General features: G+C 33.2%; 3 protein-coding genes across 3 annotated transcripts; 1 reads left to right on the forward strand and 2 right to left on the reverse strand.

Moving 5' to 3' along the window:
• Positions 1 to 594: 594 nt before the first annotated feature.
• On the reverse strand, positions 595 to 2,148 carry LOC124535337. The gene is made up of 2 exons (XM_047111527.1): positions 2,121 to 2,148; positions 595 to 2,044 (listed from the first exon to the last, which is right to left on the reverse strand). The coding sequence occupies exons 1-2, from the start codon at positions 2,134 to 2,136 to the stop codon at positions 1,131 to 1,133; spliced, it is 930 nt and encodes a 309-aa protein (XP_046967483.1). The 5' UTR covers positions 2,137 to 2,148; the 3' UTR covers positions 595 to 1,130.
• Positions 2,149 to 15,037: 12,889 nt separating this feature from the next.
• LOC124535464 (IQ and ubiquitin-like domain-containing protein) lies at positions 15,038 to 18,846 on the forward strand. The gene is made up of 5 exons (XM_047111692.1): positions 15,038 to 16,046; positions 16,148 to 16,260; positions 16,522 to 16,730; positions 16,816 to 16,945; positions 17,185 to 18,846. Exons 1-5 carry the CDS (start codon positions 15,122 to 15,124, stop codon positions 18,313 to 18,315), a joined length of 2,508 nt encoding a protein of 835 aa, XP_046967648.1. The 5' UTR covers positions 15,038 to 15,121; the 3' UTR covers positions 18,316 to 18,846.
• Positions 18,847 to 20,292: 1,446 nt separating this feature from the next.
• LOC124535463 (protein wings apart-like) lies at positions 20,293 to 31,452 on the reverse strand. The gene is made up of 14 exons (XM_047111691.1): positions 30,709 to 31,452; positions 28,655 to 30,498; positions 28,053 to 28,241; positions 27,099 to 27,203; positions 26,766 to 26,909; positions 26,323 to 26,444; positions 26,031 to 26,157; positions 25,398 to 25,613; positions 24,703 to 24,898; positions 23,924 to 24,045; positions 23,674 to 23,837; positions 22,295 to 22,404; positions 21,677 to 21,861; positions 20,293 to 21,583 (listed from the first exon to the last, which is right to left on the reverse strand). The coding sequence occupies exons 1-14, from the start codon at positions 30,866 to 30,868 to the stop codon at positions 21,296 to 21,298; spliced, it is 3,972 nt and encodes a 1,323-aa protein (XP_046967647.1). The 5' UTR covers positions 30,869 to 31,452; the 3' UTR covers positions 20,293 to 21,295.
• Between the last annotated feature and the right edge of the window lie 40,637 nt (positions 31,453 to 72,089).

Below are 72,089 nucleotides of genomic sequence, written 5' to 3' on the forward strand. Positions count from 1 at the left end.
ATTATGAGAAAAGAGTGGTAGGCAATGCCTATCCATAACTCAACACCAACTGGAAAATTATATATCACAACGGATTAAAACAGATTGTCTGAACGCCAAGTCATTTCACGTTATAAGTATATTTCTATCAGACTTAATTTTCAGGTTTGTTAAAAATGTACAATAAGATTTTATGAGAGACGCAATAATATTTTCAACGTTGACTCGGTACGGTTACATACATCGATTTGGATATTTAAATTGCATTCATAATTACATTGTTAAGATATATGACGATGTGCCTCCTACGTTTATAATGAATAAAGTAAAATGTTACGAAATTATTAAGCCGACACATATAGTACAAAATGCATGGGATTTAAGTATAACTTCAGTGTGTTTCTTTATTTTAAAGTCTAGATATCTGAAACTATATTACTAGAAACAACAACATAAACTATTTTTAGCACTATATACTCGTGCGTGTACTGTTTTTTATTTTTAAGTTATTTTAATGATGTTCCAGTAAGTTTATGGATATATGTTAGCCCATTATAATTGACTCAAAACTAGAAATGATTAATTCATTTTCAATTTATTAATTTCAACTTCATGTAGCGATTAAAAAATATATGTTACGTAAATACTAATTATCAATATTATATATAATGTATTAATATGTTGTTAATAGAAAAAAAATAATGCATTAAGAGATTGTTAATATTATGAACACAGCCTATGTTTATACATAAACTCACATTCCATACAAACACTACGCAGAATGCCTCAAGCGATTGATTGACAAGCTGTTTTAACCAACCATAGGGAAATCGCAAACATGTGAATGAAGAGTTGAGTCATCCCAACAGCTAACTAGATCTTTGAGCACAGTTTGGACTTCGGTTTGATCATGTTTGTCAGGTGTTCACTAGTTAGAGTCTGAATTGTGGGTAGCTTCTTTGTGTTTCGGATTCACAACTTGCTAACTAGCTGCCGGTAACTACCACTTAAAAACGTAGCACTAAGGTTCAACTTAATTAATATTAATTTAAAATTATAACCAATAAAATATTAGTTTTTAAATAACAACTAAAACTCTAAATTACACTTCGTGTAAAAACTTCTAGACTATTTTTTTTGTTTCTTCCTTCTTAAGGATATCCGATAACGTGATGAATATGCGATCTCGATCCTTTCTGATAATTTGCTAAAAAGCTTTTCTTTACCAACGCTGGTACATAATTTGCAAACCGTTGTCTATAAATTGGCATTTGAAGTAAAAATTTTTTACTTGACGAAGAACCAACATTTGGTAAAATAGGGTAATTTGTTAATAATGGTTTAGGATAAGCGTAACGTATTGCTGTACCATGTGTCATTAAGGGATAAGATGTACCTATTTTATCTATTAAATTTCCCTTTTGATGTAATATTTTGATTTCTTGTATTTCTTTTAATAAATCTTCATAATTTTTATTAAGATTTATGATGTTTAAAGTATCCATACTATTTTTACTTGAAATAAGTTTGGTTAAGTTGTTGAGAATATTTTCAGAATCTTTAATGTTATTTTGATCTAAAGGTATTTCATCAAAGATCTTTGGATATTTATAGCTTCCGATTTCTTTTTCCGTTGTAACTTCTACATTTGCAGGTGATGAATCTTTAAGCGTTGTATGTTCAGGCATATGTTCTAACATGTATTCAAAAGATGGTATCCTTTTTTTGTCACTGTCTTTAGAATTCATAAAATTACCATAGGCATCATGTTTTATTTTTTTACGTGGAATATTATCTTGAAACTTATGTGTTTTTTTCAATTCATCTTCATTGCGTTTGTCCGTAATATCTTCATATTTAACTTGCCATACGACTTTTGGGTTTGATTTTTCTTTGACATAAATAATTTTCGAAGTATTACCCGGCTCTATTAATTCAAAAGAAGTTTTGTTCTCACTTTTATTTTCAGTCTCTTTTATTAATTTATTTATCAACTGACTTAGATGATTTGGTAGATTTACATCATTTGATGCTATTCTTTGTGTTAAATAAAGAAATATAATACCTGTAATACAATATTAAAGTTAAGTAATAGTAATGCAGTCGAGATAATGTATATATTAGTACGGTAATATTCTTACAAACAACTAAATCCATAATACGGAGTGTTAGCGCCCACTAATAAAATTATACTGAATTTACTTTATTCTTTTTGCCGCTATTACGTTTTATCGATTTTTTTAATTAAGTAATCTTGCATGGCTTCAATAATGCTGTCATCGTAAAGGTGTTATCGTATAGATCGAATCGCATTAATTTTCAATGGGCCATTAAAATAAACCCAGTGAAATCAACAAAATTGAAAAGGTTGTTAATTAGAAACTGACTTATTGTGCCTATAGGAGCACGTTGCCAATGTTAAATAATGATTTTTTTACATATATATGTATATAGGTAACTAATTGCGGACATCCAGTAAGCAATAAAAACTTTTAATTTTCGCATCAACATTTTACAAGTGATTGGAAACTGAAAAAAGCAATCTTGGTTATCGGTGCCTTGGTCGACGATGGCATCGGAGCGGCATCAAGTAAACACCCGCGTTCGTCCTGCATTTCAATCGACGCTATTTGTATTTTATTGGAGACGAGTCGACTCGAGGCCAAGCGCCACGGACCAAAGCTTTATGTTTTATTGAGTTCTTTTTATGAGGCTTACTCAATAATAGCTTGATATTAACTGAAACGGAACTGTTTAATTAGCTCTTTCATCAACTTATGTAGGTCAGTTTTTCTTCCAGGGTATGATATTTTTGTGTGATGCTTATGGACATACGAATAAATAACGGGGTATTGTAAATCATGTAAGGTACACCGCCAAATTGGAGTGCAAAACGTGGTTTGTAAGTAAAATAAACATAAAATCAATAAATTCGCATCCCAAATTTGGTGTGTTAACGCCTCTAACCTGCTCGTTTCTCTGTAATTAAGTAATGCCCTTCCGTGGACAAACATTCAACATAATGCTGATCTACATTACAGTCATCATCATTATCTTGAACAACTTTATATACTTGTGATTGGGGCAGTGTGTTTTATAACATTTCAAGAAAACATATATGATACTATAATGACGTCATCTATCCTTGGGATTTCTATAGCAGTGAGATTGTTTCTTGTTAGCACAGAGATTGTTGATACACTCACTGCACATATTATAGATGTTTACTGATTAGCCAATACAAAAAAAAAATAACAAACAAAAAGCTGACGAAACTCACCGCTCAAAACATATTTGTGGAAAACAAACCATAAATCTACTTTTAAGATGAATAAGATTTTGGTGGCGCTATCAAAAAAAAAAAATTGTAATTAATTATTTGTATTTGCGTAAAGCAAAAAACACGATATAAATAATGATTCGTTTAAGGTTAATAGTTTATCAGTCATTCCGGAGCGCATTAGGACCGGTCTTGTTGACACATGGCCATTTGTCCTCACGCAACTGCTGGAATAATTGAGGTGTACATTTTCACTTTGTTCCGTTTCCATTCGATTAAAATCGTTGTACCTCACCTGTATACAACCTATTCGGCGTTTACTAAACGATTTGAACAGTTCGACGGTTTGCGCATCCGAGCGCGCTTTTTTGCGTTGGCCATTGTGAAATAAATTTCTTCTTCTGAAAAAATATTTTTAAACACGCACCCAATATATAGATGTGATATAAGTACGCTTTTGCATCCGATGCAAAGGTATGCCATTTTATATTTATAATGTATCGTATTATTCATGTATGTTGTAATTGTAGATAGTTTAGTTGGCACTCAAATAGAGTGAATTAGAGAAATAAATTCAAGAGATAACGAGTACAAGTATACTATATCTATATCGACCAACATTATTTCCTACATACTTACAGTAAGTTGAAAAAGAAAGATGTCTTAAAAGTATCGAACAGTACATGAGATAATATATGGCTTATAATAACGTAAACCATTGTTATAGTTGAAATTATTTCAGAAAATAAGTTTATAACGTTTAGTTACAGGCCAGTTTGAATTATATTGGCTACTGGGTCTCGCAAGTCATCGGCGTACACTTTATGGGTATCTAATAAAAATTTTATCGTGTAACAGTAAAGAAGCAATCAGTCTGCTGGATATTGGCCTGCAGGGTCCGTAAACACGTGCATTTTTATGTACATTTGTATTAACCGCTTTTCACATTTGTGAACGGAACTACTTCCCTTGATTACTGATACGCTTGAATAAATTGAAAAATATTTTAAAAAATTAAAAAGAAACTAACAGAATATCAGAATCAATATTACACAGAACATATAAAGAATCGGCGGAGCATTTTTATACATGTACACTTGTATACATTATATTGAAACTTTTAAATTAATTAGTAGATATATAAAAATAATAAGGCAAGTAAACTTCCGAGTTCGAAACGTATATTAGATAATTAAATAAATACATATTTAAATGGCCGTCTATTTCATTCCGAAACAGCTTTGGCAATGTGAGTCCTTGAGAGCTATGAAAACCATGAACGGTTATGCAAGCTGCGTAGATACGAGATCCCGGCAACGGCGAGGCTGTCACGCACGGAGCTCGCTTCGTTTGACAAGGATTTACCAACCTATACTAATATGTTTGTGCGTCTCGTTCACAAATATCAACATTCAATATCAGCCGTCTCGTTGCACTGATACGCATTAAGCATAATAACAAATAAATTTAAATGAATTGCAAAATATATGTATTATTTATTAATCTATAGATATATAACTATAACTTAGTTTTTATGAAAAAATAAATTAAGGTTAAAAAATTAAATGTTACCTTTAAAAAACTAGGCATTTGATGCGATACTGAATTCATAACAGAGCTAATCCAACTTTATACGAGTTCTAAAAACAGTAGGTAAAACAATGTCCCAACTTATAATAGTGTTCGATGCAATTGGCAGCTAATTTGCAGCACAACCAACGTTGCATTGTGACGATTTTTAAGATTTTTTTTGTTAGGAAATTACTTTCATGCGCTGTACGTATGCTTTAATTTAAACAAAGCTGAGAACCTGAATTCAAATTGTATTAGCGGTAGGTAGCGCTTTTATGCATTATAATATTGTTTCTTCAATACCTGTATAAAGAATTGAAAATAAGTTTTATTTCGTTTGAACATAAAACGCATTAATAGCGTAAATTTGAAGAGGCAATAAAGAAAGTATATTAAGAGAACTCGTCGTCGGCAGGGAAGGTGTACGGTTATTATATTATTCTCGTGAATTTTGCCAGCTCCCAATCCTTGGCCACGTCTGTCCGCAACGCAATAAAACCGTCTACTTATGTCATAATATTCATATATGATGAACTCAGGATATGACTACTCTAACTTAGTGAATCACTTCGTCGCTTTAATAAAACTTTATTAAGATCCAAATGAAATGAGTGAATGAAATCTATTTTTTTTAAATACGCTTTTAAGCGTTTTGATTACTGTATGCTCTTGGCGAAATGTCAGACTACCTACTAAAAACCAGTGGTACCATATCCGTCATTATGGAACTTCACTGGCTTTTCAGGGTACTGAAAACGCTGACAGGACTGGCTGGGCGTCTTGTGCGGGGGATTTATTCCAGCACTCGTCTTTGGCTAATCTGGTATATCACCCACAGTACCACATGTCCTTCAACAGTGCAATAACTACCAAACAAGAAATTTACCATAATGGGCAACGAGATGTCTTTCCTTATTGCCTCTAGCAGGGCACGGGGCGGAGTAGACGTACTTTAACTAGTAAGTAGGCAACTCTTCTCACCGAGGTACATTCTTGCAACATAACATAAACATGTTCTAATGCTTATTTTTAATATTAACTTATTTCATATGATGTGGTACCGGTTATGTGATGAAAATAATTAATATTAAATTAATCTACCTGATGATGTGTGGTATGATGATCATTATCACCCATCAACATCGACACAGTAAGAAATTAATATTTCTTGATTCCTTACACCGTTACTGAACCAGCAATGTTGAGAATTTAAGAACTTATGCCCTTTGTGGATGTAGTAACACTAGCTGATTCATCCTTAACCTGGAACAGAATAATACTAACTTGGCGGTAGTATATGCGATATGTGGGTAGTGCCCACCATGGCCGTAGGCAGACGGGGGTTTTGGGGGTTCAAACCCCCGAAATTTTTTCGCTAACCGGTATCGTATTATCAAAAAAATATTTTACGATTAATTAAACATACAAAACGTAAGTATTTATTGATTTCTTCAGAAAATTAAGCCGTTTTGTCTAGATACGACAATAAATCTAAACAAAATGAAACTAGCTTTCCAAACATTCATAAAAAGAAGGAAATTATTTTAAATCAATCGAAATAAAATGATCAGCAATGACGCTGGTGGAAACTCGTAGTCGAACATAAACGAATTCGTACTTTCCTCAAAATTAACTAAAAATAACAACCAATGAAAAAAAATCTTACTTACTTAATACAAATTTAAAATAAAATTTAGGAACAGAAACAGTTCAATAGCTAACTTATAAATAAGACATTTTGTAATATAGCTTAAATAAAGTATTAATAATCGAATCCGAGAAACTCTCTATAAAAGAGCACAGCACACACAGCATGTTCTACAGTGTATAATGCAGAATTCTATCCTTAATATTCTCACGAAGAAGTCCCTGAAAGGAAATTATTTTTTTATAAATTTGAGCTTAACGCGTATTCAGGAGTCGCGTCTTATTTGGAAAATAACTCTGAACCATTAGAAGCTACACTTGATCAAGATGTGATAAAGATTACTAACTATCATAATGACATGTTCACTGGAGTGAAAAAGTGGCAAATATATCCTCATGTGAAATCCTCCTCCACTATCACCACCACATCACACCTATCACCTTCTAACGGATATAGGTACGTCAAATTACCAAAAACCATATATATTTTATTGAGAATATTCATACTATATTATTAAAAAACAGATAGTCGGCGCTCTTTACCGAATAGTCGCCGACTACGAAAGCAGCCGAACTCCTGGAAGACTACTTTGGTGATACCTATCCCTAAAAAGAGCAACCGCCCAGACCCGTCCAATTATAGGCCAATAGCCTATCACCTCCTTGTTTCGTTTCCGTCAGGGTCGTTCAGCCAGTGATCTTCTAGATTACCTTAGTCATAGATGGGCGGAAGCAGTTGAGAGCAAGTGGGAGGCATTGGCGGCCAGTCTGGACATAGCGAAGGCCTTCGATAGCGTATGGCACAAAGCGCTTCTTTCGAAACTCCCTTCCTTACTGGGGAATTATGCAATTGGATGACCAGCTTTTTGGCAGATCGGATCATTAAAGTCTTTATATGGTGCATTCTCTGATTTAAAAATCGTCAATGCTGGTGTTCCACAAGGCTGCGTTCTATCACCCATTTTGTTCCTTCTGCATATCAGTGACTTGTTGCAAATCTGTAATATTCACTGCTATGCAGATGACGGTACTGTAGACACCTCATACACCAGCCGGGCTAATATTTCTCGGGAAAACGTCTGAAATGTCTGCCGAGTCTTCATTAAACAAAGTCTCTAACTGGGGCCGGCTAAACTTAGGCCATATATGATTGCTATTTTGCTATTAAAATATCTGATGACGGGGAAGTACTTTCCCTTAGTAGTACCTTAGGCTCACTTAGTAGTTTTGGACCCCCTGGATAAAATTAGTCCACTTCAACCCCAAAAAGAAGCAAGTTTGCGCGTTAGCTGCTAAAAAATTACCATTTCTCGTATCTCTACGATTTCAGAACATTTCAGTAGCCGCCACAGCTAGTATTGGAATACTTGACGTGGATATTTTGAGCCTCGTTCAGTACCGCGGTCAATTGGAACGCAAAGACAAATTGGCAGCAAAAAAGCTCGGTGTGCTCAGCAAGCCATGACAGTATTTTAACGCCAGCCCATCACCTAAAACTATACAAGGCTCAAATTGAACCCCACATGGAATATTGCTCACAACTCTGGGCGGTGCTCCCCAATACCAGCTTCTTCCATTTGTCCGTAACGCAGAGCGGCTCGAATTATCAACGATCAAGCCCTTTTCGCAGTGGACGTCTCACAGCTGAAATGATGATGATGAAGCCCTTTTCGACCTGCTTGATCCTTTAGCTTTGTATAGAGATGTTAGATCACTCTGCATCTTCTACTTTTGAATATTTCACGGAAAATATTCGGACGCATTGTTTGGATTAATCCCGGCTGCGGAATTTTACCTTCGGACAACTCGTCAAAATTCTAAGTTTCACCCGCACCACCTTAATGTTCAAAAAACCACAACATCACAATTTTTAAGACATTTTCTACGTTGCACAACCACTCTGTTGCACCAGCATTCGCCGACGTTTTTTCCGAACCGATACGACTTCGGAACCATAAAAAAAAGAGTGTATTCCTCCCTTAAAGGCCGGTAACGCACCTGCAAGCCCCACAGATGTCCATGGGCGGTGGTAATCACTTTCCATCAGATGAGCCTCATGCTCGTTTGTCCCCTATAACATAAAATACAACCGATGGCTTATCGGTTGTCTTTTAAATAAATATGTATAAATTATGTCTAATTTTAATATACCTACTTAAGCTTATTTAAAAAAAAAAAAACCCTTTTGCTTTTTTTCCTGGAACACGAACCCCCCCCGAAATGAAATCCTGGCTACGGCCCTGGTGCCCACTACTACACCAAGTAAAATCTATATTTCTATCTTTTATTACCTAGATAAATAAATAAAATGCTGAGTCCGTACTGGTTTATTGTATCTAAATGAAGAGAGAGACTCTATTGCACCACTGTTCTGTCAGACAAAATGGTTATTTAAAAAGTATAAATTTTCGTTTTTTAAATTATCCATAAAAATATAATATATACTGTAAATATAAATTTTTACTCTATATACTCGTGTACAAAGAAATCTACATTTGTCTTATAAGACTACGTCCTACCTTTTCCTTTTTATCTGGCTACATTGCTCTTTTCCTAGTGTACTAATTTAGAGTATTATACCTATGAGTTAATACTGTTTTAAAAAAAATATTTTTATAATAGTATTTAATATGTAGGTATTAAATTATGATTTTTAATTTTACTGCTTCACTTAATAAGTATTTCTTTAATATTTCCCTAATTAAGTATTAAGTAATAAAATAAAATTTGAACGACTAAATATCTAGAACTATAATTAATGTTATAAGAGCGTGTTTCGGAGTTCCAACAGAAGGAACGATTTAAATTGTTGCGCCTTCACTACTATTCTGACTTAACTACTTTCCTGAAACAGAATATGAAAAAAATACTCATGGATACAAAAAAAAACGGCAACAGGCGTTCATAAGTGGACATTTAAAGGAGATAAAATATTCACGTAAAAACCAGATTGTTAAAACTAACAAATTCAAAAGGGTACGGGGCGGCCGTTTTTGATGTTGAAATAGAATAAATTATAGACTATCTGATCCGCTAATTCAATAAAGATCGCGAGTACACACTACTCCGATACATCGGTCGTGTTGTTTTTGCGATTGGAATTAATTTCATAAATAATTAATAAAGCACATTTGGATCGGTTGAGTGCTGGGCGCAGATGGAAATGCACTCGGCAAATTGACTGAAAACCGCAATCGGAAAAAGGCTAAATACCTGCTAATGATGGTTCGATTGAAGCTTTTAACTTTATTGAAATTAATAGAAAGAGCGCGACAACAGCGAAATAAATTGGCCCTATTATATTATAATATAAGTACCGATAAGTAAAAAAAGTGTAAGTAATTTTACTTTTCTATCTGGCAACATTGCTCTTTTCCTAGTGTACTAATAAGTCTTGTTACATAGTACTTAACACATAGGTATAATAAATGTTTTTATAATGTAAATATTTATTTCGTGACTTATAGTTATTAAAAAAAAACGTAATTAATAGCTGTAAAACAACATTAATTATCAACTCATCAAACAACTAATAGGTTTCGTTCGTTGACCAACTAATTTGAACTGTGACGAGACTAATCAACCTTCATTACGGCGATTGACGCTTCAGTTTCGCATTACGATTATACATATTTATCTAACTATATGAGAAAGTGAACACACCTTATGCTGAAAATGCTTCTACTGAATTATAATAAAGTTAATAATTTTCAGTATTTCTTCATATTTTTTATGGCAATCAGATACAGCTTTAAAATACTCTTTTTATCTTTTTAAGTCCCTTACTAACTAGATTTTCTATTCCTGACCAATATTTTATAGCAAAAAAATAATAATAGAAAAACAATCATTACTACTTATTTACACAGAGCGACTATTATCTAATACTTATCACGTATACACGAACGCAGATCATATTCGTATACATCTCTACATAATCATAATAACCACTTGTCAACGAAATGACAAATGAAATAGCAAAATATTTAATTGAATAGTTAGTGGCGACCGTAAAATTTGTACAAATATACTAATTTAATAATAGCGAGAAGTACAATGGGAAAATCTGTACAGATATTGAAACAAACTGTGCCAATTTGATTGTCAAAAATTGCTGATATTATTCTGTGAAATATTCTTTGGTCGTTCAAATACTGTTAATTACAGCATAAATTATTATACGTATGATTAATTACGATTCTAATTACGAAGGAAGTTTGTAAGTGAAATTTATGATATTATAAATGATAGATCGTCAATCTTTCCCGGTGAATAGAAATAGATTTGAACTACTATTAGCGATTCCAAATGAAAACAGATATTCGTTTTGTTTGCTGTAAAATGAAATAAGACTTATCTTCGCGTCTTATTGCTTTACACTATATACGTTTAGATTTTTTTTATTTATTTCACATATTTAATTAACATTATCATTTAAAGTTTCTTGACTCATAGCATTATTTTTCCTTTTACAGAAATAATATTTATAACACGTATTTGTTATCTTTTTTAAAAATACAACATTAAGTTTCTCAAAGCAGCAAAAAAAATAGTTAAATACTTCTAAACACACAATTTCAGATAGTTCCTGAAGTAGATGCTTCAAAACTACCGTGTGATGAAAATGCTTTATTCGCTTATACAAAGAAAAACTCCGAACGAAAGTTCGGTTCATCTTTCTATGACGAAACAAGCGAGTTGGGAAACAAAAACTATTAATGTAGAGCCTCTCACGGTCGGCTGAACTGCCGGTGTGTTTCGTTTGATAATTTCCGTATACAGGGGTTTTAATCGAATAAATCCGCGCCCCTCACACGCTTTCCCGCCCCAGGCATTGTCTGTCACGCGTAAAAATGTATACTACTCACTCACCTACAATTAAAAGAATACCGCCATAAAGCAATATGGCAAGATATTCTACAAGGCGAACGCCAAATCAAATAATATATCTAAGTTTTTTTAACAGTGGCCAACAGGAGACAAAACAATCAGAACGAGCTATGTCGGCTTCAAAATTAAGCCTTGCGGCAAATCCGTATCCGTCGTAATAAAACACATGCAAAGTTTTTCTTTGCTAAGCGAGCAGTGGCCGCAGCAAACGGAAGTGAAGCAACAGGCTTGATTAAAACACGTGTTTACAGAACGCACGTCCTCTACGTTTAAATGCAATAATATGAACGGCTCGGCTTGAACATCGCTATCATTACCCCACTTGGGGGCTATTTTAGATATAAAATTAAAATTCTCATACAAAGTGAATCCCATAACTAGCGGACTCTTTCTTTTTAATAAGCTTTACTTTCTTTTTGTCATGACATGTGTTATTATTTTAATTTTACTCATATACTATTTCATATTTTTTAAGATCTAGGAAAAATTTAGATTTTATTGTAATTCGTAATAAATTTCATTATTATAAATTACCTGTTAACATTAAGTACTGAGTTGGTAAACATAAGTAGACTGAGCTACCTACCTACCGCTCGAGGCAGGTAAATCAATTAGTAAGGTGTAGATCTCGCTGTTCTCATGTACTAGCTCTTGTGATAGTGTGAGTATGCTACATTGAACTATTTCCACCGATTAACTGTCTACATTCGCAATCAAGCAAATTTTAGTAGACTTTACCATAAGGAAATCCTACGTAGAAATTGATTAGCAGTTTCTCACTGCGCGTAAAATATATGTCAGCACATTTTACGTCTGTAAATTATAGTTTTACGGTCGAAAATCATTTTTATGTTTTCGGAGGAATTTAATATGACGCCAGCTATGCTCCGCACATTCGCTCTTTTATTGCGCTGTAATTTTATTGTTTTCTCAATTTTTATTAACTATCAACTACTACCTACTTAGATTCCTACTTTATGAATCAATAAGATCGTTCGAAACGACGATATAAGGCTAAAACTTTTTAAAGGTTACTTATTACCTTTAAAAACATATTATATGTCAGACTCATAAGTAAAACTAATTACTAAGCCAGTCTTACAATGCAAATATGGCGTATAAAATTAAATGAAATTAGAATAAAGTATCTACAGATTGCTTTAAGAGTTTATTCTTAGAATTACTAGATCCTTTTTAAAATATTCAAAGGAGTTTACAGTTTTTTTAAAGCTAAGCGGTTAATTCTTTCTTTATAGTGTATTCTGCTTCTTCACTGTCTATTATAATTTTATAGTGAGCCCCGAAGCGTTCCGTGTGCTTTTCCTTTATGATCAAGAACCAGATAATTACGTACGAGTAGCAATCCTTAAAGTAATTTGTGGCAAATCGGCGTATAATTTCGTTAATATCTCTTATATTTCTTTGAATCTTTTGTAACGTTTTCTTTGTAACTGGTTTTTTAAAGATGGCTTTTATTTTTGCTACAAAGAAAATTAAGTTTTATATACATATTCTTGATTTTTGCAAATTATACTCTAGAGATACTTTGTTCTTCTGGATTATATTAAGGTATATTTAATACGATTTCAATAAATAAATTATATTTTTAGTTCGTTTTAAGTATTTAACATATTATTGAAAATGAAAAATTTTATCTACTTAAACTTAAATATGATACAGAATAAATAACAATAACTCTTTTTTTACATAAAGAAAATAACCTTATGTCTGACCTAATATGTTGTTACAAATACATTTGTTAGTGAATTTGTCAATGTCTTCATTCCCTTAATCTTAACTGTGCAATGGGACGACGTATTGATATGACTGTAAAAGATATTAGGCACACAGGACCAATGGCTCCTGTACTTTCCAAGGCACGGAAGGCACGCTGCCAACTTATTAACACTAGGTCGCTAGCGCTACAGAGAATTTATTGAAATATCCGCCCCTGTATTGGGCCGACCGAAATAGGAATCCTGCGTTCCTTAACCGAACAGATTAAGAACACAATTCGTAAACGTTGCAGCTATTAACTACATACGTGGTACCTGTAAGTAATAAACATTCCAAACCAATCAAAAATTAGCCCATTTTAATAGTCGTATTTTTTAATACCAATCTTTATGCTATATTGTCATAAAATTACTTTTCCATTATTTACTGGAGGCGTTACAAGGGGCATTATGGGGCTTATGAATGAAAATATTTAATTCTAAATTGCTCATTTTATTAACCATGTACCCATATAGAATTTACACCTTTTGAAATAGTCGCAATATTTTTAGACATAACACTTTGATTAATATCTAAAAATTTGCAACAACGTATTGTGATTAAAATCATTTCCAAGCATTCTTATTCGGATTTATAAAATATTGGCTTAGTTTTTATTTTTGTTGATAATTCCTACCAGAATGTAATGTGAATGTTCCATTCTAAATCAATTTAGCTGTTTTAAGATTTCAAAACAAATTTACAAATAAAGTAAAGTAAAGTAACAGCCTGTACATTTACCACTGCTGAGATAAGGCCTCCTCTTCCATTAAGGAGAGGGTTTGGAACATATTCCACCACGCTGTTCAATGCGGGTTGGTTGAATGCACATGTGGCAGAATTTCGATGAAATTAGACACATGCAGGTTTCCTCACGATGTTTTCCTTCCTTGAATTATAAACATAAATTAAGCACATATATATAGCGGTGCTTGCCTGGATTTGAACCCGCAATCATCGTTTAAGATGCACGCGTTCTAACCACTGGCCTATCTCAGCTCGGTCATCTCAATTTACAAATAAATACAAGTAATTACAAATTTACAATAAAATTTCCAATTTTAATTTTTTTAATAAGACCATTTATGTAGTCCTATCAGCTTTATTTAAGAATACTCGTTTAAAAAACTATTTATCACCAAGCATTTGCTGTACCTACTGTACCTGTACATGTGTACATGGTGTACACTTGTACAGCCATGTATATATATGATGGACGTATATATATAAGGTGGAGACTGCTGGAATGGAGGTGGCTTTTATGGAAGAATTATATATTGGTGTTAATGCGTTCGGTGTTTACCTATTTTATAGTTGAATAAGTGTATATTTAGAAAAAAATTTAACCTATGTAAGTTCATGGAAGGTAACTTTCAATGATGGTTCGTCAAATAAAATATTTTTAGGAAAGTAAATAACTTGTTTTTTTTTTGTTATTGTTATAATATTATTAGAGACCACAAATCGACAAACACATTACCTTCAGGTGGACTGATGAGCTGCAGGAGGTGACGGGACTCGACAGGATTTTGAGGGTAGTCTGGGGCTTTCGCGCACTTAAGGAAAAGCATATGTCCTATAGTGAATTGCGACTAGCTGGTACTGCTGACGATTATGATAATAAATATGTTGCATAAAATTTATAATTATTGCAAATTATGCATGCCAATTTCTTTAATCTGAACTTTATAAAATCCGGAATTATAAAATGCGATATATTTAAAGATTATGTATTCAATATCCAATTAATTTCTTGACTATATATTTTGAAATGCTCATTTCTTTATGGTAATTGTATTACTTATATAAATGCTTATATTGTCACTGCCATAATGTCTTATCTCCTAGCAACAGTATCGTAGCAAAAATAATATTATAATAGTTGTGATTTTCTTGAAGTTTTTAGAGTTTTCATAAACCATTGTTTATTTTCTTTTTCATAATACTGTGTTTATTTATTTACAATATTAGATCATAATGGATCCTCAAAGGACAATAGGTATCGCTCCAAATCCAGAATGTGTGACTGGCGCTGTTGCTTGCCAATGTGAACTCGGTCGAGAAAAATTACTTACAGCTCCACCCTATAAATCTACCTCTCGTCCCGTAGAAGATGAGGCGCAATCTCGTTTACAAACAGCGCCCTGTGCTCGGGAACTCGAACAATATAAATGCCCAGTTAGTCATATTCTTATTAATTTCAAATCGCCTCTTCATCCCAACGAAGTGTTCAACAAAGTCTTCCCATCGAATACCCCAATCAAATTAGTTAAAAGAAAATTAGCAAAATTACTATCTGTATCGAATAGCAATCTTCTATTGACGAAAAATCGGAACGTACTAAAAGAAACGTGTCTTATTTCTGAACTGAAGACCAATGCTCTAGGAAATCTTATGATAGACGTGTTTACGAAGGATTCTGAAGAGTTTTCGCTATCATCGATTCCGAAAGAATCGTATGTTCATGAACTGATACAAACAATGATGCCAAAAAAGAAGACTATGCCATTTATTGCTATTAAATTCAAAATAAGAAATCAAAATGGTATATTCACTCGTTCCTACCATTCAATTATGAAAGTACACGAGGTGAAGAAGAATTTAGCAGGTGTCTTTCAAGTCGATCCAGACAACTTAGTATTACTGCGGGAAGAACGCCCATTGAAGGATCGAATGGCGCTACTAGACCTAGACTACGATAAATATGGAATAGTAGAAGTGGAACTTCTAGCTAAAGATAATGAGAAACTAGATATAGAGAAGTTGTATAAGGAAATGCCCATAAATGACGTATTAACAGTTATGGTGCCATTCGGTAGTACACTAAAACATATCAACGTTGAAATATTTTCGGAGTTAATTAGGAAGCCTTTCCTTGGTGGCTACAGAAACGTTCATACAGGTTAATTTAATTTATCTCTATACATAACTTACTATTAATAAAATTGCATTCAAAATGTTTGAATATGTTATAAAATATCTTTATTCAATGTATAATTTTAGGTGCGGTTTTTCATCACGCATATACACAAACGCCACAGAAGCCTGAAAAGTTACCTCCAGAAAATAAAAATTGTAGAGATACTCAAACAGCGGAAATGCGAGAAAAAATATACGTAAGCATTTGATTAAGCTTAATAACTTATATAATGTACTAATCAATTCCAAATCAAGTAAGAGAACATACTCTTAATTATCATAATATGAAATAATAGTGCGTTAATGTAGGAAATAGGGTTTAAATCATTAGTTAAAACTTTCATCTTAATATTTTTGTAATATAAATAACTAATTTGGGGGAATTAAGTTGTTTTCTAGGTACTTTAATTGTTTATTAGTATTGATAAATGATAACCTTAATTTGTATAATTTTTCAGGACACAAATTACAGTCGTGCGACGCAAATGAACAGCGTACATGCTTACATACCAAGTGTTGCTGACCGAATTATTGTGCCGAAACCTTATGAGACTTACGATGCTATGATTGCTAGATTGAACCATAATCACTATGCTTCTATAATACAAAGAGCTTTTCGGCACCACCAGTTCAGACAAAAAGTGAAAAATTGGCTGATGATATGCATGTAAGCTTTTTTTATCTTTATAAAGATGAAATAACTCTAAATAAAAACAGAATTGTTAACAGAAACTTAATATGACTGTCTACAGGGAGAGAATTGCGAGAATGGAAGAAGAGAAGAGATTAGAACGTGAAGCCATGGAAAGAAGATTGAAAAAAGATCTGGTTACTAAAACATTTCCACGGACACGTGAAGATTTTGATCAACTTTACGCTATGGTAAATCAAGTTATAATTAAAAATAAAATACAAATAATTATATTACTATAGATAATGGTCACCACTGTTGGTAAGTAATCAAAATATAGAAAACGACTAATATCTAGTCGTTTTCTATATTTTCTATTAGCTTATTCAAGCTTCGTGATACTACCATTCTACTATCTTCTCTTCAATACTACCATTTATAAAAATATGTATTTTTTATCACTTAACATTGATTTTATTTTTATTATAAGGTCGATCGCTGGAAACATGCTGAAATAGCAAGAATATCTCGACTTCACTCTAAAGGGCCTAAAATAGCTGAATTTACGCTTTTATTAGATAAAGAAGTTGAACTTTTGCGATGCATTGAAGGTTACCGGGTTAAAGTAAAGGAGGATAGCAAAAAAATTAAGGAGAAACAGTTTTTGGAAGAAATCTCTAAACCCGTCGCTTGGTATGGACGAGACGGAAAATTAATTACAATGGAAACTATTGAAATTCAAAAAGCGAGGAAACTCAAAGAGCTTTACAACTCTTTTGTAAAACAAGATTTGGAAGGCAAAGAACGTATCGAATTACTCGTCGATATGAAATTTGCTCTACAAGATTTCCGTCATCCGCTAGCTGAAGAAATTATAACACTTTTGGACAGGGAGTGCGATCTACTCGTCCGAAGATGTAATGATCATCAACTTGAATTTTTAAGACGACGAGTAGCCGCTTGCGTATTTCAGTTGATTAAAACCTCTGAACTTAATTCGGAAGTAACAAAATGTAAAGATATAAGAGACTACAAGAAAATGGAGAATGAGAGATTACACTTTTGTGAGATGTGTCACCAAGTTAAATTGAATACGGCTTTTCCCTTAAATGCAAAAATGAGCGGCTTTTTGGTCTGCACGTCTTGTTCGTGGAAAGATGTTTCGGAACGTTATTGGATAGATATGACTCCGTATAAATTTATCTTGCGAACTGTGCAACGTGACGAAAGACGAAGAAAATGTTGGGGATCTTTGGCATTTGTTCTACAAGAGAAAGATATATTTTTCATTGTTGAGAAATTATGGCATTCTCATTCCGCAATCAGCGAGTGTAGGGACATGCCGGAGCTCAGACTGTGTCGATGGCATGTCAACGAGGATTGGTCACCGTGGAACTGTTTCCTAATCACAGTCCAAGAAATGAAAGCACATTTGAAACTAGAGCACCCCGAAATGGTTTACGATGATGAGCTCGTCCAAAAAGTGAAGAACAAACACAAGCTGGCCAAAGCGAACTTTGAACAACTGGTGACGGTAAACAAACGACTCACGGAGAGTGGCGACTGGGCGGATGTCCGAGCTCCTGCCGTTGCTCGAATAGACGCCGTCGAAAAAATTTAGCAATATCTATTTTGTATTGAAATCATGACAACTGTATTTACTCTTTTAGCTTTTTTACATCATTTTGTTTACTTTTAGGCGCTTGACTTAAAGCATTTGATGTAGAATGTGGCAATGTTCAATGTATTTCTAGATCTAGCTTGTATATCAACTGTACTAGTCATGAAAAAAGCATCTAATAATATAATTAATTCACAAAATGAACTGTAGTGAAAAAAACAATAGTTAAGCTTACGCCTTTGAAATATTTATTGAATTGATTGTCTAGAGCGTGGTGTGAAAGATACATAGTTATTGCCACAGTAATATAGTATGTAATATTTTCACAAAATATAAATATTATTATAGATAAAATATTTTTATTATTAATCAGTCACGGGGTAAAGGACAGTTAAGAGATACAATATTTAAATTGTCCTTCTTTTAATATAATTACATGTAATATTTAATAACATAATTATTACATTACATTTACAATAATAATTTCTCAAGATATCAAACTCTCCCGATTATCTAAAATAACATATAATAAAAGTATTAAAACACAAGTGTGATAAAAGTGAAAATTGATAACGAAATGCATGGAGCTAAGCTTAGTTCGTACACCTACAAGTCAATAAATTACGTAAATATAATTTAGGCAATAAGAATCATTATAACTGTACAACAAACACAAAAACGCAGTCTCTAAAATCCTAAGTGTTAAACTAAAATAATCCAAAATAAGTTGGTTTTAGATTCCCTCTATGATAAAACTACAAGATACCGCTAAATAAATTCTTAAAAATTAAGTAAAGCTGTCACAAAAATGTCGTTTGATTTGCTGAAGTGAAATATTTATGCTAAAACCGATTGTTGCGATTTCATAATACCTGTATAATATTTAATCGAATCTTACCACTGTGACTCAAATCAAATTTAAAGTTACCGTGCAATAAAGTGTATATTTCAAAATTAAATTGTTTAAATTTAAATTATTAAAATATAAGATATATAAGTGAGGCACTGTTCATTCTTCTATATTCGACTGAAATAGTTGTCAATTTCTGTGTTTGCAGTTCTTCAGAAACCAACCAATAATATAATTGATTTTGTTGCCAAATTGCATTAAACAACATTTGCAAATTTTATGAAAATTTTATGTTGAATTTGAATGCTACAAAGCGTCGAATACACGTTATAAAACTAAGTGCCTCATTTAATATACTTGACTTTTGACAATAGCAAATTAAAGTTTATTGTATCATGTATCATAACTTGTATCATGTATTTAATTAAAAATAAGCTAGTATCTTTGTCATCGCGTAAAAGTGGTATAATCTGCTATTAAATAGTCCCCTTTTATTATTTATGTTCTTTAAGATTCTCAGTATTCACTAATAAGTCAACAGATTTAATCATTTTTTTTCTTAACGTCATTTAAAAGATAGATAACACCATTCGTGCATAGATAAAACGTTTTAGAAAACCAACACATTAAGTAGAATGCCTTAATACATATTTCTGTACTTTATAGCTAAAAAGCTGTCATTAACAATTAATAAACATACATTAATTTAATAACTATTTCTGAAAATAACTGTCGACCAATTTAAAAAGGGCTATTTTCTATCGTTTCACTTTTGAAAGTATATTTATTATTTAAATAGCTACTAATCAATTCTAGCGTCATATAAAATACTAATAAATTCCCTAGTACAGACGTAGTTACACCTCGATTTGATGTTATGCAAGGGTCACTACGCACAAACACATAGAGGATACCATACGGCCGACACTAGTTAAATAGAAATTGGTCGTTATCGTCATTGTGCGTGATGACCGAAATTATTCCGAACATTAACTCAGGCCATCTGTCCGTATTCGAATGCATCGAAAGAAGTATTCTAGTCTGTCAACTGTCTGATGTGATTTTCAAAATTAGGGAAACATGAGGATATGCGATAACGCTATCAGCTATTGATTAAAAGTCAAACATCATAGATTGTCCTATTTATTAATGTAAGCAAAAATCATCTCTCATTTGCGAGCAACTAACATAGTTAGTGTTTGTACATATCGCACGGAGAGGCCTCGGCTCCCCGTACGGACAAGCAACGATCTTTAGAATCTCATATATTCGCATACAAATAACCTCGCCTATCCTATTTTAGTCAACAGAGACCGATCTATTAACACTAGCTAATTTATTTACAATAAAGAATTGTGCCTCATCAGAACAATACTCGATAATTTGTAACTCTCTCAAAAACCTATAATACAAAAAGTGCTGACACAATATTCACATAAAAGAATACATATCTATTATACACTTACTCGACTATGTTTGCACTTTTATATTGCCAGGTCAGTGGCTTAAACTCGGAATATCTCAATTTAATTAAGATTTCATAACCCATATTCAATCAACGCAGCTAACTACTCCTTATCAAATAGCCGGCGAACTATATTTACAAGATTATTTTAAAGAAGGAAGAAATATCGTTACAGAAAGGATGAGGTACTAGCCGAGTGCAATAACGCATTCATCTACTGAAATATAAACGATTTATTTTTACAAATGGCATACTATTTCTATTACTATGTTGACTCAATCTGAATTTTAATGGTTCATATTTACAAGTTTTAAAATGTAACGTAAATAAATCAGACTCACCAGATCTAGTCACACTCCTAACATTTTATTTAAGTTTCAATATAGACGGTACACTGTTGGAGCTACTTCATATGCCGCATTAGATAGTGGCATATCATAGCTTATCTCACAAAACAATTTTAAAGTACTATGTAATCATGAATAGTTTCGGTGTGTTACTTTAATAATAGGAATATAGTATAACAAAAAAATTTAAAAAGTTTCGTTACGTCGATATAGAACTAAACTCATGTTTCACACTCGGTACGATTGGGGAGGCGACCAAACCGGATGTCGTCCGATGGCGACGCGCTAGCGGGACCGAACTAAAAAGTGATATCGATTTCAGTGGTAACCATCTATCTCCATCGACGACGACATCCGATCCGAGCCCGACGAGCTATTCATGTAGTTCATGGAGTAGTTGAGATTGCTGAGCGACATGTCCTGCGGCACGTCGGACGGCGACGTCTGGTAGTAGCTCGGGTACGCGGCCGTGTACGGCGCTGCCGGGGCCGGCTCCGGTTGGGCCGGCTCCGGTTGGGCCGGTTGGGCGGCCTGCTTGTCGCTGTTCTCCATGAACTCGATGATGCGCTGGGTCGACTTCACGTGGGCCACGATCGCGGCCTCGGCCTGAAACGCATTGACAAAACACGTGAGCGTCGGCCGTGCGGGGGGCGGGGCGCGGTCGGGGGGGGGGGGGGGGGGTCGCAGGCGAGTACTCACGCTGGCGGTGAGCGACAGGAAGGTGAAGTACTTCCGCAGCGTGGGCAGCAGCGGCGCGTAGAGCGGCACGCGCGCGCGCACGGCGGCCGCGCTGGCGGGCGCCGCCACGGCCATGTTGCCCAGCAGCAGCGCCAGGTACGCGCCCACCATCGTGTGCTCCATGTGCGTGCCCGCGCGCGCCAGCACTGCCGGCGAACGATTGCTTTACATACTAGAACCTCATTGTCCGAAATTAGGCTCTTAATCACTTTTAAACATATGTGGGGATCCTAAACATACAAGTATACTACTACCATATGAGGACCAGAACAAATCGTCAACTTTTAACAGTAAATTGTCGCTATATCATCGGTCGAGAGCTTGCACAATCATTATAATTTGCGGAAAATGGTGAAAATCGGCGAAACTGTTATAGGACGTGATAGTGAAAGGAAAGTTGATATAATTAGTCTATTTCAATTGAAGAATTTTACAACAAAAATTTTTTACCCTTTTGTATTTGAATACTCCATATACTACATAATTTTCAATAAATTGCAAAAATAATTAGGTTGCCAAACAGAGCAGAAAATTAAACTATTGTTATATATATATATATGAGTGGATAGATGTCCTTACACTTAGCTACAGTTTCATCTATATCGTCTTGTGATTGCTTCTTGTTGTCATTTTCTGTTTCCTCATCTTTTTCGCCATCTAATAGAGCATCTGTATTTTCTTCTGCTCTCCTATAAGGTATAAAGAAACAGTTTAGAATAGATTATTAATAATATTTCATAAAATATCAGTACGGTCATTACTATTATATTCTACAGATTAATGTTGGAATTAGACATTTTTCTGTAGACCATACAATTTAACTTTCGGCGTCATAAAGACTAATTATCCTTTTTATGAATATTATCCTTTTTTGCGAAATGTTAATAGTAAAAACAAAACAGACGAGGTTTTTTATTTTCGCCAATACAATGCGTAAATGTGTAAATTTCTATGATGTTATACACTCTGTGACTATGTAACAGCTTTTTGCCATCAATAATGCATAACACTAATAAATTGACTACATAATTATAATAAATATGGTATGATCTTTCATCTGTTTTCGATAATTTAATCTTTTTATAGTAACACCATAAATTTATGGTAACTAATAAAATTCCAAAGCGGATCACTGAATTTGATGTGCGTGGAATAGGTAAGAAATAACATTTGTTCCTGTATGTAGACAATGGAAATGTTTAACCATATATTTACACATTAAAGCAACAATGTATAACGGCACCATTTAAACATCTGATTCATACATATTATGTTACACTCATTATACACAAATACAATTAAAACGGGATATTTAAGATTGATATAAGGATTGTAGTATTTTTATATAAACAAATTATTAGCTTAGGATTTCCTGTCAGTTAAGAAAACATATTTCCTTTTATAGCTCAAATAAAACCTTCACTTAAACCTCAGTTAGTTTTTTTTCCAAGGTACTAAATCATTGGTCAATTATTAACTTAGTCCATTATTCAAATTCAAAATATAGACCATAGGTAACACAGCTATCAATAAACACTTCTGACTAATATTTTCCAATTATATTTTAATAAAATGTATAGTACGACACAACTTAGATGTCGCATCGGCAAAATTCGTAAAACCGATCACATCCGAATTGAGTACGCTATCCCAAATTATCAATATTTATTTCTCATGCGAATATGATCTTTGCACAAACGTAATAACTTGTAATATCATATGACCTAATATATTCGTCAATTTGACACGTGTATTTACATGCACTTGCTTTCTTTGACGCGTGAATCTATAGTGACGAATAGCGTCAAATGGCGCGATAGGGAGCCATTTCTATTGGTTGTATAAATCGGCAGTAATCGGTTTTAATTTCATTCCATTTCATTTTCCGATGCTACATCTAATTTGTGTCCTACTATACCCTTAACTTGAATTTATCTTTATTAATATAACGAACTCACCTGGCTAGCTCCTCCCGCTTGTAGAATAAGTCGACGATAAGGTCCAGCGCCGATACACTTCGAGATATGATATCACTTTCATTGTCAACTCTAATTCGAACACTTAACAGTCTTTGAGTATTTACATCATTGTTCTGTACCAGATTTATTAAAAGCATCAACACCTAAAAGTAAATAAAACATATTTTAGAATACAATAATATACAATATAATATAATTATAAAAGAAATCAATTTAATAATATACTTACACAAACACAAAAATCGAAATTTCTGTTATCAGGTATAAAGTTGCCTTGATTATTTAACATTATTAAGCAGATTTCCATAAGCGATGGTTGTTCACCCACAACTTGAGCTCCGACTGCTGATGCTTGAATGATAAACAAATTTATTTCAATTGAAATACATTATATATTATTGAAGCGTATTCCACGTCCTCTTAGACGGGGATACAAAATACAAATGCGATATAAGCTGGTCTCTTCACAATGTTTATAACTATCGAGCAGGAGATAAAGACGATAGTATGTATTTTTTTATGTGATAGGTATATAGGTCGGGCAAATGGGCAACTTGATTCTAAGTGGTCATCACTGCCGATAGATATTGGCGATTTACTAATGCCATACTATCAATCTTGGGAGCTACTTATTATGTCATTCGTGGCTGTTCACAGCCACTTTTGTTCAGCGGTAGAATATCTGACGAGTGAATAAAACTAATTATAACGGATGAATCGCGTATATTAATTATTTTTAAACATCCCGACGTTTCGAGCACTTTGCAGTGTTCGTGGTCACGGGTAGACAGGGTAGAGTCTACCCGTAATTAATATACGCGATTCATCCGTTATAATTAGTTTTATTTAAATGTGTAATAATCGCGTAAATTTAAGACAACATTATCTGACGAGTGGATGGGAATACACATAGACCTCCCACCGAGTAAATTACAAATTAATCAATAACTTTTGCTGGTGCTGTTTTACTGATATAAATGTAAAATATATTTTTATCGTTATACTCACAGGCGACGCCGAAGGAGTGCGACAGGTTGACGAGCACCTTGACGGCGGGCAGCGCGGCGTCGAGCAGCGCGGCGCGCAGCGGCGGCCACGCGCGCGCCTCGCTGGCGCAGCGCCGCAGCAGCGCCGCCAGCGTGCGCGCCGCGCCCAGCGACCCCGACACCAGGTACTGCTGGTTGGCCTCGTTCTGCTGCGTCACCTGCACCCGCCCGCTGAGTTACTCGCGTCACTATGTACTGCGCTCTCAGAGGGAGACCGGACCTTACTAGCCCTCTACCGACCCAGGCTGGAGTTTGAGGCCCTCGGGATCGAAACTTTTTATACTAGCCCCTTTAATACAACAACAACAACAACAGCCTGTAAATTCCCACTGCTGGGCTAAAGGCCTCCTCTCCCTTTGAGGAGAAGGTTTGGAACATATTCCACCACGCTGTTCCAATGCGGGTTGGTGGAATACACGTGTGGCACAATTTCTATGAAATTTGTCACATGCAGGTTTACTCACGATGTTTTCCTTCACCGCTGAGCACGAGATGAATTATAAAGACAAATTAAGCACATGAATCAGCGGTGCTTGCCTGGGTTTGAACCCGCAATCATCGGTTAAGATGCACGCGTTCTGACCACTGGGCCATCTCTGCTCGTAATATACACATTACTACGAAAGGAGTATTTAATGGTAAGAAAAAAAGGCTCACATTCTCCAGGACGCGCATACACCTATCGGCCTTCCGCAAGACGTCGACCTCGGCGCTGGTCCACTCGGCGGCGGGCGACTCGAGGCGCGCGGCGCAGTCCTGTATGGTGCGCACGATGTGGTCGACCCCGCCGAGGTTGCGGAGCTCCTCCTTGAACCACTCGCCGGCTCGCTTCGAGGTCAACGACAGCAACGTCTCCATGGCGAGGTGACCGACCTGAGAATGTTCGATATATAGATATTCGATATATATATACCATATTTGACGACCTCCATGGTCGAGTGGTGTGTACACCGGTTTTCATGGGTACGCCGCTCTGAGGTCCCGGGTTCGATTCCCGGCCGAGTCGATGTAGATTACCATTAGTTTTCTATGTTGTCTTGGGTCTGGGTGTTTGTGGTACCGTCATTACTTCTGATTTCCATAACACAAGTGCTTCAGCTACTTACATTGGGATCAGAGTAATGTATGTGATGTTGTCTCATATTTATTATTATTATTATTTATTATATCGCCATAATAGACCAAAACTTTAGCCCTCATGGTCTCAATCATAACTGTTAGCTACAATGCAGAAAAGTAATAGAAAATACTCTTTGGTAGTATGTTAAGGTAACAAGGCTAGTAACTTACCGTGATATTATCCAAATCTAGATGATTTGCCTTTCCTTGACTTTTAATTTCAGCACATAGCTCTCGCACTCTTTCCTGAGTCTTTGCCAGTTGAGCTGATGTTAGGCCACAGTCATCAAGAGCATTTCTGTGCAAAAATTATGAAAACAGTTCAATATCATATTAACTACAATTAGATCTTAAATAAAATTCTGTTACGTTAAAAATGGAAGCAATGCAATATTATAAATAATATATACAATATTTTTGTATCAGTTTATCATGATATAATAATCAATAGTGTATAACTCACTTGTGTGATACATCAGACTCAAGCAGATTCAACATAAGTTCAAGTGACTCTCGATCCAGATCCATGTTTAAACGATCTTGTGAAAGCACAAACATCACTGTTGCCGTACACAATCCCAGACTCTAGAAAATAAACTCCATATATATAAACTTTATATTCATTAACCAAAAAATAAGTTGCATTATTTTATTTAAGATTTTAAATTAACATGGTTATTTTTATTATTACAGTTATTAATTACGAGAGAGAGTTACGTTCACGAGAACAAGACATTCGTAGATAATGTCAAAAGATCGAGCTCCAATGGATAAAATAAAAAACATGGTAAATATCCCGTAATTAATAACTGTAATAGTATTATTTTATAGTAATTTAATACACATCATAAATAGATAGCTGTATATTAATGATAAAACAGATATGGTGTTGTGGTACAAACTGACCTGGTCGTTGGTGGCGTCGTGCAGCGCGCTGAAGAACTTCTGCACGGTGCCGTGCGCGCGCAGGTGCATGCGGAAGGCGGGCGCCGTGCACTTACTGGCCAGCGTGATGGCCGACAGGCAGCGTGTCGACATCGGGTTGTTATCCTGAGGAAATATGTTCAATTACTTTATGTCCTCTATGCCTCTGATAGAGATTTAGGGTCCTCTGATAGAGATTTAGGGTGACCTTTTTTTACTTTTATTATTGTAAATTAATCTTTAGAACTTTACTAGTATTGTGGATACAAATATTAAAATAAAAGATGTTTTAAAAATAAATATTAAAGTACTCACTTGTAATGCATCTAAAAGATAATCTACATCCTCATTGAACTCCAGGAATTCTCCGATTTCTTGTATTTGATGCGCCTTCTTAACATTCCGCACAACAGTGTAGTACTAAAAGATAAAATGTTATTATTTAAAATTGTAAAGTATACCTAAAGAATGAAAATAATGATATTTAGACAAAATTATATCATTTCAAAATACACTAAGACATTGTACACTAAACAATTACTATTGATTTCATGTAATATTTATTTCAAGCTGTTTTTTTTTGTTTTGAAAAATAAATATAACATAAAACAACATAAAAAAAGTAAAGTAAGTAAGTAAAAGTAAAGTAAATAAAATAATGATGGTTGGGCTACAAAAGGGTAAATGAAAGACAACTGCATGTAGCATAGATGAGAATATTAAGAGGAATATGTGGTGTTATGGGAATGGATAGAATAAGGAATGAGTACATAAGAAGTCTGAGAGTGATACTGATAACTGAGAGGTTATGAAGAGTCTTATTGTAAGAAAGATTTTGAGCATGGAGGGATATAGAGAAAGCGAAACCCAAGGAAACAATGGATGGATTGTATAAAAAAATTATATCACTGGAAAAAATTTTAGTTGTGAGATGACATCAGAAAGAGAAGTATGGAAGAAGAAAATATGCTGCATCGAACCCAAGTAAAGTTGGGATAAGGGCAGGAGGATGATGATGATGAAGCAAATAATGACCGATAATTATGATACCATACACTGAGTGTATACACCAAGTGTCTATGTGTGTTACATGAATGTCTGTTATGTGACACAATCATTAACAACATTTTGTTCTTATAAAGAACAGATATGATTTATTCACATGTAGCAAATCTGTCATTGGAGACAGTTCAGAAATATTCTGATCTTTGAAATATTCTCATGTCACAAATCCTATAATCTTAAACTTAGTTCAATTATGAATGGTACCTCTTTAGCTTCTTTAGCACACTTGACACTTGTGTATGGCTTCACTGGTTCATTCAATGTTGGGTCATCCATGATTGGATCAGCTGCTCTATATCTCGTGACTCTAGTTAATTCTTCTGAGACTTCTGTCACTGGATTTCTAACTTCCTGTGTCTCAGTTTGTTCAGGTCTAGGTGTCTCGTTTCCTTTCTAAAAGTTTAACAATATTAAAATATACATTTTATAATTAGCATAGTTATAAAAATTACTTGAAAGTACATGTCAATCAAGCTTTGAATTGATCTCATCACAATTGTATAAGTAGACACATAACAATCATATTTGCAGACAAACATTTTATCTTATAATTATCCTTAGATATTCAACCTCTAAACAATAATACTTAATATTGTTGTTCCAGTGTGAGGGGTAAATGAGCCAATGTAACTACAGGCACAAGGGCCATAAAATCTTACTTCCCAAGTTTGGTGGCGCATTAGCTATGTATGTAAATGGTTAATATTTCCTACAGTGCCATTGCTGTTCAGTGTTGGTGACCATTTACCATCAGGTGGCCCATATGCTTGTCTGCCAACAAATAGCATAAAAAAAATTAAACTTACATCATTTGCCCATTCATGTTTGTAGAGATGACGTCTTTTCCTGGCTGGCAATGGTGAAGGATTGTCATTCACTAAAGATTTACTTTTGAATATGGAACCTTTTTTTTTAGTAATGACCAACTTGACACTTGGTTTGTCCTCAATATGTTCTTCAGAATCTACACCATGGGGAGATTTGAAAACTTCATCTTGTTGACATTTTTGTGATTCTTCTTCAGAAAACTCATGAGGACAACTGTTATAAGCAGAATCAGAAGAATGTGTTTGAATTTGTGCTTCATTCGGTTCAACCACGGGATCAGAGTCTACAGTTGGCGGTTCTTCAAGTGATTCTGTTTCTTTATCATGATTAAGTTCTTCTTGGCTAGGCAATGTGTCTTGCACGTCCATTTCTGCATTAGGACTTGAATGTTTAATGTTCTTATTTTTTTGTTTTTTCGCCTTTTTATTAGTCACAACATCAGTCTTACTGTTATCGCTTCCAGATAATATGTCAATAAGGTCATTCTGTTCTATGTGAGATTCAGATTCTGTGTCCATCCCTTGTTGATTGTCTGGTGAAGTAACATTAGCTACAGGCATATCTGCTGCTGTATCTTGTTTCCGTCTACTCTTTTTAGCTTCTTTTTTCAAGTCACTCACTGTCCTAATTACTTGTTTACCTGAAAATTTAGATGCTAAAGCCTCTAAATCATCATCATTTTCACTATAGTTTATATTTGGCCTATTTCTTCTTGATCTTCCCCTGTTTTCAGGTGGTTTTGGTTCAGGTTGAGGATCCTTAGGTTGCTTTTCTGGAACTGGAGATTTGGGCTCAATATTCGTTGAGTCCAATTTTGCTAACTGTGATTCTATAGTACTGTCAATTTGTGTGTTCTTATTAGAATCACTTTCTGTTTCATGTACCGGAGATGCAAGAGTTTTATATAGGTCATATGTATCTGAACCTGGTTGTGGCGAAGAAGGTTTTTTGAGAGGTTCGTCATCAGAATTTTTGTGGTGGCGTTTATGAGATTTGTGTTCTTTCTTTTCTTTTTTCTTTTCCTTTTTTGTATCCTGATTTATCCCTGAACATTTTATAGTTATTTTAAGACCTTCATGTTTAGGTGAACATATACTTTCCATTGTAGGGCTCCTTTTGTGATCTGAGCCCATATCAGAATGGGTATCCATAGAAGAATGTCTGTCGGAACTAGGTGATGTAAAACCTTCATTGGAATCTGTACTTACTATCCTTGATGTACCTTTGGATATCCGTAGTACTATAGGAGGGGGTTTACGTTCCTCACTTGTTTCTTTACTTGTTGATGGGCTAACTACATCCATCTTAACTGGAGATGGACTTGTAACCAAAGGACTAGCCTTTGGTGAAGGCACCTTAGGTTGTAATGATTCATATCTTGTGAATTCTGGGATTGGACTGTTGCTTCCATCCTCAGCATAATTTATTACTTTATCACGATTACGAACCAAATATCGTTTGTTTGGCGGTTGTGAATTCTCTGCCGTTGTTTCTTCTTTTTTTGATGCCTTAGTGGCCACATTCTTCTTTGTTTTACCTTTTTCCGAATTACGTCTGGGTAATTCTGGTGATGAAGAATCCCTATTGTATCTACTTCTTTTATTAGTTTTCTTTTCTTTATTAGAAGGATGTTCAGGTGAGAGAGGTGCAGCAGGTACAGGTGGAGCATAGGTAATCTGTGGTACTGGTGGGTACAATTCTGCATTTCGAGATTTAAAAAACTTTTTTGGTTTCGGTGGTGGTTGTTCAGTTTCTACAGCTGGCACTGTCAAAGGACTATTCTGATCTTGAACAGGCTTCTTGTGGACATTATTTTGATATGCTGTAATAATAGTACAAAGTTAAGTCCAAACTATCCAGGATTAAGCATAAAACAATAATGTAATCTAATTAGAACAAATTGTTCATAAACTGAATTGTAATAACTTTACTTTCACAATTTTCGCTAAAATTGAAGCAATTTGAATGCGAAATTATGTTTACCTGATGTAATCCAAGGCTAAACAAGAATGTATTGGTGAATGATATTTACCGTACGGTGCGCTTCTGATTGATGTGAAGCTCGTAATTCCCCACTTGCCCACCGTCCCTGCCGATCGGGCTGCTGAGGGGCAATTACTATTTTCTCTGAACAGAGCGCTGTCCAGCGGCACAGCCACGCTGCCGCTTCTTCCTCTGCCCCAGCGCGACATACTGATAATTTCATCAAATACAATGACACCTGCGCTGTCTTACTAAATCAATCACTTCTTGAAATGTCAAAGAAGCAAGTAGCACATGTCGTCCTTATTCACGCATTCCACTATATATCTCAACTCAGAAATGTATTAACACTAGAATATCACTCCTTAGACTTTCTCTAATAGCAATGAAAACACAACCCATAAAGATAACACACCCGCCATTTTTACAGGAGCTATGTACTTTCCTCACGGACGCATTCGAACGTATTCATTTGATAATAATCGTCAGATAAATCACGTTCGCCTTTATTACAACTTACATTACAATTACTGACTTTCTTTGAACTTGTGAGGTAGGTAATTAATGTTGACTCAAACATTAATAATGACAAATAGGACACAAACTGCGATGTTGTCATCTCATAACACCAGCGGCGCCATATTGGCGAAGCAAAACAAGGAAGCAAATTACAGCCAATAGGCGCTGACCTTAAACCATAGACAAATTGTTGTCTTTCGAATCGTTAAAATATGCTTTATTTTAGGTCAATCATATTAAGTTATCATTTTCAATTATAATTTAGTTGTTCTAATAAAGTCAATTTTGTGATGTATTTTTCAATCAATTTTTTTCTTTATAAAGTTATTTATTCGTTAAGAAGTCGCTTTGTGTACTAAAAAAACGGACTTGAATTGTTATGAAAAATATAGTAGTAGACTGAGTGAATGAAAGAAGAACTACTTTTAATAATTGTTTTTTAAAAAGCAATTATCATTTAATTGAATTAATTTATTTTCTATTCTTATCTATTATTCAAGCACGTTTTCATACATATTTTTGGACGAAATAATATAATATGCTTATTTTTAATTTAATTTATTCACAAACTAAAACAAAAACATTTACAAAAACACAATTTCATTGTGAAATATAATGTTATTTTTGTTTATCTAATTATTTGTTATTCAGTTGTTTTACGTTATGGGTTAAAAAAGACTTTACTACTTTTCGCTGGGTGCGCGATGACAGCGCCAACAAGCGGTTGCAAATACGGTGGCCTCCGAAATGTCAAATGCCCGGCTGTTATTACATACTCTTTGGTTATTACGACGAATTATTTACAAACGAACAATTTTAATTAAATATTGTAATTTACATTTATTCCAATAAGTATTCTAAATCTATATAAGGTAAGTCTTTTTTATTTTTCGTCTAAAATGGCACAATCAATAAATTTCGCTTAGTACTTTACGGATATTTCATGGCTGTCGTCATGAGAAGTAAGTAAAGAAATAAGCAAATTTCATCGAATAACGAATTTCATGTAAATAGCAGACGATTATTTATGAGTGTTTGTGCTCTCAATAATCCATTCTTTTACGTATTTTCAGTTAAACATGGCCAAATTAATCATAAAAACTGGATTCCGACCAATCACACACCACATCATTTTCCAACCACAAACAACACTGAAAGGAAAACAATTAGTTTTAGCTCAACATGTGCAAGATGTGAAAGAAATTAAATATGAAGATGCTATGATCCACACCGTTGAAACACATGTTTATTTACTAAAAACGTAAATCTCGCTAGTAAAAAGTGAGAGCGTCCGCCACAGAAAGTTCCTTTTTTGACCAAGACGCGCGCTGCGATCGTTTCTTGGTTCCCCCACCTTATACTTCGCACCCACCGAATAAAGCCTTCAAAATTGAATTTTACCTGTGATCTTGGCCGTACCGTTTCATCTCCATTGTGTCTTCTCTATCTTGACATTGACGAAATAATTGTTTCTCGGCACAAATGAAAGCCACAATTTAAAAAATAAAATATCATTATTACGTTATTTTTTGTCTCCAGGGAAAAAAAATCTATGCACATATTTACTGTGACCGATGATGAAGATGACTCCACTTATCATCAAAATTAACCTGATCATCCTGTAAGCTAATCTTCCGATGAAACCAGCAAAAACGATGACATCTTAGAATCAAAACCTCTTTACTTTAAATACCGATGCCCTTGCTTCAAATTCAATTTGGAATTGCCAAGAGAATTACGAGCGCCGGTCAGAGTTTCCTTGCAAGATCGATGAGGTTACGATAGAATATAGTGTTCAGCTACAGGTACCATAAATAAGAACAGACGACCCTTCCTTTACTTTTTTTTTTTACTTTGGAAAAAAATCGTCTCGAACGACAATTCACTCATAAGCATAAAATTTTAGGTACTTATGAAATTAATTAATATTGTCTGTTTTTATTTATGCACTTTTGCTATCTCATCTGGAGGCACGGCAGTGCCCCAGCCATGCCTCGAGACTTACGGCCGTGCCCGTTTTGCTCGAGCAAAACGGACACGGCCGCACCATCTTTTCTCGAAGCGATTCGCGGCTGTTTCGCCCGCTCTATATCTTCGAAGTGGATAAAGCTAGGAGTTTGGGTACCTATTTCATTGATCTCTTTACTAAAAAAACCATGAGGGCGAGAATCAATACCAATAGAAAACTCTTTTGAGACGGTTTGAAGCACCGCATCGGAGTTGAATTTTTTACTTGTAAGAAATTGTCCAAATTCCGGAAAATAGTAATGTGTTAGAGTACTGTCTCGGGAGTACGGTGGATGTCACCGACATTCTAATTGTAGCTCATCTAGCTTAGTGACCTATCCCAATTGACCTATCTCAGTTGTTTAGCAGCTAGTTCTTCCTTCATGGTTTTCAGTGACAATAGATATCTGCCGCAATCGTTTGACTAGACTTTAGAAAGCTGTAGTGAACGACACCGACGCTAGTTCATCAAACTCTCAAAAGTAACATTTTCGGAGTCGATTTTTATTTCGGGCAGGATTTAGGTGAGTCTCCTGGGCTTAGCCCTTGCCTCCAGCGCTTCCGATTATCGTACAGTATTCACTTTTCATTACTTTATTCAATTCAACAGGTACCCATCGGTCATGTATCTTTACTAATTTTCCCAATTTTCAACAAGTGGATGGATAGTGGTGGACTTTTATTACGTTTACATTTTATCACTTATCCTGAAGCCTGCAGCTATATCTGAAGTGCTTTTGATGGATTGTCTTCCACAATAATGTCTTTAATTCTTCACTTACCTACCACTTTGGCCACCGGCCGGTGTTTGTGGTACCGTCGTTACTTCTGATTTCCATAACACAAGTGCTTCTGCTACTTACATTAGTATCAGAGTAATGTATGTGATGTTGTTGTTGTTGATAAAATTTTGTTTTTTAACAATAATTACGAATTAAAGTTTCGTGAAATGGAAGGTATTTCAAAACACTAATAAGCGTTCAGTGACGTCACTCCTGTTATCGCTATTTATTTGAGGTTATAGTTGTAAACAATTGAGCATTAAAACGAAAATTAATGGGTTTGTCAAAGCAGATTCCAGATTCCTCTTTTCAGCTTGAAACCACTTCTATCTCAGTTCTGTGTCAAAACTTTATTGAAATAGATATACAAATTGGCACAAAACATGCGCCTACAAAACTTTTTTTCGGAGTATCTGTTTTAATTTTTTACAAAAAAGTATCTCAAAGGTCGAGAAAAAATGGATAAGTATGAAAGACAGTGACAGACAACAGTGACGTCATACGAAGTATAGACCCCTTTTCGCGCGAACATTGAAATTAACATTTTGAAACCGCATTTATTGCAGTAAATTATATTGTTTTAGATTTTTAATATAACTGTGGTCTGTCCTATATCGAGGTTTTTAAAATAAACACAAAAATAAAAATATCGTCTCTATTATTGTAAAAATATTCCACATATTATACCCGACTTACCTATGAGGTATTTTGTGTTGAAAATTGATAAGAACTCTTTCGAGGTTTTATACTTTTATATATGATGGGCTTATCGTTTCCACTATATTAGCTTACGAAGAAAAAAATATACGAAATTATTAAGAACTAGCGACTCTCCCTGACTTTGCATAGGTACAATAGGGAAGATGCAATATTTTTATTTTTGTGTTTATTTTAAAGAACTCCATATAGCATAGACCACAACTATATTAAAAATCTAAAACACTGTAATTTACGGCAAAGAATGAGGTTTCAAAATGTCAATTTAAATTTTCGCGCGAAAACGGCACTATATGTCGTATGACGTCACTGCTGTCTGTAAATGCTCTTTGATCGTACTTGTCCTCGCTGGTTTTCATACTCATGCGTTTTTCTCGACCTATGTGATACTTTTTTTGTAAAAATTTAAAACGGGCTGTCGATACCACGCAAATAAGCTTTGTTGACATATGTTTGTGCCTATTTACTTCAATAAACTTTCAAATAAATGGTTTTTGACAGGACCTTCTGACACAAAACAGAGATAAAAGTGGTTTCAAGCTGAAAAGAGGAATCTGGAGTCACAAACCCAACTTCCATTTTAATTCGAAAAACGCAATTAATTTTCGTTTCAATGTTCATTTTTTTACAACTATAACCTCAAATATGTAGTCATTACAGGAGTGACGTCACTGAACGCTCTATTAGTGTTTTAAAATACGTTTCATTTCACGTTACTTTAATTCGTAATTATTGTTAAAAAACAAAACTATATCAATTATTAACCTTGCAGTGGCCCTTCTTTTATCTTTTTTTAACATTTAAATAGCAAATTTTTCATAAATATTATATTTGCATGTTCCCTATACTGATACCTACTACAGAATTTGTTTATTATCAGTGTTTCATGACGACGTTGTGCATGTACTTTTTATTTACAAAAACTTTCCTCTCAAAAATCACTCTATCTATTAAAAAACCCGCATCAAAATCCGGTGCGTAATTTTAAAGATCTAAGCATACATAGGGACAGATAGCGACTTTGTTTTATACTATGTAATGATGATGCAAAAAAACGCTGAGATTTGTATGGTCGCTTTATTTTCTTCAGTTTATGTCTCAAAGTTACGTTCCATTTATAATTGCTGTGGACATTGAATTTACGAAGGTGTTTGGTACGCAGTTGGCTAGCTTGGTTTAAGCGAGTTTATTTCATACGTTCGACACCTCCTAATAGACCGGGAGATGAGGACACAAAATATTTGGTCATTTGTACCAGTATGGCGGTTCTTCAGGGTCTAATTACGTAAAGGAAAATGATGGCCGTAGCGCTCGCACCGGCGGCCCAATGGAGAATGTTACTAGGTATGCCAAATCACTTGATTTTTTTTTCTCAGTAAAGCCTGTATGTATACAAATACACTAGTTTTTGTTTTAGTCAAAATACCCAGTAGTTTTGATTTTATAGGCATTCAAAGTTTCGAAAAATATCGAGTCCCGCTAACAGCCGCGCGAGTGCTGTGATGTCATTTCACAACATGCCGCGCGGGAAGCGTACTTTATTTATACGATTATTATCAAGTCACTAGCACTTTTTATCATAACTCGGTTCCCAATCGAGATACGAATTTTTTTATACAATACTTTTTTTTTTGCTTTTTGCACGATCTACAATTAAGGTCCTATACATTTTTCATGTATCGATCATCGTTATCGAGATTTCGATAAAAAAAACACGAATATTGGGAGAAAAAAAATTTTCGCTATTAAAATCAAATTCTAAATAAACTTAATTCAAGTAGGTTTTTACAAGCACTTTTGAATCGTCATTTAACAATTAATTGAAGCTACCACCGGTTCGGAAAGTAGTTTCTACCGAGAAGAACCGGCAAGAAACTCAGTAGTTACTCTTTTTCAACATTTAAAAAATAGAATCATATTATAGGCATGTAATGGAAGACAATAGGTATTAATTTCAAGCATTTTTATCATCTACAAAATCTTGTATCGAATAGTATGTATTTTTTCATAGCTTTTTTTAAACATCTTTAGGAACTACAAAAAACAACTTTTATAGCGAATAGGTAGTGGTATTTTTACATTTAGGCACAACACGTGATTTCCTAGTATTTGGATTGGACATTTTAAAAGTATTTAGGTATAATTTTGACGGCGCGGGCGCGCAATCGCGGGCGGGCCGAGTGAGTCAGACCGAGTGTGTTGTACAATGACGTCACACCGTCACCGGCAGCCCGCGTGCGTTACAACTTGTTTTACTTATAACTCGGAAACTAATTGACGTATCGAATTAATTATTTCACTATTATTTTTTATTTTTGACAGACAATATGGAGTGCTAATAATCAAAATTAGTGAACATTCTCCATTGCGCGGGCGTTAATCGAACACGTCGGAAAAATAACGAGTGTCGAACAAAAATGCTTGTATTTTTGTGGAACAAATCGTTAGATCGTCGCAGAATCGAATCGCAGATAGTCGAAAAAAAAAGAAGTAGGCGGTAGCGTAATGCCATACTTCTCGGGTGTGGCTTACAGCCCGCCATAACGACGCGAATACTTTAATTTAAATAAAATAATTCAACCATTTGTACCAGGCTCATTTTTGCACAGCTAATCATCGTCGAGTATGGCAGTCAGGTATGGCATTATCAGACTTCTATTTATGACTCCAAATAATTAATACTATAATATAATAATTAATGCAATAATTATAACTACATTATATAATCGTAAATCGACTTTTAAGTAGTCTAATATTTTTCATTTCATTTTACTTAGGAGGACTCTTAAAAAATATATTGAATACGCAATAATTTTTATTACTTTTTAGTGCATATTTATTTGTTTTAAAATAATGTTTTGTTTGAAGTCGGTTTTCCTTTTTGTTAAAATTTTAATTTATTTTTTTATTTTAAGTGAAGCTGGTGTAGACTAACTAACTTTTCTTAATATGGATAGATTAAGCGTGCCGTTCGTATGATTTAGAAAATACTTCGAGAACAATTTCATAAGAAACTTGCGATTATAGCAAAAATAGACTATCGAAAATGCGGCTTTAATACATGCGGCATAAAGTACCACCTTCGAAAGAGCTGTAATCGACTTCAGCAAAAAAACTTTGCGAAAAAGCGAATATATATCGTAGGTACATCATATGACATCACATAACATACTGAAAATTTAATTAAAGATAGTAAGAAATTCTGCCCCATATCGCATCCTAACTGTGAGCCGTTTTTTCTATCACTACATAATATAATACAAAGTCGCTTTTTCTGTCCCTATATCTTTAAAACTACGTAACGGATTTTGATTCGTTTTTTTTTAATAGATAGTGAAATTCAAGGGGAAGGTTTGTATATATATGAACAATATGGTAAAGAAACACTGACAATTTTAGAAGTTTGCAATGTGATGTCGTAAATAAACAAATTCTGTAGTAGGTATATTTTTAGTATCAGCATTGCACCCGTGCGTAGCCGGGGTGGGTCGTTAGTTGGTTATAATATTCGAGTAAGACAATTACATGAACATAACCACGTTCCGGAAGGTGACTCATATATCCAAGTAAACCGTAAATAAAAGATTCGGCCGAGTATCACTAACGTGCTCCTCAGAATTGTTCCGTTCCCTTCCGTTCCGTTACTTTGTCATGTATCCAATGCTCAGAACCTTACCAAACTTTTACGAAACTACCCTTGAAGTATATCCTTTATAATAAAAAAAGAATTATTAAAATTGGTTAGCACAATTTTGAGATATTCACTTATTTATCGAGTACATACATAATGCAAATTTAAGACTTATACCGTTTTCATAGGGATACCATCATCGGAATAGAATAAAATTAAAATGGGACCCCACGGGAAGCACTAACTTTGAATCAAAAGAAAAATTATCAAAATCGGTCTACCCAATGAAAAGTTATGAGGTAGCAAACATAAAAAAAAATACAGACGAATTGATAACCTCCTCCTTTTTGAAGTCGGTTGATAACTTAAATCTACAATTTTTAATTTTAGAAATGTCTATTTTTTCGTCATTCAGAACCTACTGAAAAAATGACTTCGCCACACTGGATATCTTGAAGATATCCTTTTATATATTTATAATATTTCCAAAATGGTAGGTACATAGTAATTTTAAGTTATAATTTAAATACGGTCATACACGCATCATTCTAGTCTGGACGCTTGCTGTTCCAATATTATAATAGTAATCATATTAAACATACATAAATAATAATAAGATATATGTGCTTCTTCTTTACATAGTATAAAACAAAGTCGATTTTTCTGTCCCTATGTCCCTTTGTACGCTTAAATCTTAAAAACTAAGCAACAGATTTTGATGCGGTTTTTTTTAATAGATAGAGTGATTTGAGATGAAGTTTTTTATATATAATATATAGACAATATAAATAAGTAACACTGATAATTTTAAAAGTTTCTAATGTGATGTCGTAATTTTTTTGCGCTTACATTGTAAACGCTGGCTAAACCCTACTGGATAGATCAGAATAATGTACTACAGAATTGTATACCACATAAATGTCTACAAAAAAGTCCGCGATGGCATATGTCTATCTCTGAAAGATAACCCACAATAAACAATAACTTTTTACGAGAAATAACGGCTTATTTTCGAAGCCATTTTAAGCATTATAACATAATTCCTTATCCAAGGTACCTTAAATACATTGTGCATTCAATATAGATCAATATGGCCCTTTGCAGCATATAATTTAATTGAATACTTTTGAAGATATTACAGTTTTAAAACGCAGGGACATAGCGGTTTGTATTTCCTAATGAGTGAAAACTGTGCTATATTGTACCTATTTGTTATCACTACATAGTATATAAATAAAATTTTTAACAAAATGAAAAACCGACTTCAAACAAAACACTATTTTTAAACAAATAATTATGCACTAAAAAGTAATAAAAATCTCACCGACTCCAAATAATAAATATAATTATAACTACATTATATAATATTGTTGGAATAAACAAGCAACATCAGCGTCAAGCCACACAACTTCCTTTTTTTTTTTTAAAAAAGGCGGGAGATTCGTAGTTGAAACATTAAGAATTGCAATGATAATTGTGTAATGTGATTATTGATGGTTATTTGTGTTGTAGACTAAATGTTTTTCTATTGTGGTAGATTGATTGTTATTTCAAATTAAAGATAATTGTTTTAGAGGTTAACCTACTTCCTACTTCTGGTTCTAAAAATATATGTATATAATTGTAACTACATTATATAATCGTAAATCGACTTTTTAAGTAGTCAAATAATTCATTTCATTTTACCTATGAGGACTCCAAAGAATTTGTTGAATACGCAATTATTTTTATTAATACTTCGAGGACCATTTCAAAAGAAAATGCGGCTTTAATACATGCGGCATAAACTACAAGGTACCTACCACCTTCGAAAGAGCTGTAATCGACCTCAGTAAAAAAACTTTGCAAAAGAGCTAATATATGTCGTACATCATATGACATCACATCACATACACAAAATTTGATCAAAGACATTAAGAAATTCGCCCCATATCACACACTGAGCCGTTTAGGAGTTCCATCACATATTATTAAACAAAGTCGCTTTCTCTGTCCCTATATCTTTAAAACTACGCAACGGATTTTGATGCGTTTTTTTTTGAATAGATAGTGTGAATCGAGGGGAAGGTTTGGTTGTATAAAATATGAACAATATAGTAAAGAAACACTGATAAATTTAGAAGTTTGCAATGTAATGTCGTGAATAAATACATTCTGTAGTATATTTAATATCAGTATTGCACCCGTGCGAAGTCGGGGCGGGTCGCTAGTTTTAATAATAATTCTACTGTATGTATGTATACACATATATGTTTATTTGTACTTGTATATTGAACAATATGTTTATATTTAATTTTTTCTTGTATTTCTCTCTTTTATTTTTATCCTTTCAGCATAAAAATATATTGTTTGAATATGGTAATATTCAATTTTTAAACATGTTCATTTTTATTTTGTTATATATAATTTGACCATCGTTGTTGAGCTTACAATAACTGATATGTACTAATTAGGCTTTTAAGAAATGATAATTGTAAACTTAGTAGCGACCCGCCCGGGCTTCGCAAGGGTGCAATAATGTTGTACCTTTAAAAACTTCTAAATTTATCATTACTATATTGTCCATATAAAGGTATGTACATAAATATATCCAAAAACCTTTCACATAATTCACTCTCATCTCGTCCATTAAAAAAAAATCATGTATTTTATTTTCCACCTAAAGAATAATGTTCCGTGCATTTGACTAGTGTTTATTTATGTGTGAATGTCTTGGATATAGATAGCTACTAGTACTAGGTACTACGGTGTTCTCTGAAATTAAAATAAATGTAATATTCGCAATTTCTAATTTAACTTTACCTTTTTTATTTTATTTAACTAATAGGTTTTTTGGTCACCTTTATTTTGCATCAGCAAACCCGGTTTTGCACGGGTGCAATTTATTCATAAGGAAATGATATGATATACCTAATATAGTAACGTATACCCTAAATGAGTCAAAAATAATGAAGCTTTCTAGCATTGAATATTTTTTAGAATTCAACTAATAGGTCCAAAAGTGACATACGGCATATAAGGAAAACTTCAATATCAAACAATAAATTAATTATAAATTGGTCCAACTAAAAATACTATATTTATTCAATTTGTAAATCTGATATTCAGTTTCTTCTTCTTTTGTGTGCTTATTAACTTTCTAAAGTTTATATAGGTATGTTGATAGTACATTCAGTGGCGGATTTGCAGTCCTAGCCGCTCTAGGCCCCCGGCCATGTGCCGCCCCTTTCTTAGCCCCAACATTATAGACTATAATATACATCAGTAATGAATTTCTTCTTCCACTTTTAATGAAAAGAAAAATCTTTACTTCCACTTGTAATTGATTCAGAAAATTGGTTAACTAAAAGCTACCTTGTAAAGCTACCGTCTTATTCATAAAAAAGTTTAAGCCCTCAATAACTAAAATGTGCTTTCCAATTGAAAACGTCTTTGTGGTAAAAGAAACAAAACATATTTTAACTAGATCAGTGTAATAATATTTTTATGAATAAGGCAGTTAGTTTATAATATTTTTCGAGGTTTTAGGGATGATTGGACATTTAAATAAAACATTTAAAACAGTTTTATGCTTTGTTTTTAATAACATACATGTTTTACAATGTGTTACAAAACTCGTCTGCACTTAAGCGCAGCAAAATCATTAATTAAATCTTCGCAATCCAATTTGCTTAAAAAATCAGCTTCTATGTTAAGCAAAGCAAGATCGTTTAACCTTTGCTCCGTCATTGTTGTGCGTAAATAGTTTTTAACTCTGCGCAAACAAGAAAACGATCTTTCTCCTGTACAGTTACTGGCGGGTGTACACACACACATACGAAGAGCAATATCCACGTTTGGGTAAATGGTTTGAAGACCTTCGGTTCGTAACCATTTCAACAGACTGACTGCACTCTTTCGCTCCTCATTTTTTATGCTGCAGTGAGAACGAAAATGAAGACATTCTTCTGTAAAATTGTCTTCTAAGTCAGTAGAATAAATCATTTGCAATGCCTTGGCCTTATCTTCGACTTCTGAGATGCTTAAATTCGTCAGGTTGGTAATAAAGTAAAATTTATTGTTGAGTAATTTATAAGCATCCCGGCGTCTTTTCAGTTCTTCTGATAATGTATCAATGACTACCAAAAACGTATTTATTCTAAAATTTTCACGGCCATTTTTTTGTTTCATGTTTTCACCTGTATTTGTCTCGTCAGGAAGCAGCTTACGCTTTCGATTGCGTCGAAAATCTTTTTCATATTCCTGTACGAAGGACAGTTTTATGGCTTTATTTTCGAATTCATCGAAATTCTCTCTTGTTTCGCCAACAAAATGTATTAAAGTGTCGTACAGTTCTATGACAATGGTAATGTCAATTTCCACACTCTGAAGTTTTTTACTTGTGGCGTTGATGCGATCTAGTAAACATCCCCAAAAAACAGCCATGAGGGCCGTTTCAAAACGTTCCAGTTTCAAACGAATACCTCTAGCTTCGCATATAACGGTCCTCTTCTGTTTTGTGTCATTTTCGATGGTGACTAGCGCTTTATGGATTTCATTCCAGGATTCGCGCAAACTTTTACATGCGTCTGCACGAGCTGACCAACGAGTCGTTGATAGACTTTTGACGGTGAAATGTGTTTGAAGGAGTTCCCAACGCTGAGTTGACGCTGCAAAGAAATTGTATAACTCTTGGAGTAGAGAAAAGAAGGAACAAGCCTCTTGGCTGCTTTCAGCTGCACATTCACCTACTAAATTAAGCGAGTGTGCTGAACAGGGAACATAGTCGGCAAGGGGTGATATTTCCTTTATTTTAGTTTGTAGGCCGTTGTATATGCCTGACATGTTAGCTGCGTTGTCATATGATTGCCCGCGGCAGTTGGAAATGTCAATTCCCAATTCAATTAAAGTTGAGGTAACAGCATCTGTCATTTGTTGTGATTTGTGGCCTGTGTTTGGAATAAACTTGAGGAACCGTTCTACAGGTGATCCATTAGGCAGGACATATCTGATTACATAAGTGAGCTGGTCTACGTGAGATATATCCGGTGTCGAGTCAATGATCAGAGAAAAATATTTCGCTGTTAATATTTCCATTATAATTGTCTTCAAAACTTTGTTCCCCATAAGTCGAATAAATTCTTCGCACGTTGTTGAAGAAAGATAACTCGTAAATCCTGAGCCTGGATTTCCATAACGTGTAATGTGTTTTGCTAAGAACGGATCGAATTCAGCGATAAGCTCTAAGGACATCAAATAATTTCCATTGTGGATTGATCCAAATTTTTCATCGTGTCCTCTGAAAGGCAAACCACGTGATGCAAGTGCTTTTACGCATGCAACTACTCTTTTCAGAATGTTTTTCCAGTAATTTATTTCTTCATCTAATTGCATTGTTAATGCGTGGTCAATGCGACCTAACACGTTACTTCGTTCTTTCATTTGCAGAACAGATAATTTGTGATTAGGCGAATTCTCATGAGATGAAACTCGATGATATGAATTTTTCCAGTCATTGAAACCTTCTTTTTTGTCGAACTGACTCTCCCCGCCATTAAAAAGTAGACAAGGACCACAATAAACACATCCAGTACTTTTGGAATAAATTAGCCACTTTCGCGGAACTTTTTCGCCATTTAGAAGCTGACGTTCGAATAAATGTCTCGACAACTGTCGCACTTTATCTTTGTAAATGCGCTCACTATTAGGAAAATCATTTTGGATGTTTTGATTGGCTCCATTCTTACAAATGTGATCACGCGTGAACTCGTCGATTGTCCATTTAGCTGGATCGTCGCTGATTTCGTAGAGCTCCTTATCCGGAGGACTGGGCTGCACTCCTACTCCTGGTACTAGTGGGACATCTTCGGCTTGTTTTTTTGATATACTTGCCACATCGACCAAAGTATTTTCACTTGAAGACACTGCAGAATCATCAGTTGACGGAGCTCCGCTACTGCTATGAACGTCGAGTGTTGGTTCAATAGTAGGATCTTTAATATCTGTAGACGGTTTTCCAAAGAAATCGTCTAATTTCCGCGTTTTTTTAATCGTATCCTTTTGCTTATCATCTTTTTCTTTAGCCCGCTTGCGATACTCTGCCCCACTTAACCTTACCCTCTTCTTTCCGTCCATATTTAACCATGCAACACAAAGTTTTTACGTAAGCGTTTACTAATTAGTATAAAACTGAATCCGTCCGCTCACTGCTATTGCTATACGCACACTGTTGACATAACTCGCAGGCGCGAGCGGGCAAGCGAGTAAGCGTGGGTGGGGGGAGAGTAGCGCGACGCACCGCACTTGACTACACGCCGTACACGCGCGTAATAACAATCGATACCTATACTTCCTAGAACACTTATATTAAACTAAAGTACAAACTATTTTATATGTATCTACGATGTATGAAAATATTTATACTTTGATATGTAAAAATAGTAATTTAGGAAAATTTTAATCATACGGTACGTGATCCATATGCAAAAACATATTACGATACTTTGCATTTGAGTTATTTCTTGTTAATCTTATTATAATGAGTGATTTATTTTGCTACGATTTGCCGCCCTTAATACCTGGCCGCCCTAGGCCCGGGCCTATTGGGCCTTAGGGCAAATCCGCCACTGAGTACATTACTCTTTGGATACACTATTTAAGTATTCTGTGTAGTGTAAGTTGTAGTGAATGTCAAAAGGTGCATATATTTTTCGTTTTTCTTATTCATAGCTTAAACCCACGTATCTATTATATATCATGAATTTTAGAATAAATCCTTCCTGAGTTTCCTTGTCCCAAACCAATAGTAGTTTGTACTTTAATTTTTTACCTAATGCTAAGTGACTGATTTGGAAAGTAGATTGTACCAAGACGAACCGGCATAAAATTCAGTAGTTCCTCGTTTCTCTCATTCACTTTAATTAGAGAGCGAATTAAGCTTATATTATAACTATAGAAAAAAGTGTTTTGTGACATAAAATCGATTCTTATTTCGTATAAGTACATACATATTTATTCCAACGAGTAAATGTGGGGTGAATTCTCTTGAAATTGACGGAGCGGTGCCTCGTGAAAAATAGCGACGCGCCATTCGTCGGGCCATAATAAAAGTGGAAGGTTCCAACGACCCTCGCTTCATCCCCACACTTTAATAGTTTTTCATTACTCAAGTAGACGGCCATAAAAGTAGAATAGAGATTGGGAAGAAAATTGCAAGCCCTGCATAATGCGTGCCTACAGTCCTTAAAGCAATAAATTTTATTACAAAAGGTATTACATTTGGGACTTACAATCTGCCCTGTTTTGGATAGAAATATCGATGTCATATATATTTTATTTTAATATAAAAAAATTACAAAAATGTTACAGTCATGACTACCCACCGGATAGAGCATGCGAGTCAACACCGAAGATAGCAGGTTCAAATATGTACAATCAATAATTTGCTCTTAATTTGCGTTTATATATATGTAGGTATATTTCGTGCCAAACTTGGTGAAGAAAGATATATTGCGAAAAGCTGAATGTTTAGGATAAAATTCTAACACTCGTGGATACTTAGCCGCACGACACAGCGTCTTGGAAAAATATATAAATTTATTAAATCTTATCCTTATCAACAGAAGCGTCTAATTTCGGGCTTTGAGACAATTATGGACTTTTACCTAATATTATTCTTATACCCTATATACCTAAACGTATTTCCTACCAATAATAATACTGTGGTATTTTAGAAGTAGATACATATTTAATAACCTCTACATTTTCTGCTAAAAAACAATCACAATTATATAAAAAAGACTTTGGATATCTATGTAATATCAATATAGCAATAAAAGAATTCAATTTTGTAAGTAGTAATAAGTAATCACTTATTATGGTAGGTACCTAAGTAGCTATATGAAGCTTAGAATTAATTTAAAATAATCGTATTGAATTCCATATCATTAACTGACATCTACTTGTATCTACTACTCATATTTTATTCTGTAAAAAATAATAATTAAAAAAAAACTTTGTATAGTACCGACACAACTTAGATGTTGCATCGGCAGAATTCGTAAAACCGATCACACCCGAATTAAGTACGCTATCCCAAATTATCAATATTTATTTCTCACGCGAATATGATCTTTGCATAAACGTAATAACTTGTAATATCATATGAACTAATATATTCGTCAATTTGACGCGTGGATTTACATGCACTTGCTTTCTCTGACGCGTGAATCTATAGCGACGAATAGCGTCGAATGGCGCGATAGGGAGCTATTTCTATTGGTTGTGTAAATCGGCAGTAATCGGTTTTATTTTCATTCCATTGCATTTTCCGATGCTACATCTAATTTGTGTCTTACTATACCTACCTAATTATGAAAATTATTAATTTTATTTTTTTTATGTCAAAACCCAATGTTATGTCTTCTATACATACAGGATATCCTATTTAAAGTAGAGTCATGAATAAAGTCAAAATACCTAAATGCCGATTGAATACAAATTGACAAAATCACTTTCCACAAGCCAACGTATGTATCTTATATATTCTGATTACAAATCTAAAAGATTAATTTTTCTTTATTAATAAAAAAATAACACTATTCTATAGTAACGTTGCAACCCTTTTTATACCAAAGTTCTGGTTAAAAAAACTTCTTCAAATTATAGCTCCATATAAACACAACAGATGTTTCGTTTCCTTTAGAAAACGTAGGATACGTTTTAAATGGACAATAGTTTTTTTAATATGTGGCAGAATGATAGTTATATGTAGCCCAATAACTAAAAAAACTACGGAATATACTTATTCATTCTATAGAATAGAAGCATGTGAGAAATTTGATGTGTATTAGAATAAAAGTAATTTGATTTATAGATGATTTCTCATAGGCGACTTCGCTTTTATCACAACATGACCAAACAGCACTGATTTACGATATCGTAAATCTCGTATTAGCGGTTAACGTATATTTTATGGTCGATCGCGTAAACCGAAACTAATCAGAACAAATCTTATATTTTCCCATTTTGTTTTCGGTCCCCACTGTCTTTATATGTAGAAATAACTTGGATGTTTGAGAGGGTGTAGTAATGGGTGAAGGGTCCGTTTTCTGTTTTATGTACTTAAGCACGTATGTACGAGTACATATCTCCTAATATATCTGTAAAACCGTCATCGGTTCTTAACATGTTGGTAGTCGTAGTAGACTAAGAAAATAATTATGTACTTAATCTTAATTTTAATTGTAGGTATAAACATGTATTACAGATTAAGTTAGCGGTAAGTTATTCGTAGAAGTAGAATAACAATCCATATATTTATTGTAAGATATAACTTTATATTAGTTTTTATACCAATTATTGAATTATTAACGTAATAATTATGTGAGATAAAGGTACTACAAAAAAAAAAAAAAATTATCCTTCAAATCATCACCACGTGCTTTGGTGGCAGAATTTTCCTGTTGAATCGCAATACCCGCTTGTATTTTATTTCATTTATTTAAATGAAAAAAAAATCTTTTTTCTGCATTTTTGTTAGCGTTTGTGTTATTATTTATGTTTAAGATATCAAAATAAAAATAATGGAATCTTTAAAATCATTATAGTAATATATAATATATTATAATTCTTATTATGTAGTTAAATCTATAGCAAAAAACACACCAGCGTAGGGACAAACGCTAGTTTCTCTTTCACGCTACGACTAATAGTATCGGAGTATCAATGAAAAATGTTGCCAAAAATAGAGAAAATTATACTTAGTTATAAATAAAGATATACCTAGGTATTATTTAAGCAATGCTCATGTAATGTATACCAAACCTATCTTTAATTCGTAGTACCATGTACCTATAGTATCTTAACTTTTTGAGTCATTGTGATATGTCAAATCAAATCTTATTATACTTTATTGAAAGGCTTTAGGCTTTTTACAAGCTATTTTAAAACGCCATTTTATATTCAGTGAAACTAGCAACGGTGCAGTATGAAGACTTTACCGAGAAGAACCGGCAAGAAACTTAATAGGTACATAAATATTCCAACGTTTAAAATACAACAATATTATATACACACACGAACCTAGACAAAATATTCTGCCTGGAAGTCAACAAGTATTAGGTCTATGGTTTTTTCATTAATTTATTTTTTTATAAATAATGTGATTTTATGATAGATTCATTAATGGATGGATAGGTAAAATGTTATACAAATAACTACGATACATTTTTTTAGCGTTTTACTTTTTTTATGTAAGTAAGTTATGTTTTCCATTTAAGTAATTTGTTGTTGGCAGCACCAATAGGAACTATGAGTTTGCTAGCTCTGAAATTGCTCGAGGAAAACATCCAGCTAGCTCAGTTTACGAGCGCACATTTTTTATCACGTTACGTATTGCTTTTTTATTTTTACTGTGGACGTGTCCGCTACCGTTTACTTCAATTATTTATATGATCAATAAAACTGTACATATACTATGGGGCATAAAACCAACGATCTTAACGAAATGAGAAACTTTTTAAACGCTGGTAAATACTTAGTTTTATATGTTTCTGGTAAGGTTACTAGAATTTTATTTCCTATTATAAACCTTTAAAAAATGTTGGGTCATATAAATTGGTTGTCGAACTAAGAGACAATATTTAATGATATTTTTTCCTTTACGGTGTTCTTTAATAAAAACTAAATAGGTATGATTGGTGTTATGTATCTATCGTCATGTTTAGAAATCAAAATGACTTAGAAGCCACTAAAATCGCTTGTTTACTTAGTTAACACTTCTTCTGAATATATAGATCCATTAGATAGATACAATGTTTGTTGCCTAATGCATAAAATATTCACTCGATTGCATTAAGACTTTTGACAACAACAACAACAAACAACAACAGCCTGTAAATTCCCACTGCTGGGCTAAAGGCCTCCTCTCCCTTTAAAGAGAAGGTTTTTGGAACATATTCCACCAAGCTATTCCAATGCGGGAATACACATGTGGCAGAATTTCTATGAAATTTGTCACATGCAGGTTTCCTCACGATGTTTTTCTTCACCGCTGAGCACGAGATGAATTCTAAAGACAAATTAAGCACATGAATCAGCGGTGCTTGCCTGGTTTTGAACCCGCAATCATCGGTTAAAATGCACGCGTTCCAAGCACTGGGCCATCTCTGCTCAGATTTTAGACTTTAGACTTTTGACAGTTATTGGTAAAACTTATTAATTTAGAGGTACCGTTGTTGCAAGCGGACTGGTCGAAGTCTGAGCGGCTGCAAGCTTCGATGTTTGTCTCTACCAGAGCATTTAAATTTTAAACTCCAAATGTGAAAATTGTATAAGCTGATTTACCTACTTATCACTCCCTGTTAATTTCAACAGGGTGCAGGGTATTTTGCCCAGCATTTTTGTAGCGAAATTTGAGATAAATAATAAATAAATGTGAGACAACATCACATACATTACTCTGATCCCAATGTAAGTAGCTTAAGCACTTGTGTTATGGAAATCCGAAGTAACGACGGTACCACAAACACCCAGACCCAAGACTCGGCCGGGAATCGAACCCGGGACCTCAGAGTGGCGTACCCATGAAAACCGATGTACACATCACTCGACCATGGAGGCCGTCCGTTGAGATGTAAGTACCGAAGTATAAAAGTGTCTAATTCAAATTAATGTACCTAAAAGGTCCGACGCTATTTATCGATCTTTAATATAGTAGAAATTAACTCCGTTCTTGTTCACTGCAACGGTTACCTATCAAATACATATAATATATAGTTAAGTTGATGACTATTTCGATGTACATATCAATACAGTCATCAACTTAATCATGGCAAGTATTAATTTTAAGCTTACAAATTGAGAGACAAGAAAAAATATTTTTGAATAAACACATGAAAAACGTGGGTAAGATGGATACCTATCTCATTTTTATCTCAACCGGATGCTACAGTTCAGTTCCTAAGCTTACCTATTGCGAAAATTAGGAAAGGAATTTATTATTAGTACTACTCAATAAATGAAATAAGTAGGTAATTCCTAACTTAAAAACCTTGCTATCACTTGCACTTTTGCAATTTGAACAAAATACCTCCATAGCTATATTAATTATTTCCTCATTAAGTAGATATTTGAAGCACTTAAGATCTAATCCATCTCGGTATATTGTATTATTTGTCAAAAAATCAAACATTAATGTATCAATTACAATACATTATAAATATAAAATACCTGAGTGAAAAGCATCGCCATTTCATACTATAAGAATTAAGTATACTTCAATATAAGTAAGTACATATCGAAATAAGAGGAATATAGAAAAATAGACGTAGGTCCACGGCGTACGTATAGGTAGTAAGTACATGGATTAGTTTTCTGTTCAAAGAGGTAGTAAAATTTCATAACATTCTACACTTAGATTTAATATATTATTAGCTGTGTCCGCATTTTCGTGTGAGTTAGAATTTAACAAAAAAAAGTTGTTTAACAACAACTTTCGCAGTTTTTACTATGAATTATTAATTCCGTATAAGGCTGTCTTTGTGATATTAAGTTGTTGGTACGAGGCAACGGACCTGAAGAGGACTGCGCGAGAGCTGCGCTCGGTAGATACTGGAAAGTATTTAGATATTGAAGAGTGACTCTTTTATTATTTTATAAGTGTAATTCTTAAGTAAATGCGTAGGCTACGTTACTCGTTTTTACATCAGTTATCTGACAATAAAAAACCGTACAAAAAACCCCAATAAATCGGTCTGGCCGTTCCAGCTTAGCCGGAAAAAACAGACGGACAAAAATTGTAATACATATTTGAATTTAGTAAAAAGCGGTTATTTGAACATTAGAAACAGACACTAATTTTATTATATGTAAGTATATAGATTATGACAGGATGATATTTTCTGATATATTTTAAAAATAAGTACATACATACAATACTCATATACCTATTATTAGTCCTGTTCTTAAATCTACATTTAAAAAATAAACAAATGTAAAATTGAAATTAAGTGACTAGTCACTACCACATTATTATAGTCTTCTTAGTAAGTACCTATATCATACCATACGTAGGTATTGGTTAAAGGTGTAATAGGTATTTATTGTATTTTTTTTCTGGATTCCTTTCCAGTTTCCTGAGAATGAATTTAAATTAATGTGATCATTTTTATCTAAAGGAATGACTAAGTATCTATATTTAATCCATACCTCCTCACATTTATCAAAAAGTTATTCTGGTCTCGTAGGAAACCATTTATCGATCCCAAATTTGACAGTTGTTCCCGCCTCAATAGCAATGGCGCGGCAATAGAATGTGTCTGATTCGCCAGTCCGTAGCTTTCTCCTGCAGTGAGGGAGCGAGCGCATGCGCTTTAGAATGCATATCCAAAATGGCGCCGTCATTTCTATACATATAAAGTGACAGTTTGATAGACGGTGCGCTGCGATTGGTGTTTATTTACAATACTTTTACACGGTATCGGTAAAATTGCGAACATGAAATTTTTCACATTGGTAAACTTTGAATTTGGAACATTTACACATATATATTATATTTTTAAAGTAAAAATAGTTTAATATTATTGGAGTGGCCGCTACTGATATAATTAAGTAGGTAAGTTATTTATTTTACTGAATAATTAACAAAAATAGTAATTATGAGTAAGTAGTAGGTTTTAGGTAGGTATAGAAAGTTTTACATTGCTTACTAGGTATGTTTACTTTAACTACCAATTAAAATGGTCTTTCTTTTTGTATTACCTAATATAGACCTATACGATAGTCAACTCAATCAGCAGTTAAATAATAATATCCAAAATCTTTTGCCTAATTTTAGTATCGCATTTAGAGCTATCTTACTTATTGATTTCTTTTAATGGCCTTTTCCAAAGATACCTATTCGTTTAGATGTTACAAAAAGGTAGGTACTTTGATTAATTTCAAACCAAAGAACTAACCTAGATATATCAATTACGTAGGTATGTTTAAATTAACTTCAAAGCCTATTAAAAATCCATGTACCGTTACTTTAACCGCAATGATTTCAATACATTATTGGTGAACTATTAGGACTACCTAATATTTTTGACTATCTTAATAGCTAGCTGAATCGTCTTAACAACGGTTGTATAAATAGGAAAATATAATTGTTTGTAGATTTCCGCGGTACATACCATTCAACCACAAGAAACAATAACACTTTATAAACATCACTAGTAATTGTTAAACTTTGTCTTTGATTGAACTTTCCTACTTAGGTTGTTTGTTTGAGGTATACAACACCGTGTCTAACGTGTAACTGACCTAATTCAAAAGTTTATTTGATTGCTACGTTAGCTTCACCCTTTGTGTGACGTCAATAAAATCGCAAGCTACACGATGTGCCCTAAATCCTTCAGTCATGACGCAAAGTTTGTAAGACATTTAGGTAAGACAGGGTTGTACTCATAAGTTTTCATATACTTATGTAAATTTTGGTAGGTATATAAAATCAGTATTTCTTTGAAAAAAAGAATATGTGTACCTGTATTCTATTTTTGTGCAGCTAATTAAAAATAACGTCTGTTATTCTATATTCTAATTTTTAATAATATACCTATACTATGATACTTACCTATATTATGAAGTTTAGTGAACTTTAGTAGAATCGTTTCGAAAGATTCTCTATTATCAATCATTTATTTTTTGGTAGAATACGTCCCTGTACCTGCGGTGTTTGCTAAGTCGGGTTGTAACTAAAAAAACACTGGGCGCATTTAATAACAATACGTGTGATAATCACTCCTTTTAAAAATCGAATTATTTACGATCGCTATAAAACCTCAATGTTTAGTTTTACAAAGCGGTATTTTGTGTAACTATTTTATTTTTTGTCTGGTTACCTATATATAGAGATTTTTTTAAAGCATTGTAACTCTACATGAATGAATTTAAATATAGCTGTGCCACCTGGATATATTTTTTCACGTGAATTCTAAATTTGTTTGTTATATACATTTTATTATAGAACCGACTAGGTACCAGGGTCCAGGAAGAATATATTGATGTAACTACTTCGAGTCGAAAACTAAATACTATACCTAGTCTTTTCGTTTCTCATGTTTACAAAGAGATCTTCATGTAGACTACTTCATAAAGCATGATGATGAAAATGCATATTCATACCAATGAATTATATTGAACGATATAACACACTGATGACTATGCATTATTGAAGAATTAATAAGTGGAATATAGAACAAACAGTTTATATGTCTGATGTTTTCTAGAATCTTGGGTAAATTTGACGAACTTATAACGGTAATAATGAGTTCCAAATTCTGTTCGGATTCAACTTCCCCACAAAAATTAACCTCAGCTTAAACATAACTTAAGACCGATTTTATTTATTCCAATCCAACTTTGATCGAACTGCAGTTGAATCGTTGCGTTTGTAGAATAGGCAAGCTCCTGAAGGGAAAAGACTTCGATCGCAATATAAGTAGTATCCATTTGTTGGTTAAATTAGGAAACTGTTTTGATATTTCGTCTAACAAGGCATATTTAAATTTGCTTCTTTCCTACTCAAAAAAGTTGCTGTAACGCAGGAACCATTTGTAAATCGCAAGCGTGTGCAATCCTATTCATTAATATTTACGCCGCATACTAGTCGATGCCGCGTTATCTAAACATATCCTCCAATGCTCTAGTAAATAGTTTTGGGGAGATAATGTCCTCTCACCTTGTGATTGTGTATTTGAATGGTTATAGAAACAGCGTCGAATAAGCATCTCAACATTTTCGAGTAGGTACCGCCAATCAGAACAGATTAAATGTTTAAGGAGTCTTTGATTTCTGCTAAAGTCTTTAATATACTATCTCTGAGGATTCTCCAGCAGGTTTTTAGTCTTTCTTATTCGCTTAATGTGTGTGAATGTCGTCTATGGCGGTAACCACTCCTAAATTCAGCATGTTCAGGATGCTGAATGAGATGAATCGTGATGACTTTGACTTTCCTTATAAGGCCAATCAAAAATTTCATGGTTAGCCTCGCTAGGAACCTCTATAAATCGTAAAGTAAGTAAAAAAAGTAAAGTAACAGCCTGTAAATTTCCCACTGCTGAGATAAGGCCTCCTCTTCCATTAAGGAGAGCTTTTGGAACATATTCCACCACGCTGTTCCAATGCGGGTTGGTGGAATGCACATGTGGCAGAATTTCGAAGAAATTAGACACATGCAGGTTTCCTCGCGATGTTTTCCTTCACCGCCGAGCACGAGATGAATTATAAACATAAATTAAGCACATATATATAGCGGTGCTTGCCTGGGTTTGAACCCACAATCATCGGTTAAGATGCACGTGTTCTAACCACTGGGCCATCTCAGCTCTCTAACTCGTATAACATATGAACAGTTACTTTTTGGTTATAAATGCATACCGTTACAGTTAAGACAACTATTCTGATAAAACAATTAGAAGAGGATTTATCATAGCGAATCAAACGTTTTGCAAAACTGGGTGTACCGCTTACGCCTACATTTATCAGGAAACAAGCCTTTTTATTTTATGAGGCTTAAAATCACGAACTCTTTCAATATGGTTGGTCGCAAATAGGTAGCTCAATATGGTTTTGACTCGAAACCTATCTTTAAAAAAAAAACCCTATTATATCTGGCTAGAGCTCAAAAAATTAATAAGGCCACATTAAAACACAATTTTGAAAAACCACACTTCTTAAAAAAGAACCTACTTATTTGTTAATATTTTTTAGTTCCTAAGAAGGCTTTCTTAGAAACATTTGGGCCATGCAACGAAAAGACCGATAAGAAGGTCATTTTAATTAAAATGGATTAAATGTTGTTATAAGTAAAACGTGTTAGCAAACATTTTGATGTTAATACGCTACCCATTACTACAACTTTTAAATAATTTCCATAAATATATTTTTAGTTATGGGATGGTGTTCAAGTAAAATTCGTTGAATTTTTTATAGATGATAAAAATATATTGAGCATTTACTGTTAAGCTGAAATGAAAGGGCTTATTATGTAGTTTTGGTTAAAGCAGATATGTCAATTGTTACAATTATATTTTAAACGACTGATGTATAATATTGGCCTTGTTTAGAGCCGTGTTCCTTGCAAGGCCATTTGGATGAGCTTAATAAAACTTATTTATATATGATTTATATGATACATAATAAAACAAAGTATTACTTAATACTTTGTTTCCTTCATTTATACAGTTAATAACCGAATAAAAAGAATTTACCCGTTAAGGTGACCTTCCATACTCTACCTACCTTACAATATCTCAAACCTTTAATTTAATTGGGACCTTTTATTTAAGCAGGTATCTATAAGTACCTACTTGATATATTTAAAAAAGTATTTTTATTTAGTTCAAATAACATTTTTACAATTTTTGTCCACCTATGTGTTTGTTCGAGTTCGAGCGGATATACATCGTGCAGAAACTCCCTGTAAGCATTTAAAAAGCTCGTACTTGCTAAGGTAGTTCGCACCAATAACAAGAGATGTCACTATAACTACCAATTATTATTATAATTTTATTTTCAATTTAATTTGTTCTTTATTTAAAGTAATCTTGTTGGCTATTTTGATTTTGAAATAAAAATATATTTATAGGAAACAGGAAATCTGATTAATAAGAACTTATCAGGAAAAACTTTAGTCTTAGCAATGTAAGTTAAAGTCATAAGGTGAAAGTTTTTAAAGTAGTTCATAATGATTATAATAGATGTCACTCAAGTAGCACGAAGAATACATCTATTTTTACCCGACTGCCAAAGAAGGAGGGTAATGTTTTTCGAGTGTATGTAAGTATGTATGTATGTCTTTTCCTTTGTGACCTCCTGTAGCCTAAACGGCTTGATGGATTTTGATGTATGAGGTATCGTTAGATTTGTCTTGATTACGGGAGTGTCATAGGATACATTTTATCCTACAAGTCCCACGGGATAAAGACATAATAATATTTTTTCTAAATTTCCCTTTAAAAAAATATGTATGCGGTATCATTAGATTCATTTCAATCACGGGAGTAATTAATATAGGATACGTTTTTTCTCAAAATTCCCACGGGAACATGTTAATTCTGCGTCAACGCAAAGTTTTACTCTTTTTTTAGTGTGCAGTCGGGTATTTTGTTTTTTTAATAATTAACGATGTTTATATTTATTAGGCATTAATAGAAAAACATACTATTTGTATTACGACTTTATTAAAAATTTAATTTAAATAACTTATTTTTAGGAAAAGAAGAAAGTTTCAATGAATTTTGACACGTGACGACTTATAATGATTTGTGCAAATAAATGTAGATGTCGCTTTTATGACATACATTTTTTTACAAAGTTTAGCTTGTTAGTTACAAATTTATTGTATAGATGGCGTTGGTCATACATTCCTAGATTATTTTTAGCCATATTAATGTTCAGCACTATTTATAGTAGGTAATTAAAAACGGAATGTTTACATTTTTGGACGGGCAAATGGGCTACCTGATGGTAAGCGGTCACCACCGGATATCGCTAATAGAGATTGGTAAGGCTGTGTAAGAAATATAAATCATTCAATCTCGGTCAGCGAGATGCTATGCTCTTTGTGCTCGTAGTCCTACTGCCAAACCAAACAAGAACACAACATACCTAGTACATGATAGTAATAATGTTGCTAGTATGAACAAAGCTCTACCACCAAAGAAAATCAATTATGTAATTCTTTTGAAATTAAGTAATTACTTACCTAATATTAATAGGTTACCTATTAATCTTAATAACTAAGTATAAATTAATTTAAAATAAGAATATTTGACTCTTGAAATAAAGTAAAACTGTGGATGGATTTTAAAGTAAGTATTTCTAATTTACTCGTAGGTACTTAGTCACCCGCGGCTTAGCACGCGTTTTAAGGTGTTGTTTGTCATGTGTCAGGCAAAAAAAAGCCAATGCCATATCTTGAAGATCAAGTTTGCTTCATACAAATTTCACCACATTCGGTTCAGCGGTTTGGTCGCGAAAGTGTGACAAACAGACAGACAGACATAGTTGCTTTCACATTTATAATATCAATATAACTATTAGGAATCTACTTTGTTAACGAAGTATTTGAAATAGATTTTAAAGTAAAAGAAAAGAAATTAAATATTTGTACCTACCTACTTATCTACTTAGGTATATATCTAACTCTATGAGACACTTTATACTTAATTGACTGCGGACTGTTGCGAGACCTTTATTAGAATTTTAGTAACAATCTATCAAATAATCTTATATTAGATCTTTGTTGATTACAATGTACCTACCTACTAAGAACATGTGTAGTTTATTTGTAACAACTTATTATAAATTATCAGATCCTTAATTTTTTAGATAGGTAGGTATAGGTTCTATTTTAATCAATTCTTATTTCGTATTTAAGATCTCTGCATATACTAATAGGTTCCGGATCAATATAAAGAAAGAAATAAGGTAGTAGATAGGTATTTCAAAGTATTCAATAATGTATAATATATGTAAAGGCTGTATTTTTTAGAACTCTAGACGTCGTGTTTGCAATGCTGATACTAAATATACTACAGAATGTATTAAAACGTTCACAGGTTTTCAGTCATTAGACTTTACAAAAAGCTACATCTTACGACATCACTTTAGAAACCAAAATTGTCTGTTTTTCTCTACTATATTTAGTGTGCATGAATTATAGATATAAACCTTCCTCTTGAATCAAAATATCGATTAAAAAACCGCATCAAAATATGTTTTGCATTTTTAAAGATCTAAGCATACACAGGGACAGACAGCAGTAGGCGACTTTGTTTTATACTATAAATAATATATACCTAAATAATAATATAATGATGATGTAGCTTTTAAACAAATCTTATAAAATTTGTGCCTAGGTACTTAGGGTAGGTACAAACTTTCAAAATCAAGTTGCCTAAAACTAAATTGTAAACACATACATTAGTGTTGGTGTAAATAAAATAGGTAATATACCTGCTTAATAAATTTAATTTATCTTCGTGGGCTATAAGTTAGTGGGTACATTAGATTGTAATTAATACAACAAAACTTATTTTAATCATATAATTATCATTAGAATTAAGAAGTTATGAGTTGTTTACAATCCAGCAAACGCAACACCAAATTATTTATTATACCTACTTATAGTAATATACTGAATAGCTTTAACTCTCGTACTAATGTAGTCCGAAGCAGAAGAACTGTACAAGATCCATTACCGGCTGGCTATTACTGCGGTCATAACTCGTCGGTAGCGTCGAACATAATTACACAGCTGAAAGTAATCATTAAATTCCTCTAGTGCTAATCAACGGAAATGGGGAAATGCGGGCCGTGTTCGAGGATCCCGTGATAAAATTAAAGAAAACTGACTTTAATTTCAAGATTAGGAATTGATATTTGTACAGTAATGGTAATAAAATAACAATTAATTAACGATCGAGTTATGTTTTTACAATATAATAATGCTTAAGTGTTATTACGATTTATATTACAATATCGTTTAATTGAATCGAACTAGGTAAGTAAATTGATGCAGTGTTGGTGGTGATATAATTAATATAGGTGTCAATGAAATAAGTAGCTTTCTTCAATTATTCGTTTTATTAGTAACAGTTTTCTTTTATATTAGTGTGAAAACGAGTTACCTATTACTTAAGTTTACTTACTTAACCATATCAACCTATGTACACTTTTATATTATATTGGTAGAGTTTAATCATTAAATTATTTCAAGAAAACCATTAAATAGAATAAAGATTATTCAGTAATAAAAACTTAAGCCTAACTTTCGTTGCTTTTAATGCTATTTTATTTTATGTTTGAGTTGCCAATAGTAGACTTCAGAAATACGAACGGATCAGCGATAATATTGAAATAAAAGAAGTTAAATTATATTTATAAAATAATAAAGTATTATTTAAGATTCTAGTGATTAAGTTTGACATGAAAGGTTTTACAGTAAGTTAATGGAACGCAAACATTTGGCGTTAGTAAAAAGTTGTAATCAATTATGAAAGTACAAAGACGCAGACGATAAAATATATTTTCAATAAAACATATTTTACGATAGAAAACTAGATTTAATGTCTTTAAGTAGATATAGAGCTTCAATTTATATTATTACTTTGTAAATTCGATCGTTATAAAGGGAAGTGTGCGCTTTATAAATAAGTATATTGATTGTACCCCTCCAAAGTTTACCCTTAAAATCGTGTCATTTCACTCGAATAAGCACCCTTCCACCCTTCAAACTTCCTGTCCCCACCTTACAGCATCCGCCATTACGCTCTTGATAGAGTGAGACAGTTATTAACGCTTCATGAGAGCGAAAGAGACATGAGATGTGGGGTTCAGATCGTGTCAACTTTCAAAGTAAACTTAGCAAAAAGGATGAGGGCGATTGCGGGAATTGTCTGACGTAGATATTTTGCGTTTGAACTTTGACGATTTTCTTTATAAGTTGATTTCATCTCTCATGTACTTGTATCGATTCTGTAAAACAAAAAAATTAGGTATGTAATTTACATATCAAAAACTATTTCATACGAAAAAAAGAAAATTGTAGGTAAGGTCTATCTATAATTCCTTCAATTCACCCAAAACAAACAAATTATATAGGCCTTAAAATAAATTTATGTCTAATTATCCGTTTTTATTACAAACAAAGAACCGAAACCAAATGGAATTAAAATTCTTTCATAAAATGAAAGTTCGTCTAACTTTTACGAAAATTCCAATGTCAAAGCTTTACATTCTACCTATACTAATTAGAACATAATAAAATCATAAAGAATTTCTATTGTTGTGCCTACAATGACTCACAAATGTGTTTTAGGAGTAAAATAAAAGTAGGAAATTAAACACCAGTTTATATGGTATCTACATACATAGATAGTAGATTATTTCATTTTCCGCTTCATTTGAATTGTATCCAGCCACATAATTTGCTTTATTAATTTTTAGTCCTATAATAAAACCTCTTTGGTGTTTTTATAAACAGTAGGTATATCTCTTGCAAAATATTGTTGACGACTGTATTTAATCCACATTCCATATTCCTTATCAAATCGTAGCACCCCAAGGCACTCAAGTGAAATTCCCTGCGTCAGTTTATTAGTCTCGTTATCAAGACCGTTATTTCTCGTCATTCGATCGCATTAGGGTATGACGCACTAAATATATACCGGAATTTATTGCCTAAGGTTCAACTGCTGGCTGCCGATAATATAATTTGGGGCTCTAAAAACCTTCTTGCTAGATTCATAGATTTGAAAAGAGAACAAATCAAAATGATCTATATGATTATTAAAGGAAAAACAATTGCAATTTTCGCACTAACAACACTCGTAAATAATATTTCCGTTTATTGTGCGTACGTTTTCCGTACATATTTATGTGCTTGTAATTGTTATGTAATGGTTAAACTAATTATTTTTTATTGTTACAGATTTGCAACAGCCACAATTGTAGTAATAAAAAGAGAAAAGAACAAAGATCGAGCACGACATTATAAATTTATTAAATAATAACTGAACTTTAATATATATTTATACACACATTTATTATATATGCCTTTAAATTTACTACGTACCTACCTAATACAATTAAGAATAATTATCAACTTTAGCAGTAAGTAGTTAATCATCTAAGTAGTTTATTATTTTTTAAATACACATTAAACAAGTTGCGTTACCAATTAATAATACCTATCTAATGGGCATTTGGATCCCTATTTAAAATTAAACATAATATCTTTATAATTAAGACCGAATGAATGTTATGTGACACGTGTGTTTAATTACCCTGTGAGATTGTTAGCTGGGGGTAACGCATTTTATATAAGCGATGCGGGCTAGACGAAATAAAACACTGTTTATAATTAATTATTGCTAAATATACATAATGAATTACACTTCAATTATTAAACAACACAACGCAAGCCTGTGATTAAGTATAATTTTCATATAACAAATTAGATAAAAGCATTATGTCTATGTACAAAGACCAGTGAACCCTGCGTTGATCTTTAAACTGTTACAAGTAGTACCTATTCTAAATACTAGACAAAAATATATGACCAGACTGAGCGGAATATATTCAATATAATATTATAAAAATGTTTTACTTAACAATAATTCGTTCAGGAACTTATATAAGTTGAATAATTTTTTTTTTTTAATAAGAAGTTTTTTATTAAAACAAAAATTTAGTAGATTGTGAATCGATCACACGGTACCAAACAGGTGTATTTTAATAGGAATTTGTAAAACGAAGGCTTTCAACTGTTTTTTTTTTGTTTTTACCTGTCTCAATGTCCTCCTCGTCTTCTGCTAAGCGAGTTAAGCCATATTCCTTTTTGAGTTTAGCATTTAAGGTAGTCATTATTTTATCTAAAAATAAAATGTAATTACCTAATAACCTAAAATAAGGATTAAGTATCAGTGAACTCGTCACTTTTTCCCAAACGGCTCCAACTCATTTGAGAAGCGGGCTTAAATATACGATCTTCATGTAACATTAATAATTAGTTTTTAAATATTTTTGTGTCTTACCAAATATGTTTGACGATGCTATTGACCAAGACGGGCAAAGAAAGCAAAATGTATATGAATGATTTATTACTGTCTAAATCTTAAAAAAGATATGTAAAATTAAAATATTGATTACAATAATCATACGAGTATTTTAATTTAAATTAATTCCTCACCATCTCTTGGTACCATTTCCAATTCTAAGATTAGCGGTGAGTATGTGAACTTGTTAACAATGAAAAATTTGAACTACAAATGTGCATTTCCTTCAATTCAGAGTTGTACAGGGTCCTCATTTCATTCTTCATTCAGTTCCAGTGTTCTGTTTTTCCTGCTCTTTTTCCGGGTCATACCATCCTCCAGGATTACCTTTGGAGATTCGCATAGATATCCACATCGATTATGCCTGAAAAATTATAACTTATGTAGTACGGTGGTTCTTAATTTTCTCATTTATACTTTATTAAATACAAATCATTAAATAATTATTTTGAAAAATCATACTTTAGATCAATTTATTTGATAATGAATATTAATTTTTAATAAAATAATCGAATTACACATTGAATATACTGTATTGGATCTGCTGTTTTCCACAAAGGTACAATATTATATGAAAAACTATATGAAGAAACACTCGAACAGTTACAAGACAGAACGCAGAAGCAGTTGGGATAGATCACTTAGTAGTAATTGTATTAAAATAAATAAATCGTTAGATTAAAAAAATACTCTGATTTGATTAAACCGCTATTTTTACATCTACTCTTTAACAACTTTAAGGGTATCATTATCGTATACTTATTTAATAATAGTAGATACCTAGGTATATGTAGTTAGTATATATACTTACTATGTCTATACATACGTTAAAAGTGTTCGTCTATTCTACGTTTCCTTTAAAAGCTTGGGTACTGAAACGGAAAGTTTTACTTTACTTCGCTCTTTTACATTTTGCCGCTCAGTTTACGATGCCGACGGCTGAGCTGCGCTACACGATTATAAAACGCAACCAGATCTAAGATTTTGTCTTATAACCTATATTTAAAAAAATATATCATTATATAGGAAAGTTTTAAGAGAGCCGTTTAATTAGAATAATAATTACTGAAATTGTAAAGGGATGGTTCCAATTATTCGAAGTAACGACTTAGCTAATTGCCATAAAAATACTGGTTTTATTACGTATTTTTCTCAACCCTGTGTCTGTTTTGAGAAGATAAACAGAGATGAGTATTCGTGTGTAAAAAGCATGGTTTACACTTAGTAGACAGTGCTTAAGCGTACAGGTAACGTAATGGCTCTGTCGAGAAGCAGCCACCCTTTAACAGCCTCGTGATTGCGAACTAAAATTAAGTGTTATTTTTATGGTAATTTCTATACTACTACTAAGTTGCTTTAAGGAGGCGTAAAGCTTTATTAATTGAAGTTGGTACAGATTGTACGTTTATAATAGTGTTTGCTATTGAAGGAATATATTAAATTATTAATAATGTACTATATCTTGTACAGTTACTTCGGTATTGCTTTTGATATAAAGTAAGTATAGCGATTGCACTGAGTTTGTAATTCAAATAGGTAATAATGGTGTGCCTATTGTAAATATTTTCGTCAGTGAAAATAAATAATTCGTATATATCAATCCATTATTAATATAAGTAAGATGGGGTTGTCCACATGGGATAGTACACCAATTATAATATCCTATTTTATGTGCAAAGTTCTAGAACCCTTACTGGGCGGTGGCTTGCAGCGCATTACGAATTCCATTTATTTTAAATGCTTATTATAATTTAAACAATCATAATTATTCATTGATTAATTAGATAGTTGGTATATACTATGATTTATCGACGGTACTCATTACTTATTCAAACGAGTCCGGGCATGTGCGAACTTGGCGCGGAACCATAAACCGACCTGTCATAAATTACTGCAACATTGTTACGGTATATCGATACGTACATGTACTGAAATTTCGATTATTTGCTGCTTTGTAATTATTTACATAATTTAATTTAATTTTTCAGTAAAATAATTGAATCAGTTCAGTTAGTTAATTTTACGTAATTGTCATGATATCATGGCATATTATAAGAAGAGATTTTTATTGTTCTCCTGATCCTTATGTAAAGTAATATATTGATAATATATACATTAATTGATCATCAATTTATAATAAGAATATTTATTTGTTCGTAGAAATAAAAGCATATCAGATTGATTTAGTTACATCATCACACATTGCATTTTCATTATTATAAGAAAAATTAAAAAGTACAGCAAGTTTGTACCTATAAATAGTTGTAAATAGCAATATTTTACTTTGTGCCAAATGAAATTTAATTTCTTTCATTGTTTTACCCAAACTTTAGTGTTATACAATACAATTCAAATAGATAGTCTTATCTCAAAAAAAGATTCGTGTTTTTGTCCTGGACTTTATATAGGAGTTACATAATGTATCAAGAGACTAGCGAGTTATAAAATCAACTGTTATCTATCACGCTTGCAAAACCAGACCGCGCACAATTTCGTTTTTACATCGAAGAGGGACATTATCCTTTCTTCCAAGCGATCGTTAAATCTTATCTGGGAGAAAGCAAGGCAAGCGAGCGTCGCAATCTACATAGAGCTGATAATAGCAAACCAATATAACTTGATCTTCAAACTTGCTCGGACTTAATACAGAGAATCGACGGAATAATGAAATCAGAGGTAAAATTTCGCTGGTCGCGATATAAGTAATCTTGGTGGAGCGTAGTGGGAGGTTTACGAGCGCGGGCGGAGAAGGCTTTTATATTTATTAAGTAAGTTGGGCTTTTGGCTGTATTAATCCACCTTTATGGAGGGGTTCTAGAGGCCTGTTGGGGACGCAGGACCGTATGGGAGTAATGCTCAAATTTGCAAGTCCTTATTCGTTACCCTCGAGTAAGCGGGTGCTTACATTCCAGATCACGTTTCTACTTAATAGAAAATTCCTACTTAAGTAATTAGCATTTTTATGGTTTTCTTAGTTAATTTTTAAATTTCAATTATATTTACGTAAGGATTTACGAAGTATCTCGTAGGTGCTTGGTTTTGTATTAACTCTAATCTTCGTGTGCTTATGTTTTGCATACCTAGCGTTGTTTAACTAGTAGCTATAAGCATATACCTAACTCTTATTTTAAACAGAATATTGTTATGTAAATAATGTAATTAAATATTTAAAGTAAATAATAAATTTGTTACTACTGAAAATAAAAAAGTAAGTTCATTGGAGTTACAACTTTAAATTTCGAATCGAATGCGATTTAAGCTTGCCAAAACCATTAAAAAACATAAAAATTAACACGTTGAGCAATATTTTTGGGCCTAGCATAAAGTTCATTACAAAGTTGTTCACAGACTATTATTTAATTACCTATTATGTTAGATAATGGCATATAAGACTCGCTAATTACTAATATCTATCAAATTTATCTCCTGTTGTGTTTAACATTTATTGACTATAAATACAAAGTAGGTATTATTGCTAAAAAAGGTAAGCAAAATTTTGGTTACAGGCTTATTATTTAAAATAAAATTTATATAATAATAAGATGCTATTTAAGCAACGTAATAAAAACGATATAGATAAAAACTTTTCGGTTTATTTTCAAATATATTTTTTCGTTTATACATGTACAAAGTAATTTAAAGTAATCTATACTTACATATAAAGAGCAGCTACGTGAACGTTATCATATTTTTACGGTCTACGTGAAAATGCGCACTTTTATTACGGGGCGTTTTATTACGCTTCTAGATTAGAAGCCCGAACCGAGGTCGCGCTTTGGTGTATCTGATATTCTACATTCAACGTGCCCTGGCAATCTTTGTTCGAGTTTTGTATTATATTTTACATCGATAAGCTTCCCAGGTTAATAATTTAAATGCGTCCTTTCGAGTATAAGTTCTATTACTGTTTGAATATCTATAAAATAATAATAATTTATTTATTCCATACAAAAATAACCTTTATAAGCAGTTACTTGGTTGAACTACGACAAAAGTCTCAATGTATTATAACACGGTCATCAAAAAAAACACAGATCAAGTGCTGGCTATCTTAGCTAGGCTAATTGAATAACTTGTGTTAATTGTAAATATATCTATTTTTCGATTAATTATCTCTCCGGTTCATACTGATATTATAGATATAGTTTTCGGTTTCTTTATGTCCCTATTTAACAATAGTATATAAATTAATTTATTCAAATTCACAGGCGTTTCTGATCACACGGTTGTAGTACACATTTCCAATTCTTCAGGCTGTTACTAAAAAAATTTCGACTGAAAGATCGTACAACGCGACCTCGGCATCTGCGGCCCTATATCGCACACGATAAGATGCTGTTATTTAGTTATACGTCACGATATTTAAATATAACCATAAATCTTAGTTTAGTACCTACCTATATAACCTTTTTTTAAGCATGTCTAAATCTCAAAATATTGCACCAAATAGCGCTTAATAAGCATGAATATTTAAATACAATATATATACCAAACGACTTAGTATGTACATATGTATGGCGACCGAAAGTTTTAAAACTTATTCATGTGCATTTTCCTAGATATGATTCTTCTATACATTATATACTTCAGTTATATAGGCTTTAGTTCAAACGATTGCATTATATTCAAAACACTATATAGCTGATTCTATGAATATTTATAACAAATACCTATGTATGGTTTCTTTGTTCTTTATTGAGATTAAAAGTACCGAAATTTTAATATCTATTCATATCTAATATTGCTCTTCATATACCTCATAAAAACTTCATGAGTTTTTATACCTTTTTTGTTAAAACGGCAGGTAAATTATGTTTCAGCGTCATACACTTGTCTGCTTAGTACAGTAACAAGGAATTAAAAATTGCTATTTTAAAACTATGAAAATAAATAATGATAAATAAGAGCGCATATAATTTTGTATGTAAATACCTTTTATATACCTACCAACAATACATATAGTCTGTGATTTGTAAATAAAAGCAATCCCATATGAGAGTGGATCAATAGTAAGTACAAGGATATTAAGTTAGTATAATATATGGTAAGAAAGGCAAAGTAAAAACGGAGCTATGACGCGTGAAGAAATCGGGTCCGTATTTATGGGGAGAGTTATTGTTTGAAACGTCTAAGTCGTAATTCCGCGGCATAAAGCAGGCTTCTCTTTGGGACACCCCTCAATCCCACCCCGCCCGGGATGCTGTTTTTCCTGTGAAATGGCCCGTTTGAAATTGTTGTTTTATGGAAGTTTTTAGTAGTTGACTTTGCCCGGGAGAAATATATAGAATGGCAATCTTACAACCAGTAAATACATATTTGATAACATAGTACAAAAAGCCTTTTTTTCAGATACATGCCGCAAAAGAAAATATAGGTACTTAAATTACAAATGCGGTAAAAAATATATAAGTTTTAAAGAATGCTAAAGGCAGTCGTCGCTCTTGGAAAATATTGAAAGCAGAGGCCGATAAAAAAGTCAAAATAACGACCTGTCACGAAATAATATACAATGAAATTATCTTCACCATTTTAAAGTTGGAACGCGCGGTCTGTGCTCCATTACGATTGGTGGATGCTTGACAGCCGGATGAAATACGTCGGTTCGGCCGCGCTGGCTCAGCGGGTGACAACATGGTGCCACTAAAATCCCCTAATGAAATTAAATTCCGTACGTTTTAGTTTTGCTCGTAAATAATCTGTGTATCTAATCCGCTGATTAATGAATATGTTTTTTTATTTTTTTTTTTAACCATTTATGCTTAATGTTATTTTATAATTACATTCTTACTTTTCTCCCGTTTAATACCCGATTTATGTATATATAATAGGAGTATATAATATTGATTTACTAAGTAACATAACTCTGTTTCACGTAAATACAGATAAATCCAAAGAAAAGGGTAATGTTACTTGTGAGATATCAAATATGACCCATAACAACAATAAATCGTATAGACGATCACTCAGACACTTTTATGACAAGATGGCTAACAAATCACTCTCATATATCTGTTCGAAAGAGCATCTATACGTAGTATACGGCACGTAATGTAACAGATAGGGGGCATCTTAGCATTTTAAAAGCATTTTAGATAAACGAGTGTTAGATAGGCCTGTGGATTTAGTTACAACAAAATTACAAGTTTACGACGGACAATATAGCCTTATAGCAGCTTACGGCTTACGGCACTACTCATGTTGAGCACTAAAGAACTGGTTTACTATCCTACTGATGATTTACTGGATGCATTCCACGGTGACGTCGAGACTTTTAAGTGCTTAGATATTGCTCTACATAATGTTCATGTACATAAACGTATTCCTTATAATTTATGTAATATTAATAGTCTACGTGTATCACGTACAGAAATGTCAACTTAGTTTTGCCTGTTAATACAAGCGTTTTTAGCGTTATTTTTTCAAGCGTTATTTTTAGCGTTATTCATTCAAATGGGCACAAATCTAATTTAAATAACTACTATTTCAAAGGAAATTGAATACCCGTGGGGTAGATTCCTGTTGAACCCCTAATAAATTAATACTGACTGTAGTCTTTACAATATAACATAATAATACAATTTCAGAGCTAATAGCTCAGTTATATAAATAGTAATATCTATTTATAATACATTACTCCACTACTTATATAAGCTTTAAATTTTACTTCCAATAATCCGATAACACCATCTTCGACGTATAAAACGTATTTATTTTCAAATACATATTGGCATCGATTCGGAGTCATTACCCCGTCATTTCGGCCGAGTTACACCATCTTGCTGACATGTTGAAAAAAATTGTGTACATGACCATACATATATTTATATGTAACTTGTTAACAATTGCAACTGAGTAAAATTAGGTATTTTTTCGTATTATTAATATATTTTAGTAACGAAAATAATAAATTGGACAGGGTCGCATGCAAAAGCTAGTCGTTAATAAATTCTACAGCGCATACTTAACATTGTTTTGTATCATCGTTCATTATGAATATATTTCCTTGTAATTTACGATAGCTTAAAGTAATATCGATTTTCTTCGTCATAATTTATGCCTCTCACTCCGTGACATGACTTGAGTTTTAATATTTTACTGCATGGGTGGGCTGAGAGTCGTTTTATTTATCTGATTTATTAATTAGCACTTTAAAGATCTAAATAAAAAGAGTAATACAAAATACAACCGACGAGACCTGGATTAAGACTATCAATCAAATTGTTTTTAAATAAAACTAGCAACTATTCCTATATAAAGTATTGTTAAGTAAAATGCCATGAAATTGTTATTTGAAATAAAATACTCCAAAAGGTAGTAATCAGTGATAAATAGTATTTTTAAACTGTAGTCTACACGTGCGTAGATCGGTTATTAAGTATGAATAGCACATTAATACTTAATAATATTCTTATATCGCATTGAAATTTCAAATCGCACACCCGATTATGACTTAATAAAAACCTATTTCAGTATGATTTTATTTTAGTATTTTCTTTGCCACACATGCGTTCTGATTCCGTGAGACGTTGAATTTACGATCCAATATTTTTATGCAAAGTGCGTCGCCAAATGTGCCGAGTCGGTACCGAAAAAACAGCCATGTCCTTTTGCACGTAAAAAGGATGCGACAAAATAAATATACATGAAGCCACCCTTTTTGTCCATTAAACGACCCGAGCTTTTTTTTCCTTGCCTCCATAAAATGTGCCCCAATAAATATGTAAATCTACCGAAAAAACTCTCCGAACTGCCACGACGTTCGCTTCTTTGAGTTTCACTTTCGACGTTTCGATTTAATTGGTACAATTGTAGGATTTGTTGAGGCTTCCATAACCCGCGCAGTGTCAATGACCTCTTCGATATATTTTTGCAATTGTAAGGATTTGACAAATTTATAAGCTACATTTTTTTGAAGTTTAATACATAGGTATTATAATTTTGTATCTTCAAATGCAAATATTTGTAATTTGGTTATATTATTGGAGTGAGATATATTTCCATGTACCTATGCAAATATTTTTACGAATATAGTGAGTAATAAATACCTATTACATCAAATGAAAATATGTTATAATAAACAAAAAACTCGCGTAAGTAAATATCTGAAAAGTTATTTAAAGATTCCAAGCAGTCATAGCAAGTTGTTATAAATACGATAGGTATATTTGGTACATAAATCGTGACGGATTCGAAACGTAGTAAAGAAAGCCGAATCGAGGGAGCTGCATCGATCCGCCCGGGCGGCACGAGGGTCCCGGCAGCCCCACATCTGCCTTTCGTATAATTAGACTCACCTACATATTTAGGTATATATAACACGTAGCTAAGAGTGCCTACCGGTTTGAATATACGTAACGCTATATGTCAACTGGATACTTTTGTCTTAAAAGACAAAGGAATACAGTCTGTATACGTACCTGTTTGCGAATATAAATCCAACTCGAAGAATAAAACAAAAATCACCATCCATGTTATCATTGTCGTTATTTATGTTACAAAAAATAAATTGCAAACAATCGACACGAAAAATCTTTAAAGGATACATTTTTCCTTAATGAATGGTATTGATCGGTCGAGGCTATAAGCGCATAATTTACGACTACCTATACCCTCGGGTCCTGTTGCGTGCTCCGAAGGTGTGTTATTTATACCCCCTTTTTTATTTATGCCCCCTTTTTTCGCAGCTCGTAACGGCTGGTAATAAAGGGGACTTAATTTTAATTTCATGATTGGAAAGCTCGATTGGCCGGTTATGTGGCTTAATGAGTTTATGGCGGCAATGAGTGGATGATAACGGTCGTGGGACAGAACTAATTGACTCTCTCCGCTGTTCCAGATTCTTTGTTCCATACGTATCTTACACATTTATAAAATTGATTTTTGTGACTTATGTTTAATAAGAAAATATTTTGCGTCTAAAATGTACATCGATATTTAAATGCTAATGTGCTATATTTGTTGGTAATGGAAAATCTCTTCAAAGTGAATATTAATTTTATGGAATAATATTATAAAAAAAAAATACTTAAAGAGTTTCGTTTAGAGAAACCTAAAGCGTATCTTCATAAATAACAAACCACTTGAAGATCGGGACGTGTAAATGAGACTACGCATCTTTCGGGTTCGTACATTCCCACACCATATTGAAAAAGATAAATCTCTGTCTCACCCGCCTTCCGTTTCGATCCATTAAACCCGAGCTTTTTGTATCCAAAGAAATATTCTTACCTAAAGATATACCTAACAATACATAAGGTAATAAATGGAGGTTCGGATATCTTAAAACTGGTTTAGATGAGTGCCGTCCTTAGATTTAGTTACATTGTAGAGCCCCTTAATATTCATAACGCATATTTTAACTTGCGTTGAATTTTAATAAATCCGATACTAAAATATGTACTTACAGTAAAACCTTCAAACGGTGCAAAAAAGCAGAAACACGGTTGATTTATACCTACCGCCTTTCGAGCGGGGATTATGTTCGCACTTACGTAGTACGTTAAGAAGTATATATTTTTTTGTTTCCATTGTACGCAACATTGTAACATAGCGTCGGGGTCACTTAAGGAATATATGGCGTATTAAAGCGCATAAAGAAAACAGTGTTTTCGGAAAATAGTTGAGTATAAAGGAAAGTTGTAAGAATGTCGTAACTGTGGACATAAATTTTGTGAATGGCATGAAAAGAATCTATGGCGATAGAATTGTTAATAAAGATATAGAGCGATGTATTACGGGACATTAGTGAAGTTTTATAGAGCAATGACGGCGGGTAGATGAATGCACCCGCACTGCGATGATGACGCTGTGTGGCTATTTATCAAACTGAAATTATTTATATTATGATATTTATTATGAAGTCATCAAATTCTTTCGAAAGGACATTAACTGCAAGCTGAGTTTCCTATTATAATTTACATTTGTATAAATAACATTATTATGTGTTAATTTCCTAGATAGATATCAATGTACGATAACGTTTGATTAAATATTGTAAACAGTCTTACCTATACCTAATAAATTTAATATTATAATATTAACAATTTCTCTGACAGACTCAGTCTGTCTCTGTCAGTCTGATTGACTGTTTTACCGTGATTAAATCAAAAAATGCTAAACGGATTTTCGGAGTTATTATTATTGGTAAAAACAATCACTATTATTAAATAAGGAAGGTGCATAATCAATATTT

This window comes from Vanessa cardui, chromosome 14 (genome assembly GCF_905220365.1).
Source record: "Vanessa cardui chromosome 14, ilVanCard2.1, whole genome shotgun sequence".
NCBI classification, from domain to species: domain Eukaryota; kingdom Metazoa; phylum Arthropoda; class Insecta; order Lepidoptera; family Nymphalidae; genus Vanessa; species Vanessa cardui.

Bases quoted from the DNA above. Each gene is read 5' to 3' on its own strand.
- LOC124535463 (XM_047111691.1), bottom strand. From the start codon at position 30,868: ATGTCGCGCTGGGGCAGAGGAAGAAGCGGCAGCGTGGCTGTGCCGCTG. The intron at 30,499-30,708 runs GTAAATATCATT...CTATTATTACAG, and splicing joins AATCAGAAGCGCACCGTACG to CATATCAAAATAATGTCCAC. The intron at 21,584-21,676 runs GTGAGTACTCGC...AATGCGTTTCAG, and splicing joins TCCTGTCGCTCACCGCCAGC to GCCGAGGCCGCGATCGTGGC.
- LOC124535464 (XM_047111692.1), top strand. From the start codon at position 15,122: ATGGATCCTCAAAGGACAATAGGTATCGCTCCAAATCCAGAATGTGTG. The intron at 16,047-16,147 runs GTTAATTTAATT...GTATAATTTTAG, and splicing joins CTACAGAAACGTTCATACAG to GTGCGGTTTTTCATCACGCA. The intron at 16,731-16,815 runs GTAAGCTTTTTT...GACTGTCTACAG, and splicing joins AATTGGCTGATGATATGCAT to GGAGAGAATTGCGAGAATGG.